Source organism: Poecile atricapillus, chromosome 6 (genome assembly GCF_030490865.1).
Source record: "Poecile atricapillus isolate bPoeAtr1 chromosome 6, bPoeAtr1.hap1, whole genome shotgun sequence".
Taxonomy (NCBI): domain Eukaryota; kingdom Metazoa; phylum Chordata; class Aves; order Passeriformes; family Paridae; genus Poecile; species Poecile atricapillus.
The window spans coordinates 23,487,359-23,559,447 of record NC_081254.1 but is presented as its reverse complement, the minus strand read 5'-3'; the positions used below and the strand labels follow the sequence as shown (position 1 = coordinate 23,559,447).

General features: G+C 36.2%; 1 protein-coding gene across 2 annotated transcripts; it reads right to left on the bottom strand.

Moving 5' to 3' along the window:
• Window positions 1–12,813: 12,813 nt before the first annotated feature.
• LOC131580419 (heparan sulfate glucosamine 3-O-sulfotransferase 1-like) lies at window positions 12,814–58,149 on the bottom strand. 2 transcript variants are annotated; one of them, XM_058841602.1, is made up of 2 exons: window positions 58,076–58,149; window positions 12,814–13,958 (listed from the first exon to the last, which is right to left on the bottom strand). In XM_058841602.1, the coding sequence occupies exon 2, from the start codon at window positions 13,837–13,839 to the stop codon at window positions 12,910–12,912; it is 930 nt and encodes a 309-aa protein (XP_058697585.1). In that variant the 5' UTR covers window positions 13,840–13,958; window positions 58,076–58,149; the 3' UTR covers window positions 12,814–12,909. The 2 variants fall into 2 exon arrangements, with proteins under 2 accessions (XP_058697585.1, XP_058697584.1); XM_058841601.1 differs by lacking the exon at window positions 58,076–58,149 and adding an exon at window positions 57,445–57,556.
• Window positions 58,150–72,089: the final 13,940 nt, after the last annotated feature.

Genomic DNA, 72,089 nt, shown 5'->3' with positions numbered 1-72,089 from the left:
CTTCTCCTGCAGATACTTTTAAGGATATGTCCCAGGAACCATTATCTTTACAGGCTGACCTGACAGACTTTTTTGGAAAAGATTCTTAATTCTTTGCCACAAAGTAAACTTTTGCAATGTTTAAAAGATCTTTCTGGATAGTTGCATTTTCTAACATTGTCACAACCCCTGCCTGGAGCAAAGACAGTCTTCATCGATGGCTCTGGGAAAACTCAGAAAGCAGTTGTTGCTTGGAAAAATTCCATAAGGGATTGGGAAAACACTGTTATTTTTCAGCCAGGGTTGACACAGCTAGTAGAATTAGCAGCTGCTGCAGAGCTTTTTCAGTTTCAATTTTCAGTTGTTTTTTCCAGTTGTTTCAAATGAGCCTTTCAACTTAATATCATATTCCTTGTAAGTAGTTGGCATATTAAACCATATTGAACATTCCTTTCCAAAGCAAGTGCACAAGAATTTGTTTATAGTGTTATCTACTCTGTATGATCACGCTCGGTGCAGATCTCATTGTTTTTAGGTCATGCATCTTTTAGGTCTCACTCATCTTTGCCTGGACCTCGTGGAAGGCAACGCAGTCACGGACACTCTAACAGCAATAGAAACAGCTCCAAATCAAATTACACAGGCAAAGTTGTCATGTAAATTCTATCCTAAGAATTTGAAAGCTTTGAGTAAACAATTTAATCTTACTTTTTCTCAAGCTAGACAAATGGTTCATTCTTGCCCAGACTGTGCATGCTTAATGCCTTTACCTACAATAGTAGGTATAAATCCAGGAGGATTAGGTGTTAATGATGCCTGGCAGATGAATGTTACGCACATTTCTTCTTTTGGCACTTTAAAATATGTGCATGCATCAGTTTACCAACTGATTTCACATATTCAAAATTTTTTGTTGTCTCCTCTCATAAAGGGGAAAAGGCAAGAGATGTCATTTAGCGAGATATTGCTACCTTAGGAGTTCCTGAGGTAGTGAAAACTGATAATGGTTCAAGCATATGTCTCACAGTCAATGAAAACCTTTTTTCACTCTTGGGGTACAAGTCACTTAACTGGCATACCTCATCCCTTGAGGCCAAGCTGTTGTGGAATTCACAGATACCCTTTAAAAGAATATGCTTCTTAAACAAAAAACAGCTTTAAACCCTTGGTATAACACCCCAGGAACAATTGGACAAAGCAACATTTGTTTTAAATTTTAAAAATATTTTCAGATTTAATAACAAAATAGCAAGTAAAATAAGGTTTTCCCATGATACCTTTAACAGGTTTTCCTGGTTTGAACCACCTGTCTATTATAAAGATTTTCAGAGTGGACAATGGCTAGGCCCTTTGCCTTTGCTAACATGGGGGCGTGGATATGGCTGTGTTTCTCTATCCACAGGACCTTACTGCTTACCTGCAAAGAACATCAGACCCACTGCAGAAGAATGAAGACTTGAAGGCATCACAATTTTAGTTTGGTTATTAGTTAAAATGGATTTAGGCACAACTTATGTAGCCTTTTTTGTCATCCTCAGCAAATTCTTGAGGATTGTGAATGAAGCATGGGTCTCACAGCTAAAGACCACATTAGCCAAAGCAATTAACCAATCTACACTTTGAAATGAATCACTTGGACTGGTCATATATATATACACATATGTGTGGTTGGCATTCTCTTAATGAAGGATGAATGGAACAAGTTATACAATCAAAGAGTTACCCGTAATTGTACCACTCCGTGTAAGCCTAGATCATCATGGTGGTGTTTGGGATCACAGCAACCTAATGCTGGCCAATCTGTGGGGTGGAATTTGGGCAATGTTAGTACAGGCATGAGAAAAGTAAGTAACTTCCCTGCTCTCTCACTGCAGCCTCAAGAACTGGATGTACTAGGCTCTATAAAAGTTCCTGTATATTTTTTTAACTTAATTATGCTAACAATCCAAGTGCAGACAACACAGGAGTCGATATAAGTGGCACTGGAATTTTCCAGAATGCCTCTGCCTGATGCAATCTTACTACTCCCTCTAAAGTCACAAGAGGGACCAAAGCAATAAGCCTGCCCAATAATATATTTTTAATATGTGACAACAGGGCATGGATAGGCATTCCAGGTAAAACCATGCGGCGTCCATGTACTTTTGGTTGTTTAACCATGTTTCATCCCAGTCTTGAAGCACTAATTGGACACTATGACGTAGGGGAAATAAACATCATTTGGCCCTGACTGTAACTCTGAGGTTGAATTCTGGAATACTGCAAAGAGAGTTCTTAGTTCTTTAGCTGCCTCTGTTGATACTGCACATGCCTTGAACATAGTTAATAAACTAGGCTGTTGGCTTGTGAAGGAAAGTAGCATTACCACTAATACTTTAACAGGATTGCTAGCTCTGTTCAGATGTTGGCTCTGAACGTCATGCAACACTGCAAAATAGGACAGCAATAGACTCTTTATTGCTAGCCCAGGAATATGGATGTGAAGACTTCCATAGAATGTGCTGTATGACCCTGAGTGACCATGCTGAATCCATTCACAAAAACATCCAGGAATTGAAGGAACTGTCTGGAGAACTGTAGCAAAACCAGGGGTGGAATCCTTCCAGCCTATTTTCCTGGTTGGGAAGTTTAAATTTTGGACTTTGGGTTAAATGTGTAGTTGGTTTAGCCATAATGGGATATACAGCACTTTTGATTATGATGTTATGTTTGCCATGGGTCTTTTCTTGTAGTCAATGGCTTATCAATCAGAACATAAAGCAGGTAATGCTTATGCAGACACACACTGTACTTGCTTTGCAACGCTTAGTAAATAAAAGGAAGGGAGATGCATAGAAACAAGAGAACAAAAATGGCTTGATTAGAAGAACTAGGACCTTTCAGTAAAGGAAGGGGAGATGTAACAAAGTTTCTAAAATGTAACAGCAGATCTGCATCAGTTTGCGGAAAAAAATATTATACAAGCGTTTGTTTTAAGGAAAAAATGCTGATGTGAATATTAGGAGCATGACCCCATACATTATTGGTTACCAGACACATGAGCAGTTATACTATTGGCTATCCAGATGTGTGTTGTGACAGTGAAAATATTATAAAAGCTATATACACTTTTAATAAATGTTTTCTAGTTAAACCTGGGCTGGGGACCATGCATCGTTCATATGCCACACCCACTTCCTGTGAAATTCTGACAGGTTTGCTTAACTTAAAGTTACTTTACTTAACTTGAGCAGAATATAACTGTACCTGAGCTCCTATTGAACACACAGGTAGTGTGAATAAAATATCAGAATGCAGTTACATCCAAATAAAGGGTCCAACATCATCTCAGGGGTTGTGTCTGTAACAGATAGGATTTTTTTCTGGTCAAAGACACAGAATCAGGATTCCATTTGTTTTGTCAATTTTGATCTTTCTATCAATAAGGTAGCAGAAAAGCTTAAACATTTATTCAGACTTTTCTATTGCTCTTACTTTCGGCATTGTATTATACTATATTGGTTATTGGTGTTATACTACTATTGGTTAGTTATACTACTATTGGTTATAGGTTATAAGCTATAGTCTTATAAAATGTTTCAAGCACATACTTCCTTTAAGGCAATTATGTGAAGTTTGACAATTGTCCTTCCTCAGCTTATTACCACTAAAAGAGCACTGCTGCACTGTGTTTCTTGATATTCGAAGATGTCTAAATGATCATCAGTGAAGAGCAAAGAAATAGTGATTGAACACAACTTTGAATCAACAGGAATAAAAGAAATCTTTTAGTAATTCAGATAAAACATTTTCTAAAGTAAAACAAAACTGTTTAAAATAATTTCTTTCTGTTATTATTAACATTGAAAATACTATATTTATTTTAAGAACTGGTGGCTTAATCAGCATTGAAGGCATGTTGCAAAGTGTTACAATATATTCTGTCATTTGGCTCAGCTTTAGGCAATTATACATGTAAATATAATTACTATGGTATTCTTTTTTTAAACATATTAGTCTCAAGTTTGTGATGAATGAATCTGCAACGTGTTTTCTTGACACCTTTTTGAAGTGAATTAATCCAATATTAATTTATTTTAGATGTGCCAGAAACATCATCCTATTACTAATAAGTCAAAATAGACAGCAGGAAATGCAGGTCCCTTCCTAGCAGTGCCAGAACGCATCTCTGTGTGCATCCAGCAATCTGGGTGATATGTTGACAGAATGAGGCCAGCGATGCAAATAAAGGAATTCTCCCTCCTCCTCTCCTTGCAGTTTATTGCTTGTCATTGACTAACTCACTGACTAGAATTTCTACAGAAAAATCAAACTAGTAGTGAAGCAGCTTTCATATTAGCATTACTATCAAATGGTTAATTTGTGTATGAGGTGATAAGAGTATTTATGTTTCCAAAATTACAGCTATTTAATTTGGTTTATTGGCTGCCTAAGGCTGAAGTAGGATTCTCTAGGTATATAAATTTCAGGCTGGATTCTTAACATGAATTAGAGTAGTTTTACTGCAGTTGCTGCAGCGGACTGTCATCAGTGTCACTTTATATTAGTGAAACACATGAATCCAAATGCTTCTGTTAGATACCAAATAAATACTTATTTTTTTTAATGGAAGATGATTTTTTTAACCATTCCCCCCAGATATCTTTAATTATGCTTGCTATATGTGTTAGGATTTGTTATTTTGTCTTAGTCACTTGCAAGTTTTTAATCTGATTCCCTGACATACTAACACAGCAGAGAGACAAAATATATTTATTCTTGCAAATCATAGTGTATGTTTCAGCTTTTACTGTTCTCAGATCAGGAATGCTCATTTTAAGATGAAAACTATTCCATAAAAGATAAAAGCCAGAATTCATTAACAAATGAAAAAATACCCCAACAACAACAAAATCAAACACAGAATTTATAGATAGAGAAAATCAAAGATAGTGGGTGACTGGAAGGAAAGTTGCATTTATATGAAATAAATATTCTGTGTTCTAGTATAAAGTGAAATAACAAAATCTTGTTCCCTTTGATCAAAATGCACAGATGATCAGGATATACAGCATATACAACTGTACTCAATTTTTATTTGATAAAAAGTAGTCATGAGCAAAGGACTCTAAGAAGACGGATAACAAGCTTCTGTATTTTGTGGCTCATTGTATCCAGTAGGTACAGAAAGCCAGATTAGTATATTTTATTCATATTGATCTGAGTAGCTTTATTTATCTAGAATAGTTACCATCTGTGAAAACCAGTGCTTTGCACAAAAATAATGGAGAATCTAGTAAAAAAAAATAAATGGGGCTTCCAAATTTAGTTTGCTGTTACTAATGGAATACATATTGCAATTTGGCAAAAATCTGTCTTGTGGGTGATTTGAGGGGCAAAAAGGCACCTAATCACTCATTTCCACACAGACACTCTACTAACTGGAAAAAGATTTTTCTCAGATTGAAGCCTGAAACTCTGCTTGATGGAAGGGGGAAACCACTCTTCCCAAGCTCTCAAAAACTGTTGCAAGCAGACATTTAACTGCTGAAGCAGCCCTGCTCTCTCTAATCTGGGGCACACAGATCAGCAGGTGCCCATTTTAAGTGACCATAGTTATATTTCATTGCCCATTTTTCCCATCTATCTCGAAGTGTAAGACTTGGCTATCCCCATGCCAACCTTTGAAACCCTAATCTTTGTATTTTTAATGCAAGTGATGTATATTGTGAACAGTACCAATGTGATACTGAAATCACCTGGCAAAAAAAGCTACTTCCTCTGAAAACATGTTTTCAAGGTGGAGATGAGAGGGAGCAGTGCAAGGCATAAAAGAACTTAATGGGAAGTGAATGGTGTTGTAATGCTGCTAAAGATGTAGTAACTTTTGAATGCTAATACCTTATTTACACTTACACTGAAACCAAAATATTTTTAAATTCTTGGATGCATTTGGATTTTAAAATTTCACATTTGTTATTAAAAATATAGAGGAGGATTTTACACTTCCACACACATACACATACTCAATTAAAAGAAACTAAAACATAGAGAAAGTTTGTTTTTTAAAAGTATGAAAGGCAGTTTGCACAAACCCTGTTCTGGTGTGCTTCCTGTGCAGTAGGCACAGTAGGAAGTAAGTAGGAAGTAAGTAGGCCCTACGTATCAGCTGGCTGGTTTTTCCCCAGACAACCTGTGCATCTGTTTTATTCTTTTTGCCAGGTGTAACCTGACAAAGAACTTCAATCACTGGTTGTCAGGCAAACACATAATTAATGTGACAATAATAAGTTACAGATAGCTCATATCTAACTGTTACCTCTGGCTTGGTATGCCTTCAACAGCATCACTTTAGTGCCCAGCTGTAGATTCTGCCTGTTTTTGTTTTAGGCTCAGAGTATTTTGTAAGCTGTGTATGATGCATGCCTGTAACTACAGCATATGTTGTTTATGAGCCCTTAATCTTTCCTCACTTGAGGCAGCACTGCCCCCCCGCAGTTTGCAGAGTTCCATCTGCATCACTTGTCTTGAATTGTAGATTTGCATCATGGCAGAGTATAGAAAAGGTACCTTCAATCTTCCCATGACAGCTGCACAGCATTTTTCTAGGCTGGCAGTCCTTGTCAAACCAACAACAAACTTGCTGCATCTGGTGCTGCTGATTTTCCATAAGGCATTTTAAAATGCCCAGCATTTAGTGAGGACAGTTGTTACTTCCCCTCCAATTTACCCGGCTATCACTGCAGAATTTCACCCAAGGATCGGCATAATACACTCAACCTGTCCTACTGCACTGTAGGACTCTCTACTAAGATGACATACAGCATTCTGAAAATGCATATTCATGTATATTCCTCATAGCCTAATGATCACAAAATTCATTTGGGCGTGTAGAAGACCTAGGTAAATCCCTGAAACAGGATCTTAGTCCTGTGCATTGTCTTACCAGGCCAATCATAATCTAAATTTGTAACTGTGCCATACTGGGTTAACAGTTATTTCACAGAAGAGGGCCCTCAGCTCAGGTTTTATCATGTTCCCATTGCCCTTGTCTTATTTTTTCCTATTGCAAGTTTTGCTGGTACATCCCTAAGAGAAAGTTTATTATGTATCAAATAGAAAACCTTATCCAATCTGAGTAGCAAAGGGAATGGCTCCTTAAATACCTGTGCTTCCTTTTAATTACTGCCACTTGATTTAAATCTGTAAGGCAGTGCTTTGGAGTGACAGCGTGTTTAGTCTAACATTCATCAGAATAAGAAAAATTGGAATGTGACTGTATTATGTCATGAGCAGAGAGAAAATACTGATATTGTTAAGCTATTATCTGTGCCTATATAGATGTGGTTTTTACTGAGAACTGTAACAAATTGAAGTTATATTAATTATGGCACGATAACTCTCTACTTTTATTGCAGGGTGATTAAAACCACCTTTTTATCTCAGAGAAACCAATATATAATAGAGAAATGGCTTTGAGAGAAAAACTGTACCCCAGTTGAGAGTTTATATGAAGGTATTTTTTTAAACACTTACTGAGAGGTTTTTGTAATGTCACGGAAAGAATACACAGTGTAAAAGTGTAAAACTGTATTGACTCAGAAAAGAGACCCCACAGTACTTGTTACATGAGCTAATGCAGGAGAGTCTGAACTTTTTATCACACCTATTTTCACAGAAAACTATTATTTTTCTCTGTCTTGTTTAATCTGTTGTATTTTCCCTAGGCAGAAGATTCACCTTCAAGGACTAATTTATACAATGCAGTTCTGTTACTGTCTTGGTTTCCAAAATGTTTTCAGGAATTGTGGTAAGCTCATGTCACTGTTAATTAACCCTAAAGGCAAGACAATACAATTCCTCTGTAATCACAGAATGATACTGCAGAGTCTTTTTAGCCACTGTTGGTTCTAACTTCTAAATTAGTTTTAGAAGATAGCAAAACAATTTATAAAGTCACATTGAAACTTGAAATAATCAAAGTGGAAACTATTTGGCTAGTAACTAAATATTGTTCATTAACTGCTGGTAATGATTAATGTGCTAGGCTAATTATTACTGATTTTATTTCCAGTGTGTCTGCATACTTATGACAAAATTCAAGCTTTTCAAGGAAATGAAGACCAAATACAGAAAATAATAATCTACAGTAGTATACCACTTACTTTAATAATTGAAATATTCCTTTCTCTTCAGGGAAAATCCTTATTATGAAACAAAAATTTTGGGGGTGAGTCTCTCTTTTTGTTTTTATTTTTCAGTTAAATTCTCTAAGTAAACTTGTAAATCATATTTTTGGTTTTGACCACAAAGATTAAACAAGAAATTATAGGGATTATAAAGAATATTAAAATTTTTCTCCAACTCATGAAAATATCTGAATAGACAAAGGCAATAAGCAGTAAAATTTGATAGAAACAATTTATTTTTTAAATTTCATTTTCATTTGCATGAAGATAGAAAACTCCTAATGTGGATAAGCTTCCCTACAGTAGTCAATCATTGGTCTTCAATGGATAATCTTTATAGGATTATCAGTTTTGTATCAAGAGGATAGCAAAGGAGCTGATGTGGAGCAGCATGCAATGATGTGTGTGCCCTCTGCAAAGTCCTCCACAATTAAAAATTGTCTCTGCTCTAAGAGGTATCCTTTAGGAGGGATTCTAAATGCTAAGCTTTCAAGGCAAAATTGTGAAAGACCAGAAGTCAAGGTCCAAAGTTTTTGAGCATCTGGACACAGGGGATACAATGGAGAAATCCAACCCTTTTCCTGGTAAAATAATGGGTTAAAGTGCAATGGAAGAACTTCGTTATTTCTTTCCTATTAGTTAAGTATGGGGGAAAAATCCTAGCCTTTAAGTTTCCCAGTGATTTTCTTTATGTACTATAGATAATATAAAAAAAATTAAAAAAAAAAAAGAGGTTGTATTAGACTCATCTAGACATTAAATGTGTGCTGCTTATTGTGGTTAAACAGATCCAGCTGCTTGATATGGTTAATTCTCTGTAATATTAGATCAAAACAACTATAATGGCATTTTTATTAAAAAAGGAAAGTAAGAGTATTTAAAAGGAAAGCTTAGTCTTTCTGGAATGTTAAACATCAAAAACTGGTCAAACCAGCATAAATTTTGCAGTAGTCTTGCACATGTAATTATATCACCTGTCCCAGATGCACCCAAAAATCTTTGAAACAACAGCATGACTTCTTCAAGTGACCTTCCCACAAGAAATTTACTTTTGCAAACAACACTTGAGTATCAGATAATGAGATGAAATTTCTTTGATGATCAATTTAGAGAAAAGTAATTTCTACTTTACTATCAGTTGTGTAAAATCATGAGATAGATGTAATTTCTTAAACTGTGAACTGTCTTGTTAATAACACCTGCATACTGACTGTAAGCCTACAGGTCTTCCCAAAAAATTGGCTAGTTCTGAATTCCAAGGGTCAAAAACTGAGAACTTTTTATTTTACTGTTACTCAACTGTGGCTCAATGGAATGCCTATTTGGTTGATCTGATTCCCTCCCTGAGCATGAGGGAAGGAGGGTTTTCTTAAATACTGCAAGAATGGAAAAGGTCAGGATGGCACAGAAGAGTATTTTTCAGTCCAAAAATGAGAAACTGATTGAAAGTTTGAAATGTAAAATTACAGTCTAATCTCTGTTTTGCAGAGGTTAAGCTGCATAGTTTTTGACCATTTACCAAAACAAAATTTTTTATGAAAATCATGGTTTACATAAAAGCAAGCCAAACAAACTAACCCCTCACCCAGATTATATTAATATACTTATTCATAATTAATATACTTTTCAGGATACAAGTAAACTCTAAAATAATAATGAAATACATTCCATCAACTCTGTTCTTCCCCAAAATGCTGAACAGGAATGAGGAGTGATAACAAATCAAATAGATATGTGCATCACTAATCCATACAGCTCAGCTCTCCTTGAAATGTAAATTCCAGAAAGGAACTTGGATTTTCAAAGATGCATACAGTTTCTGCTAGCTGGTGCTCCTGCATTCAGCTCATTTAAAGATTAGCTGTAAACTTCAGACAAGAAAGACTTGATGCCTGCAAGCATAAATATAGAAAGACATTAGAACATTACTATATAGGGACAGATAATAGCTTAACAATATCAGTATTTTCTCCCTCCTCATGACATAATATAGCCATGTTCCATTTTTCTGATTTGGATGACTGTTAGACAAAGAAGACACTATTAGACTGCACACCTGCAGTTATTACAGTTTGCCTATGCAGCGTCCTTCTAGAGAAAATAACCCTAACCTTAAACAAAACCATAACCCTAACACCCTAACCCAAACCCAAACCCTAACCTAACCCTAACCTAACCCTAACCCAAACCCTAACCCAAACCCTAACCTAACCCTAACCCTAACCCTAACCCAAACCCTAACCTAACCCTAACCCTAACCCTAACCCAAACCCTAACCCAAACCCTAACCTAACCCTAACCCTAACCCTAACCCAAACCCTAACCCTAACCCAAACCCTAACCTAACCCTAACCATAACCATAAATCCCTACCCCCCTAACCCTAACCCTAACCCTAACCCTTTCTTTTTCTTGGAAGACTTGAAATCTAATGTGGCATATGGACATCTGAGTTTTTAAATTACTAGCATCTTCCTTAAACTTTTGTTAAAGTATACATTGTTTTCAAATTCACTTCTTGTAAGAAAAAAACTAAAAAGAGGAAAACCAGATTTTCAGAATGCGTAAGAAACAGCAAGTTATATATTTTTGTCCAATATAAGCGGCATTTAGGTTGCTCCCTTTGATAATGTATTTCTGAAATGAGTGGCCTGGAAGGGGTTTTGTTTATCACTGAGATTGCACTGGTCAGGAAGAACCAGCCATGCTAGACAGTATTGGGAATTTGGATTTGGGTGTTCTGTTATCAGTGCTGTGCCCACAAAATAGAAAGAGCTATTCTGATATAGAATCATACTGTTAATTCAGAGTTCAGAAATATTCTGGTTTAACTTTTTACTTGACAAAAGATAAAGAACTGTAGAATTGTTAGAAAGAAAAGACTTGTTAGACTGCACAACTGTAATTATTACAGTTTGCTTATCCAGTGTCATTGTAGAAATGGTAGAAGAGCAGCATAAACATTCTGCTCTTTGACTAATACAAATATTTTTGTATTTCTACAGATTCTTATTTGACATTGTATTTCTTAGTGCCTACATCTGATCCATGTTAATGATTAAGAAGCCACTATCTCAGAAAAGCGGCAGAAGTAAAAGAGAATTTGCACCATCTATAGAAATCAGGGATGTAGTAAATATATTTCATAAAGGTAATGTCAGAGACTAATTATATGCTAATGAAAATAATTTGCTTTCATATATACACTATATTTTCTCTCATACATACATATACAAGTAGTAGAACAGATAAAAAATAAGATTTGTTATAATATTTTTAACATTTAACATTTTTTGAGGGAATATTTGATGGAAGTTATTTCCACATAATCTGAGTCTGACTCTATCCAGCTTCAGTAGAACACTACTACACGTCTATGTAGCCCACTCATAAAGTATTACAAGCTTAAAAATCAGCCCTGCAATACATACCTTTTATGGAAAGTGGAAGAATCCCATGGTAGGAACACACACTCCTTTAGGCTGAGCAGGGACTTAGGTAGAAGGACACAGATGCAGGACCCTCACCAGGGTCCAGTTGGGTTTGATGCTCAGAGTTGATTTTCCTCTTTGGTATTGATATGCAATAAAATGCTTATGTGAAAAAGCAGAAAAATCAGCACAATACTTAAAAAAAAAAAAAAACACCTGAAAATAAAATCTTGATGCAGGGCTAAAAATGGGTGTGGTTCTTACATATAACGTGAGTATGTCAAGCTGAACACTGTGTCTGTAACAAGAGGTTACTTTAATGCTGGGACTATCCAGTGGTCTGCACCAGAAATGGCAAAATAAAACTACACCATACTTCAGGGGGAAAGAAAAGAATATTTTTTTTTTAACAAGAGCCATTTGCCAATGGAGTTATATAAACCAAAATCAGGAGAACAATAGAATAACTAGTCACAGAGTACAAACATAATTTATATGGTAGTACTAAGAGCTTTTCCATTCAAGAGCAAATTGACATAATTTATGCAATCAAGTATTTGTACAGTTGCTCATTAATTATTAATAATTTTTTGGTATTGACTTTTTTTTAGTGTATAGAGTATCAGTGTTCCTGGGATATTTTAATTTCTTTACATTCAGAATTCTCACTTTAACCTTCTTCAAATAGTTCATATTCTTACTTCAAATTTTTTTTTTGCAAATCCAAGACAGTAAGAGTGTGGTTTAATACTCATGTTATACAGACAGGTGGTTTCTAGATCACCTATTCAAAATTACAGGTGAAATAGATTCCTTCTATTATTAATTAAGTACTTCAGCATATTAAAGATGATGATTTATTTCTTGGAGCTACTATGTGTGCCCCTATTTTAACATACAGTTTAAACTTACTTTATGAAAAGTTCTATAAATCAACACCACTATCATGTGGAATATAAAAAACAATAACAACAAAAAATACAGAACAGTTAGAATAATACTATTTCCAATATTTACATTTTTTACAGTTAGATGCATTTTTTCAAAAAAAGCAGAACTCTTGTAGAGATACATCTTTGCTAAGTCTGCTGAAGTTAATGTATTTGCATGTGAGAGAAAGAAGATCAGAATATGACTCCCAGTAATCATACAAATACATAAAGCTTATTTTTCCCAACATAAAGAGTACCATTTCAAAGAGTTAACAGATGTTATTCCAATGAAGCGTGTAACCAGGATGTTAATTCTCATAATACAAGTCTTTATAGTTTAGAAAGATATGTCTGAAAGTTTGTCTCAGGCCCTTTTTAGGAAGCATTGACTCCAAATGCGTTAATGCCAGTCAAAGGAATGATTAACCATCCTGTAAAATTTTGCATTGTGCTCTCTGAAGTAAGAATACAATTGCTCTAAGACAGTGCTGTTAACAAGAGGATGAGGACGCCCTTTGGACTCATGTAGACATCTCTCCCTCCCATCACTTCTGATGCAGTAGAATCCCTTGGTTTGGTTAAAATAAAAATTAGAAGACATAATTCTGGAAGGAAGATTTAGAAATCTTTCAACTTTTTGTAACTCAGGAAGAGGGTCCTTGATCAAAGTATTGCCATCCACTATGTGAATCTGATCCAAACTGAAATGCTTAAGCCACTTTTCCATATGGACATCATATAGACTTCTCTGAATAGCTTTGTATTTGGTGTTAAGCACTCCATTCTTAATAACAATATCTTCAAAGAGCTGAACAGGCTTGTGACTTTCTACTCTGTTGTAATATACTTGGGTATAGTCAGATATAACTCTCTCAGTGGGATCTCTTAAAATGAGCAGCAGTTTAATGGAGCTATTCATGTCATGAATTCTTCCTGGAGCCTGTGGTGATGTAAAATAGCCTGGTGTTTTCTCAATTGTAATTTGATTTCCATAAGAAAATGGCATCAGATTTCTATACCAGTCTATTCCTTTCACATAATTTTCATCCCAGTCAAAGAAGTGGACTTCTGTAGCTGCCACCACAATGTTAGGGTGAATATCCAACATTTCCAGCAAAGCCCTGGTCCCTCCTTTACGAACTCCTATGATGATTGTCTGAGGTATTTGTCGGCTCGTGCCAGGAGGTCTCACCTGAGCTGAATAGTGTTCACTTTTATTGCTGAATAATCCCACTTGTGACTTCAGTGTTTCCAACAGTGCCCCATTCTCAACAGGAGCACCTCGAGCATGAGTCAGCAGAAGATAAGCTGACACAAGTAGGAAGGCCATGTGGAGAGGAATAATTATTTCAAGATAATGTTTTGCTCAATTAATGAAAGAATAGGCGAGTCCCCTCTTGAGATGGTTGGCAGAACCCGTGGTAAGCACACAGCAAGCTTCTGAAGCATCTGCAAAATAAGGTAAGACAAGTCAGTGCTTCTAAGCTCATCTTCAGTTAAAAAATTCAACTCACAATTAGCTAATTCACAAAGCTAATCTGTGATCCCAATAAGAAATTTATAGGGAAGCTATTTGTTTTCCCTGACTTCATTTTAGAAGGACAGGAAAGTCCCATGTGTTGGGGCTTTTTTCTCCTTACCATGAGTGACAAATGATGGATACCAGCCTTTCAACAACTTTTATTTCCTCTAAGCAGATTAGAATTGTTTACCTGATTTTAAATCCTGACCATTTGTTACTTGCCTTTATTTTCCTAATATAATTCCATATATACCACATACTTCTCTTGTTATAAATACCGTACCCCACACAATAACAATAATTCCAAAGAATATTTGAATGTCAACACCTTTCCTCAAATTCCCTGCTAGATTAGGATATTCTTCTATAAATAACAGACCAGGACAATGGTGCCACCATCTGGGTTCTACTGAGCTATGAATCATACAAAAATTATTCGGTTAACTTAGACACAGACAACAAAACACAGATATAGGCAAAGTTTTGGTATCTGAGCCCTTTAGATCAGAAAACTGACTGTGCCAAAGCAAGAGTAAAGTGGCTAAGTTGGACCAGTGTGGGAAAAAAAAAAATAATGCAGGGTGGATGGATTCTCTGCAACTATCCAAGCATTGTGATGCACAGTCATGTAAGTGTTGGAAAAGATTTTGTAAAATCAGATCTTCAGATAATATTCTGCAGTTCCCCCAAAGCTCTGTATAAGAGATACCCAGATGCTTTCTGGTCATCTGTTTAAAAAACAGTAACCATTTTTGGCATAAGTTTGAATTATGGCTCTTATTTTAAAGTAGTCTCAAAAATGTTACAACCTTAGCTCCTTCTCCAGTGTTCACTGTCTCTTTCTTCTTTTGAACACATTGGTCACAGTACTTCATCTCTTAGAAACAACCTTAGAAAACACAGCCAATTCCCATTTGCCCTGGCACTGAGGAACATTCAATATTTCTATTTAAAAATTGTTTACTTTGAGTTTTACTTTACAGACTTGAAAATTTTAAATTTTTGATAATAACAGTGTAGGCAATGCAGCAGATTCATTAAATCTGTTTTTTAAATTTTATTGGAACCTTCTCCAGCTTCTTGGATATCTGGGGAATAACCCCAGTCAGACTCAATGAGCACTAAACTCACAGTTATATAGCAAATATTAACCCTAAAATTGTCATTTAAAAAATAAACTATGACCTTTAGTGAGGAAATCTGCAGAGAACATTTCCTGTTATGTCCAAGCAAGACTTAAAGGGAAACTGCTTCTTCAAAAAGAGCACAGTTTCAACTAGGAACAGTGAGTATACAATTACTAAATATTGGAAAAGCCTAAGTACAAATTGGCTTTGTGATGACAGACAGGAATGCTGTTCTTTAAAAACTTGAAAGGATGTTTCATTTTAAAGATCACAATTTCTTTACTAGGAACTTCACACTGAAGTTCTATTTGATGTTCCCTAGAGCAAAGAATGCAAGAATTTCTATGGCAATCACAGGAGGGAAGAACAGGTATGTTTATACCAAAATCATTTATAGTTACTATCCCTTTGGATGGCAGGTTAGGAAAATGGTAACCATGCTGTTTAGTGCTGCTGAGGGATTAAAATACATTTTACAATAATGGCAGCTAATGTTGGTTTTGGAAAGCTCCTCAGGATGCATTTGAAGCGTCACAACCCAGGTGATTCCTGGAAAGTCAGCTTTCAAAGGAGGGACTCTGTTTTAATAATTTCAAGCCAAATTTTTCACGATTCTCAAGGTTCCTGAACAGTTCAATTCGAGGAAAGGCACAGCTATGCATAAGATGGTTTCAGAAGTAGCAGCATATGACAGCATGGCATCTTTCCAGACTTGTGGTGCCAGCAGCATGATTTGGGAGCAGGGGCCAAGGGAGAAGTTAATCATTCTTTTTAACCTGTTCTGAAATCCAGTGTTAGTTTGCATTCTATTCATCTTCATTGTTAAATTAAATTTCTTTCAGGAAGACTGAGGAATTGTGTTCATAAAAATCTTCCCATTTTTCTCAGTTTACCTCTTTCATGATAATACAACACATTATGCATTATAAATGCACTTGCACATCTATACATTTGATTACAAGTGCTTTGAGCTAAGGGAAAACCAGCCTGAATGTCTGCCAAGCAAGGGATTACTTATAAATACCAAGGTGGAGACATACAGTTCATTATCTGATTTAAATTCTGGAACTATCCCATTTTGAAACAGTTTCATGAACTAATTCTTGACAGGTATGTTAGGCAATTTTATTTAACTTGAAAGAAAATTATTTTTATATTTCTTGAGACTAACTAGGTTAATAGCTTAAATTGAAAAAATAGAAAGGAAAAGAGGAAAAAGCAGGAATTTCTCTGAAATAAACTAAAACCAGAATAAAAAAGAAACAAGTATTTGATACTGGGACTGTGCAGTAGTATAGACAGAGATGTGCTCTTCCCAGATCTGGTGACAGGTGAAAAAATTCTCAAATTCTCTTTTTTGTTTTGTTTAAAAAACTCAAAACACTATCCCTAACTAACCGAGTTTTCTGGTTTCATCACCTAAGAATCAGATGCAAATACTAAAACCCAAAGAAGACTGTAAGCTGAATGAGAAAGTCATACTTATCACTGAGGAAAGATTGGTCTTCCAAAATATTCTCAGGTTCACTTCTGATGTGAGAGAGAGTCTGCTTAATTTACCATCTGAAATCAGCAGTTCTCTGTAAAACATAGTCAGACAGCAAGAAGCAGAAGGGATTCTGCATATTCTGTGGGCTGAAGTATTGTTTGAAAAATAATTCAACATAATTATTAACCATTTTAACCAGTTTTCAAAATAATTAGTTGTTTTACACATTTCTTAGAATCATTGCTAGGAAAAACCTTACTCAGGAAATACTACAGAAAAAATAAAATTCAAAATGTAGTGTAAAACTGGTTCCTAAATAGATCAAAATTGCCTTTGGGAGCAATTCTATCAAAACAACATTTCAGCTTTGGCCTAAAACATTTGATGGATTTCAGTGAAGCTCTAAGAAGTTAGATTCTGTGGTTAGGTTATAATTGCTACATAAATGTAAAGGTTTTAAAGAAGATTTATCATATAATTGGAACGTTATTTGAATAAATTTTTGTTGTTGTTTTTATGCCTCTATGCAGTTGTATTTTTAGAAGATATTAACTGCTTTTTATAATGAAAACAATATATTTTACACTGGTGCACTGCACCAATGAAGAATTTGAAAGTATTCTTATGAAACTAACCCCATGACACATGACCAGAATTACAATGCCTTATTACCATTTTTCCCTATTATTTGGTAGTGTTGGTGCTGATTAGTACATAAGGAACATCAACAGACATGATACTTATTAAGCAGAAAAGTAGTTCAGAAATAAATTCATGCTGCAGAAAGGACTAATTAAGTAAATAATACCTTGGGCTGCTGTTTGTTTTATTTTTTTAAAACCTTAGACTAGACTTGAGAAGCTGCTATGCTGGCTGAAAAATCATTTTAATATTACAAAAATATATAAAGACCCTTAACTGCTGCACTCTACTCTGAAAAAAACTCCTAAGTGTCTTATGATTTATCTTGCATTGGGGTAAAGTACAAAATCATAGGGTAAACCTAAAGATATTATTATTACTAATTTGTAACATTATTAGTTCCTAATAATACTTCCTGTATTACACTGCCTGTAATGCTTTTCATTGGAGAATTCTGCAGCACTCTGAGTTAAGTTAATGAACTGCCTGCACCTTATTAAGGCACCATTCTCACCTTGCAGGAAATTGCAACTGACCAGTGTATAGATCCAGTTCAGGAGTGCAAATGCTTTGGAAAGTCAGGTTAATCCGATCTGCTCAAGGTCACAGAGCAGGTTTATAGTCCAACCAAGAATAAAAACCCCAGGGCTTCTAATTCTCCATCCAATTCCCCTTCCAATTCCAACTTTGTGTCATTCCATAGCAGCCTCTCACAATCCTGATGATAACTTATAGCTGGATTACATGCTGAACTGAAAAGCAAAGAGGTTCTTCAATGTTTCAGCATGGAACTCAAGTTTTGAGGGTCTTTTTTGGAATAAAGCTGCTTCTTTCCACTTGTTCCTTGCAAAAAAAAAAAAAAAAAAAAAAAAAAGTGGAATCAAGGCATTTGTGCAGAAATACTTCTGTTGGTGACTGAAAACTGCAGCAAGGGGAGGTGGCCAGAGCAAGTATAACAAAACACCAGTTTTTTCTTGATTTTTAAAGATTTATTCCTGTTACATTCCTAGTTAACTCCTATTAGATACAAACTCATCCCAACAAAAAGATCAATCCCTGAGAAGAGTGCAATGCAAACATGTTAAGGTTTACTGGCACACAAACTTGTAACAGCTCAATTATATCTCTATAATTAAGAACATCTCTAATACTCACAATATGAAAAAAGAATTCCAGACCAACTGTATTCACAACCAAAGGTCATATAAGGTGAACAGTTTCAGAAATTTTTTGAAGGACAATCACACTGTGATGTCAGTTAGACCCATGTGAAGTATCCCTATAAAACTGGCTTATGTAATAAATAATTCTAAACAACAATATAATACTAAAAGTTTTGGAATAGCTGAAATTAGGCCGGTGATTTTCTTTCAGTAAAACTAGAATTAGTTACATAGCATAATGAATGCAAATCTGCACTCAGTATGGCTTATACATTTTTTCTAAACAGGCAAATGAATTATCCAGTGCATATAGGACTCAGTGCTTAATAGAATGCAGTATCAATGTATTCAAATCCAATAATGTAATGACTAATTCTATTCATTCCAAGCATTAAATATTAGAAGTAATACTATCATCAAAAGTCCTCTGCATAATACCTTAATTCTGATAATAATATAACTTGTGAAATAATGGACATTTGAAAATACTTGGCACATGTCCAATGGTTGAACAGAAAGGTATCCTCTTTAATATTAATTGGAAGGAAACACAGTTCAGCTACCTCTGTCCACATATGTGAGATACCTGGGCAGAGTTCAGGAGACAATGAGAGCACATTTCTGAGAGTGAAAAATGTTAAAAATTTTGGAAAAGTGTACAGACAATTGTGAGTCTTAATTTGATTACAAGTAGAGCAATTTAGGTTTATGTGAGAATAAGATCAATCAGGTACAATTGAATAATTGTAGAGCCGTGCCCTAGAAGTGAGATTTGATTCAGAAGAATCCCAAATTTCCTGTTCTGTGAGACTAAAGACTATGTGGGAAAGGACAGTTATCCCAGAGAGATAACCCTTTATAGGGCATGAAACTTTCCTGCATCACTTTTATGCTATGCTCCGTTCCCAGTAGTAACTCAATAACATTTGCATTGTCCTTACTGGGCTTTATCAGACTCAGGTAGGAGAGGTCAGTCAGTTCCCAGAAATACAGAGTTGGACATGAAGAATATCTCCCACCCATAACCATGGAAAATGTCTGCTGCCAGCTGGAGAAAGCAAAAAAGGGTAAGAGAGTAAAATACGACACTGGAGTTTTGTAACAGAGCTGCAAGTTGAGCTCAGTGATCTCTTTTCTTACAAGGAGCAGGGGACTAAGTACGAAAAGGACCACAGACCCAAAGTCAAATAAACATTGCAGCTGTTCCTATTGCTGATAAAGAATGCTGAGAATCTTGTAGATACCCAAGAATTTTGTTCACTTTCATTTTACTTAAACTGTGGACATATTTTTGTTAAGGAGATGCACTAAGAATTCTTAAATGAGGTAGTAGCTAAAAACCCATGATCCCACAGACTATCCAGAAATGCTGCTTTGCTGTTGTAACACCTCTTTGGGTAATGAAAAAGCTTAAAGGTTTCTCTTTAAGCATCAGTACAATAATATATGTTAGCACAAAGAAAGACAAAGACATTAACATTTTAAAGTCGCAATCTCAGCAGTGAATTTATTTGTGTGAGCCTTTTTCAATGAGATTGCAGTTTTATAACAGCCAACAGTTACTACCTTACAGGAATTAAAAAAAAGGGAATAAAAAAAGGAAATAGCTATTTGGTGAGTAAAGGTAGGTGCTACAAAGTAACAGAAATCGGCTCCAGGCTTCTACCAAGTACACAGACTGTAATGGATAAAGAGGAAAGCTAAGAAATGTTAGCATAAACTATAAACACCATTAAATCATTGGCAGGTGATATTAGCAGATAGGAGTTTTGAAAAAAGTTTGCTTCCCTAAGGCTAGCATTACATTTCCTAATTCCCTTTTCTGATAGAAAATTGCCTGATGTTAATATGACTGCAAATATGTAGCAGTACAGTAATATATACAGTATAAACACACTAATAATAATTTCTGAACTAAATAAACCTTCTACACACTTATATTTTATGGAATCTTTGAAAAATACCATACTCAAACCATCCACATAAAAGTCACTGAATTGCAATTTCATAAAGATCTTTAATAAGTTTAGCCCATAAAGCCAGGTACATTCTAAGGATGCTTCTAAATAGACATAAATAAAAAATTCTGTTCCTATTAAGATGCAAAGAGTGGATAATGGTCAGATTAGCACAGATGAGAAGGCAAATTTTACTTATCACACTGGTTTATTTGAAATGGAATTGCATTACCATTTTGTTGAATTAAACTTACACCTCTAATTGTTAATTAAGCATCTGAATTAATATAAATTGAAGTAACAAAGATTCTGTGCCACTTCTTCAGACAAACAAGCAGTAGTCATGTAATTATAAAGAGGTAAGATGTAATGATGTATGGCTGGTAAGTAGCTTTTGTGTATATTTCTACAGTACAGAAAAAAGGTTAAACTTCAACCTCTCTACCTCTGGTATAATTAATTGAATATTATTAATTTTCCCACACTCATTGTCACAAAGAACACCTTAATGCTCACAGATATTTAGGAAATAAAATTAGACTTTGATGCAGAGGATTTATGAGAGTCCTGTCTTTTAAAGGAAAACATTCCTCTGAGGGTCAGAGATGGCAAGAAAGGCATTCAAGGGAGATGAGTTAACTCTGGTACAAACCAGTGAATTCCTACAGGACATCCATGTCAAGTAACAGACACTAAAACCTTTTATTCTTTTGCAAAGAGCACAGATTCCTGGTGTTAAAAAAAAAACAAACAACCGCAAAAAATCACATACACAAACCCTTCCACCAAATCCTACCCCTGCCAAAAAACCCCAACCAAAACCAAAAACCCTAACCAAAAGCCAAAGAAAAACCATAAACCCATGCTGGTTTTAAGACGTTACTCCAAGGATTCCAAAAAAGGATCTGAGAGCTTTTCTGGGCAGCACTTGTCAACATTACACCTTTTGTTTTCAGCACTGCCCCAGTGCAGGGGAGGAGCAGCCTGGAAAAGCTCATCAGACCATGGCAGTGGCTTGGGGATCACCCTGAGCCAGCCAGGAGTGACACGTGGGGAACAGCCAGGGGCTGGCCAGGGGGAGCAGCCAGGCTTGTCTTGCAGGCAGGGAGGTTTCTTTATCCCCACCTTGAAATCAGTCCAGCAGTGAGACATCTCTGATGAGGCGGATGAGCCAAGGTCAGAATCCTACCCTTTGTTTATATCCTTCTGAATAACTTCTCCAGGGCTGTGGCATTGGTGCTCTGATGCTGTCTGAGAAGAATTGCTCTACTGGGTCCATCTGGCTGTTGTCTATCCCCATCATACAAGGCGTGAAAGAAACTGATCCTTCCCTTGGTAATGAGTCCTGCTATCCAACAACCACCAGGCTGAGACCTTCTAATGTCAAGTGCCAGCAGTAAGAGAAGGATCCAACTTCTTGGCTCAGGGTTACACTGTAAAGCACAGATGTAAATCAAGCAGGGAATTCACCCAGAGTAAAAAAAAAGCAGCTGAAAGGCCCATGAGAGTTCAAATCTTTTGGCCTTGTAAAGGATGACTGAACAAAATTTAAGAAAAAATAATAGCTCAGGAGGAATTTTTTTTTAAAGAGTGATTATAGAACAGGGGATGTGAGAGGATATGAAGAAGCTGAAATAATAAATCAATGACGGACTTAAGATTGAAAATTTAATTTTGAAATTTTGGATACTGGCTCAGGCCCTGATAAGAGACAAGATCAAGATAAAGGTCAGAGAAAAACAGTGTGAGTATGGATGTTTGATAGAATAATGGGAGTTACAAAACCAAGAAACATATTAAAAAAATACTGAGTTTAGGTATGCTGAGAGACTCTGGGCATCAAAGAATCAAAAATTATATAGAAAGGAGTTCATAGTTCATCTTTTCTTAAAGTAAACAAACAAGTACGACTTGAAGAGACCACAGAAAGTAACTGCTTAGCAATTCTTAACACTGATTAATAAATAAATTAGTAAAATATATAAAAATATATTAGTAAAATAAATATATTAGTCAAAACTCTGTCTTCCACTGGTGCACAAATCCTTGCTAATAAAGAAGGCAAATACACTGCAATACAGAAGAGGCAAACATATTAGAAAATAAACAAATTGATAAAACGTCCCTTGAATAGAAGCTGAATGCCTACAACACATATCCATCATCAATCTGTGTGCACATTCAGCCCAGCAGATTGCTGTAGAGCTACAGGAATGGAGGCAATTTAGGGAACATTTGAACATGTCTGGAAACTGGAATACAACACGTGAAACAGCCCTCAGTACGACACTCTCGTGTCTCTCACACTGCTCCTCAGGCTGATACTGGGAGGCTGAGATGACACGCTGCAAACATGGAGTAAGTAAAAGGCAGATTATTTTCTGGCTTTTTATGGAAAATCAGAAATCAGATCCTTGCTCCTTACCAAACCCGTTTCAACTGCCAAAGTAGCACATTAAAATACAGTGAGAGGATATTCACTAGTCTTATGAGTCTGAGAGCAGATAACTAATACCACACAATTCTAATGATTTTCTCCAGGGCTTCTGAGATTCAGTAGGGTCCTATCTGACTGTCTTTTCCATTTTTAGTTAGGAAAGACAGAACTTAGGAAAGCTTCTATGCAGTCCAAATTTTTCAAACTTTGATGTACAGCCTGAACCCACAGGTATGTCAGTAGTACAACCAAAGATGTAGGTACACATGTCAAAAAACTCCTACACTTCAGTGGAAAACAAAGCAATCCTTTTTTCTGCCCAGTCCAGACTGTTATGACAACTTCCCTGTGCAAAATATCCTTTGCATCTACAGGTTTAAGGTGTCCTCACAAGAACACTTTCTGTTGTTACAGCCCTGCATTACACAGCATGGTTAATTCAAGCAGAACATGCTCCTCACCACGCAGCATCGCTTCTGCCCCACAGCTCAGTGCCATGCTGCACCCAAACAACTCTTCCACACTATTCCTTTAAAGCTGCTTCACTTCAAATCAGTTACAGCTTCTCAGAAAGGCCCTTTGATGGCTGAGAGTGCCTACAGCAGTTTTTTGGCACCTTTAAGCTCTGTCAATTTTCACCTAAGTATTTCAGGTAAAATCATATTTAGGAGCCATCACATACATTCAGGATGTGGACTTAAAGACTTCAGATTTGTGAGACTTGTGACAAATCGTGAGGATATGGCACATTAGAAACTCTAACTATAAAGAGCTACAATAGATGTGTTTGGAGACAAAATAAGAACATGGTAAGAGTAGCTCTCAGATTCAATACTGTGTTTGATGTTTGTGATAATAAAATTTATTAATAGCAATTTTTTATTTGAAACTGTAGTATCAATTTGGAAGACATCAGTTGCACCTAGGTATTTTATAATGACCTTTTCATATTTTCTGCTTAAATCTGAATGGTCTTATCAGTATTCAGAAAATTGATAAGGTGCTAGGAACACCTATAGCAGAGAAAGAGGCAGAGGTAGGGAAGGGCTCTCACATATTCTCATAATTAACTGCATATTAATTAGAGCAGTAAAGAGTTAGAATGTTCAAAGCCATTCTCTTAAGACTGGGTTGGCTGTACAACAAATGTACTTTAATTGTCTCTAAATCCCCTGATTTCAGCTACTCAAGCAGACAGTATGACAGCAGATTGGTCTCACAGTGCCACAACAACTGGATGTTTCCTGAAGGACCAATACTTCAACACAGCATAGAGGAGAGAGGTACCTCCATTATCTTACATTTTCTCTCTCAGTCTCTTTTCTTCCCAAATAAAAGAGAAAAACCCTTAAAGCACTAAATTTTGCTATTTTAGTTCCAAACTGGCAAAAAAAAACTTCATTTTTTTTGTCAGAGGAGGTGATCAATTTTGTGATCCTAGATCCTAGCTGCAATTAATTTTTTCTTCTTACTATGAATTGCAATTAATGCAATTAATATGCAATTAATATTTTCTTCTTACTTCTTAGCTTATGATCCACATATTCCATACTGTCGCAGTCTACTTACTTTTTTCCTCAGGAAATTTAAAAAAAAAAAAGGTTGATGATCAGTACTCATTTCTCTCTTCGCTGTTCTCTATTACCAGTAAAACACTTTTATATAAAGCAAAGATGTAGGTGTTAGTATGTGGTGGTTTTAAACATGAAATACACTTCTGACCCTTGTTTCTTTGCCCCATGAATACCCTCAGCAGTCCCTGTGGATGGTGTAATTTAAAAAAAAATCAGTATCTCACTATACCTTTTACTTCTGAATCCATTTTTTCTGCTGTGAATGCATTCGGGGTTTTTCCAGTGCTAACAGGATATTATTAGCAGTTTTTTTGCAACATCCTTCCTCGGTGTCTTAGCAGTTACTTTAAACATTTTGAAGAACAAATGTCAACATGTGAATATCAGTTAATTTACAAGTCTAGTGGGATTCATAGATAAAAACAGAAAGTAAAGCACCAAACCAACACTTACAAATCAGACTGCCAAAAACCACATAAAATCAGAACGATGTTCTGCTGCCATGTACCATGGAGAATAGGAGTTTACTCCTTTAATAAAATGGAGATGGAGTTGGTAGTGCTGAAACTGAGACTAGAGAATCTTAATTCACTGCATAAATTGTGGTGCAATTTTTAAAGGTTTTGAACACCTGAGGTTCTTTTGCATTTTAGGATGGCTGAGAACTCCACTGAAGGCTGCTGTGTTCAGGCACTGATAAAACAATTTTCCAACTGAGCAACACGGAAGAAACATATGGCAGTATGTGTAAAGATTCTCTAGCAGACGTCTGCAGCCTCCCTCTTTGCAGCTGATGATGTGCAAAAACCTTGTACCACTTCACAAGAACTTTAATATTTTGAAAAAGCCTCACATTCACACAGTAGTTCAGGAAGATTAATATGAAATTTAGTTAGGGAAAGACGATCTCTGGTGGAATTTCCAATTTACTTACACAACCTATCCATCCTCCTGCTCTCAGGGTTTAGTATCTCAGTGTTTGGCCATTGCCACATGTGGTGATTTGACAATACAGTCATAATACTATTTCCCCTAAGCCCAGTTTGTGAGAAAGGTGTAATTCCATTTAAAGCAATATAATGTTTAATTTTGTGACAATAAATGATTTTTTTCTGCCTTCTGATTATGAGTGTTCATTCCTCTTACCTTAAAATATGTGCTCACAAGGGAAAATAAATCTGGATTTGAAATTTAATTTGTAACTATAAAATACGGAATAGTTATTTCTGTTTATAGCATACTAAAAAAGTTAGTGCAAGTACACAGTTTAAGCTACTGGTTATTGATGCCAGTTCTGTTTTAAAGCAATAATAGCTTTTCCTCTCAAGGGAGGACAGTATTTCTTCTACAAACTATAAATTGTATGTATTATTTCACATTTTTAATGCTGAATTTTCATCTTAGATTTGTAGTTTGACATTTCTAAGATAAAATATTTTCACATTCATGTCTCACTTATTCTTAATGGTATCTATCAATTTCAAGCAAAAGGAACATTTATATTAAGAGAAGGTTAAATTTCTCCCAGAAGGTTTTTTGTCCAGGGAGGTGATATGGATACACTTGGAAAATTATTACAACTACTGATACCCTAAGAGGAAGTAAAGTCAACAGAAAAAGTGACTTTGAGTTTATAGATAATAAACAGTTCAGAGCAAATTTTTGAGATCGGAATCAAGATGCTGGGATCAAACAATATTTGTCAGTGTGTGAAAAATAAGGGATTTAATTACTGACTGTGAAAGAACCATGATTCCTATGCTATGGAACTTATCAAAATTCTATAAGAATTAGGGCACAGCATGTCAAAAAAGTAATAAAATAAAGCTGTTTCCTCTGACATTCAAAAAATGTAGCTGATATAACTGTCATTCAGAGTCTGGAAATATTTCAGTCAAATATAAAAGTACCAGGAGAAATAAATCACGAAGTCCAACCTATTTCATAAAACATCATGATCTACTGTGTGTGTATGAGTATGCAAGAGAAATTGAATGTGAAGTACCTTAAATTATAACACATAACCATTTTCTACTAAACACACCACAAAGCCAGTAGTGAAAGAGGAAAGGATTGGAGAAAGCAAAGGAAGTGATGAAAAGCAAAAAACTGAGCATTTGTAGGAAAAACCAGGTTGTTAATAATTTAAGCAAACACAGTTAGGTTCTGTACTCGTGCAAATACACACACATATATATGGCACACAGAGAAATATAGAACAGACAGTAATAATAGAGGCAGATTAAATAATTTAAATTATGTGGGTTTATGAGCAATGCAGCTGATGCTGATAAATGTAGATTATAAAAGTGAGTTGCAAGTAGCTAAATGTGTGTACACTGGAAACATGTTTGGGATCAAATGTTCAAGTGCAGAAGAATTTAGATTTTTTACAACATATCAAACCTTAAGAAAATTTAGATTCTACTATGGTGCAGGTACAAAGGGAGGAAAAAGTGGTTAAGGATGGTATGGTGGTAGATTCAAGTGGAAATTGAATCAATTGAAGTTCAGGTTTCACATTTTCTTGTGGGAACCCAATTAAAGACACCTTGCACAGTTATGCCATAACAAAGTGAGATGGAGTTTGAATTTACAGTTGATTACATACCTTCCAAAGAGAGCAACTTACACAAACTCTGTTTATTCGCATGGGGAGTTAATGTTTAGCAGCTAATGTGTTTTATAATTTACACCTCAGATTTCTCACAGCAATTTCCTCTCGAAGACAAGCCTGAGAGTGAAATTTTTCAGAACCATTTATGCTGGTCTCCACAGAAGTCAGTCATAGTATTATTTAATTAGTAGCAAAGTTATGAAAATTTTGAAAGATTCCCCTCTCTTCCTCACCTAGTGCTTTTCAGAACTGTATTTCTCACCTTTTATTGATATTCCAATGGCGAATGCAAACACCTTGAATGTCCAGGTGATAGAAGAATGGGGGAAACCATGAAATGAATTCCTTAAGGTTGAAATGCTAAGTTGCATTGCTACAGCTGAACAATAAAGGAAACATTTAATCACTATGCATGTTTAGAAATACCTCCAGGTGTTCTGGAGAGATTTGAAATCACAGAGCTGAAAATCTGCCAAGCAATATCAGCCCACATATTGAAAGATATTTTAAACCTATGAACAATACTAAAAATATCATGGTCATTGATGTAAATTGAGAGAAATTGCACTGAAATTAGTGAGAAAATGGAAAGGAGTGATGATATGCTAAAATTAAATCAATTTGTTTAGATTATGTCTCCCTCCCATACGAACAAACACGTTTCCTACTTTGCTGAGCAAAATTTTTACGCTGCTTTTGGATTCCATTGGTCATGGAAGCTAAATAGCATGGGGTGAAAAACAAAGTTTATTTGGCCTTCTGACTAAGTACTTCACTATTGGTTTCAGGGTAAAAAAGCTTCAATGTGGATTAAAAAAATAGCTCAGAAAGCAAAGTGTAGGAATGCACAGGAAATCCTCAGCATGCAGTTAATTCACATCCTTGCACCAGGCAGCCCTTTAGGAAAAGATACTGGCTGACAGTTTGAGAGTCCAAGGAACTTCAGTTGCTGGTGCATTTAAAATTTGAACTTCAAATTAAAGATGGACACCTAGATCTCTTAGATTTCCTGGAAAGCCTTATCCTTAGGATTCTTTATGAAGCACTCAAAAATCTCAGTGAAAACTTCAGTTGGATGCGCAGCAGAGGACAAAGCCAGCGCATTTTTAGTATGCAAGAGCAGTAAGGGAAAATGACAGTAGAGTTTAAATGCATTTTGGTAAACTAACGGTTCAGAGTGACTAGAACAGCGTGTTTCATTCTGGTCAATCACTCTCAAAAGGAGGAGGGAGTTCAGAGGTGGCTGTCAACAAAAGATTGCAAGCATAAATAATTTGTCAATATAAGGAGATGGTAAAAATATGCAGAGTTTGTACTTTGCTGGCTGCATTAGATAAATGAACTAAGATAACCCTTGCTCGTTCCCTCACAAGTTCACAAAACATATTTCAGAGACATAAAAAGGCAACAAAATTAAAACTGACGAAGTTATATGCTCTGAACAATGAACAATTAATCTAAGAGTGTCATTGTCACTTAATGTTACTGCAGACCTATATAACATAAACAAAAAGAAGGCAGCTGCTGACAAAGAAAAAGGACATTTTAAGTTGTATTTAAAAACAAAGTATTAAATTTCTTATATAAAAACATACTATAAAAGTAGATTTTACAAGAGCTCCAGGTGAAGCAGAGATCAATTTGAGAAAAACTGGATTTCTAGCTTCATGATAACAGGGAGGTATGTCATACAGAAATATGTAGCAACTTACTAAAGATACTTCCAAAGAAATTTCATATTAATGAAGTCTAAATAATTTTAAATGCATTTGGATGTGTTTGTTTATTGAGTTCTGTGGAAAGAGAGAGAGAGAAAAAAAAATCTCCATTTCTGACTAAATGACCATAGTTTCCACTTATCTCTCAAAGCCCAACTTTTGCCTTTCACTAATTTAGCAAAGACTAGTAAATACACAATTAGAGCATACAGTCTGACATTGATATTGAAAGTACAAGCAAATTTGGATCTGCAGAAGACATGGAAAACCAGAGCAGCATGCCAAATTGGAGTCACATTCCAGAGGGGAAAAGGCTGCAAATATAAAAAACGAAGCACACTAACAGAGAAAGTTAGGAACACAGATGCTTCTATGTCTCGCAGATGCCAGGGCACAAAGTAACATGATTAAATTATTAAACTTAAGAGGATATGTGATAACAACAACAGTTCATTTTATTTCAGATTGTGAGTCGTGTTCTAGACTCTCACCATTCTCACTGATCTCTAAATTTTCTGTTGTTTCATATCCAATCAAGACACCAAATTCTAGGCCTTTTTTACTCAGATCACACCTCACTAACACAGAGAATAACAAGATTATGATCCATGTAAATAATCCTTACATTCTTCCTGCTTTTTTGCTTGGAGATGGCATCAATTCTCAGAGAGTTTCTAATTCATCAAATCACATGAAATTCTTCAGGGCAGAACTCTTATCTAGCCACAACCTCCACACCTGAGATTTGTACAGTTAAACATTCTTCTTCTTTTTTCTAGTTATACTTGCTTCTATTAAACTGCAGCCTATTTTATGCACACCATTTCTTGGAGATAGGGACAGCATTTTGACACCCAGTCCTGTTCTCCAGTATGCTTGAACCCTTCCTGTCTTAAAGCCACCCTTGTCTCCCCCATAATCCAAGTAATTAATAAAAGATACCACCTACTGGGATTTTCTATGCTTTAAAATTGTGCAGTCCAATGTGGCTTTTTGCCAATAAACACTGAACTCCTCAGCACAACTTTCATTCAAAATGTATTAAAAAGAAAGTACAGGGATTAAATACAAGGCAAGAGTTGATATGTGATTAAATGAAGAAAAAGAGATATGAATATATGCAGTGAGCAAGTTAAAATATAATTAGCCATGAAAGGAACATAATTTCATGTGACAAACAACAAACATCTAGAAATTCTATCCCATTCATCTCAATGGAGATGTTAATTTCATATTAAGTAAAATTAAAACAAATATAGAAGAGACAAAGCCAGCTCTCCCTCTCTGAAGCTACAAGCAAATCAAAGCATGCTTACATCTTAGCAGTGTTTTTAACTGAAACAAATGTTAAGCTTCATCTGAGAAAGGCTATCCTTGATTGAACCAAGCATTTACTTGTCTTGTATCCCCTCTCCATCAGTGGCTCATCAGGGACACTTGAGGGAGTGTACAAACCCCAGGCAAACACACAGCGATTTTTGCAAGCACACTTTCCTAGGCTGCAGTGAGTCTGGGCTTCAGTGGCTCTCTGGAACAGAATGAAGAGCTTTATAGTCCTTAATGGACAATATCAGTAACTCTATTACTACTTTTTGAATCATTGTTAACACTGTTTGTGTCAAGGAGTTCCATGGTGTAACTGTGTGAAACTGAAAAACACTTCCTGTGGTTCAACTTAAACACACCACCTGCTAGTTCCACCTAATGCCCAATGTCCCTGCAGTATGGAGCCAGTGAACAATCACTAATTACCTGTTTGCTCATCACTCATGAGTTAATAAACTTGTCATAGACTCCTTCAATATTCTTCTTCTTCCCAGACTGAAAGCTTGTAGTTCTACCTGTTCTTTGTTTAAAAGATTTATTTAATCATCTTTTACTCATCCTACCCATTCGTCTCTTTATCTGTTCAAGATGCAGGTACAGTGCTGTGACACTGCTTGTAACCATGATGTTCTCTAATTTATTCTATTTTGTTCTAAAAATAATATTAAATTTGCCTTTTTTTTTTCTGCTACTATTTTATAGTTCAGAGTGAAAATCTCACAGTGAAGTTATTCAACAATAATTGTCAGTTTGAAGCCCATTCTTGTGCACAAATTTATAATTTTTTACCCTTTAAGAACCACTTTATATTTATTTACATTGAATTTTACCTGTCACTCTATCATTCATTATCACTGAGGTATTTCTTTGTAGTTTGCTTTCATTTCTTCTATTCTAAATAATTTACTATCAGCTGCAAATTTTCCTGTATAAATTTTCCTGCTCTAATGCATTTGAAATAATGCTGGTCTTATGTCTTTAACAAGTTGCTTTGTAAGTTCTTGTGTAGTCTACACTATTGTGGTTTAATTATTGTTGTATTTTTGGGCTTTCTGTTATTCTTGGATAATGGAGTAACAGGCCTGCCTTAATTTCTCACATACTGATTTGTTGGTGCCTTGTAAGGACACTTAGCCAAAATCTCCTTTTAGAGAGATATTTAGAATAGACTAAATGAATCTCAAAGAGATATAGCAAAAGTAGCTGAAGAAAGCCATTTATTATATATTACCCAATGAACTAAGAATAAGTCAATTGAAATTCTTGTTACTGAAGTCCAAGACTAAAACCAAGCACACAGTTCAATATGCCAATACACTGCTTTGGAAGAGGCCTGGATGTAATCATCACTTCACTTTGCTGAGATCTGCTGATGTTTTTGCAATAAACCTCCTCTACAAAAAGTATAAAATACAAACCCCACCTGCCAGTGAGAATTATTTGTACTCAGTTTAATAACTTTGGAACAGTTCATAAGAATGGGTTAAAAGTTAATAAACCAATAATGTTTTTACACCTGACATTTTATTATTTGGTTAAGGCTATGCAACCTCTCTGACACTGACCAATTATTTCTTGAAGATCAGTTGTCAGTGTCTCAACTAAATTTAAGCACTGTATTTTCATTTTTCTCTCTATTCAAGACATGACTGAACAGAGATATCCAACAAAGCTCTTAGTCATGTTCTTGAATTTAGGCACACATTAGAATTCCTTGGGGTAAAAAAAGCCATATTTCAGTCTAAAATATTTCAGTCTAAATAATTAGATTATTTTATAATCAAAGAAAACCAGGCTATATACACACACACACACACACACACATATATATATACATATATATTTCCCTCCCCCCCACAATATCATGCTGCAATTTCAGCAACGTCTCCTTCAGCTGGAACATCTTCCACATCAGATCCTGGAATATTTTACCTAGATTGTTGTATCTGGTACTTGAACTTCACTTCAACGAGAGTAAATCTTAAAGTTCATGTAAATAGTTCCCTTTCTAAATTCATTGGAATTGCTCACACATTCTTAAATACTTGATTAACTGTGACAAATGAGCAAGAAGATCAAAACCAACAAATTAAAAAAAAATGCTGAAACTAGTCATTTCCTGTAAAAACTAGGTTCTGACTCACAACATTTCAAGACTCCATAGACATAGAAACATAGGGCAACTTTTTTTAGAAGTTTTCAGTAAATTTTAATGCATCCCTTTTGAACTAAGATTAAAATGCATCCCTCCTAAATAAGGAACCTTTAACATACAAGATTTCCAAATACAAGACTGCAACAAATACAGCCCATATAAACAAGGACAGTCAGGTATATATCACCTGATAACTACACCAAACAGCTAAGAATAAAATCATACCTAATTAGTAAGTACTGTAAAATATGTATGTTAAATATTTTTCAAGGCAAGAGAAAATATTTTTCTACCACTGTTTTCTTTTAAAGTGGATATTTGCACATGTGCTTACATTATCAGAACCTATTATTTTAATATATTTGCTCAGAATAAGAAAATTCACTGTGCATGTCCATCTGAGGCAAATAACAGTTTACGTTACCTTCATGTTACCAGGTTTTAATCTTATTGATGAAAAACTTTAAGTACTTTTGCAAATAAAGGCAATGCTTTAGTCCCAGGCCACAGGGACTTTCACTGACCTCTTAACTATTCCTGTTCTAAATTGCTACTTCATTTTTAATGAGTGTTCTATAAATGGAGTAGCTGTTTGTATTCTGAATCTGCAAATGTTGCAAAAATTTCTAAAAATGGGTCAGTCTATTATTATATAGTAGTAAAAACGAATACCTTGGAGTCTATTATTATATAGTAGTAGCTAAAGAACATTCTCAAGAGCTGATGTTTAATAGTAGACATATTTTTAATGACAGAAATATAAAATAACAATATCAAATAATGTTGACTTTAAAAAAACCTCAGAAATATTAAGCCCCAAATAAAACCAACTAAATAAATTAAAACAAATGTCTTCAATTGAACAACAAAGAGCAAACACCTGCATGAATATGCACAGATACAAATTGTTATTAAGCTTGAAGGATGACTTAACCATTAGTCACTGTTCAAGACTCAAGAAACCTCAATTCTGTTCTACCCCTAAAACTACTGATTCACTTCCATAACAGATTTAATTTCAGTTATTTCTAGCAACCTTAGTTTGGACTGTAGTAAAAAAGCCACATTCTGTTTCTCATAACATCTAAGCTATATTGATTGTACCTACAACATGTGCTGGAGATCACTACTGAAAGGCCATTTGCATCCCAAAGTTTCTTAATTGATGTTCCTTCTGCAGAACACCAAATCTGAAACACTTAAATATTTAACAAAAGTGGTGTGTCATTAAGATGTGTTTGAAGGGCTGCTGTTAGGACACTAGTCTGGGCTCTGGGAGGACATTCAAGTACTTGATTCAGTACTTGATTAGTCTGACTGAGATCTAATTTGCCATTATTAGACCAGACCACTTCAAGATCAACACTTGTGTCCTCACCTCCTTACCCAGCTCTTCTATCCAACATACTTTTCAACTTCAGTTTAATTAACACCTCCCTTTGGAATCTCCATTTTTGAGATTGGGAAGTTGATAATAAATTGCAGGCATAGCTGCAGAGACATGAACATTGTTGTTGCCATCTGCTGGAATCTTTAGTTTCGGAGAGTCCTGGAGGTAACCGTACCCTCATTCCATTAACAGGATGATTTCAGTCCTGTTGACAGCAGACAGTGAGAGGCTACAAATGTACATTTTGAACTGCACAGAACAGAATTAGCATGTGATTTGTATCACTTGTTAGTAAAGGCTAACAGCTCTGCAAAACATACCATCATTTAAATAAGAAAGGTTGCTTTAGCAAATTCCAAGTCTTGATCTGTGCTGCCTTGCTTTTGTTTTCTTTTCATTAAGTCTCAAGGTAGATCTCAAAATAAACAATCCAATTAAATTGCAAAAATTTCCATAATTAATTAGGAATCAGTCTCCTTTGTTTTCTGTTTATACACATAAGTGCCCTAACCTTAGGAAATAGGAGTGGAATAGAATAGTAAAAATAAACTTTTCTAAGTGAGTAACTTCTATATACATATCTACAATATGTGGCATCACAATGCTACAGAGTCACAGAACACTGAGGTGGAAGGGACCTCAAGAGGTCACTTAGTTTGACACTCTGCCCCAAGGCTCAATCAGCAATACTGAAACAATTCTTGACAGATGTTTGTCTAACCTGATCTTGTAAAATTTCCAGTGATGGAAAACCCATCGTTTCCTTAGGCAATCTACAAAAATACTGTTAAAAATTGCAGCTATTATTCGAGATAGCAAAAGTCCTTTCTGACACTGGTCTGCAAGATTAATTCTTTCCAGTTTTAATCCACAATATGGTGCTCTTGAACTCATGCAGATATTGACTACACACATATATCTCTGTGACTAGGCATACAAAATGTACATTGGTTTCCAATTATATGAAAAGAGAAATTCTGTATAACTGATCACAAACGCTCTTAAATTAGTAAATTACAGAGAATTTCACAACTTATCAAGGTACAAATGCATTGAATTCTCCAATTTTCCAATTGTGTATTTTAACTAAATTTATCTTACTTTCATATTATTTTGGGATAGAAGGACACACATTTTCATGTACATATATATAAATATGCACACACATCCCCTGTGAGTAGACTGTGGTTTAATACAAATTTCTAATGCAAAGTATTCCCCAGTGTCCAGGTCTGTTGAAGCCAAAGGTTCTAATGATAAAGAAATTAGCACCTTCAGAAATGAGGACTCTACGGTCAGGCCAAGCCAGATGGCTCTTGACACCTGTCCACATCCTGACTTGCACTGAAGGGTCAATATTACTGTTTATTCACAAGCAGGAGCTGGGAATCCCTGTTGGTTGCAATAAGGATGAAGAATAAATTCTGTGCTAACAACATAAAACCCAGCAGGATTTTGCTTGCAAAGGCAACAACTCTTTCCAGAATTTAATACACATTAACTAAGGCTTCTTATTTTTTTCTCCAACTTTGTATTTTTTTCTCCTTTATGAGAATAATTTTCAGGACAAATGAAAATTTTCATGGTGGTAGAGAGCAACAGATCTTGCAGTTATGGGAAAAGGACAGCTTTAAGGCTTTAGTCCCAATATCTGGAAGAAAAAGAGTAACAAAAATAGATCAAAGACAATTTTGAAAAGTGGAAAAATGGACAATCTCTTTTTTGATTTTATATCCGCTAGAAGAAAAGTTTGTAACTTACTGAGTTAAACATTGACAACATTCTACCAATAAGTGTGTGGGGACCTTTTTGAACAGCTGGAACATTATAGATTTTTGCAAGTTCACAAGCCCTGTGCTCACATTTCCACTAAAAGCTGCTGTCTAATACAAAGCCAAATGCCCCAGGGACCTTGAAGTGAACATATTTTTCTGCTGGTTTAAGCACACCAGCAGTCACTTGTAGAGTTTACATGGCTTTCTTGTCAATACCTGCTGGTCACAGCTGGTGAAGAAGCAGTTTCACTTATGATCTACTTGCTAATTAAACATGGCAGAAGCCATTCAGAGTGAAATTTTCGACAACCCGACACACAAAAGGAAAGAATCAGATGCATGCTTGGAAGACTTCAATCTTTAAATCATTTGGATTCCGTAGTTACTGGAACGGAAAGATAACAGAAATTACTTTGTCAGATTAACATGTAACTCTTCTGATAAACTATAACATACTGTATGTAGGATGAATGCCTTAACCCTGATGTTCTACAACATAATTCTTTAAGAGAAGGAAAGTTAAAAGAATGTGAAGCTATCCCAATAAAGGCAAAAATTCTATATATTCTTCTGCTTCTCCTCATTTGCTTCAGTGGTTCATAATCTATAATTTCCTGTTGACATTTTTCATTATCTAGCTGTACTTTATGTCTGGTGCTCATTGCTTTACTTGCAGGAGGATTGCAAAGTTGGTGCTCCTCTGCACACAAAACATCCTAGAAAGTATCAGCAAAGCCACATCTTTGCTGTTTGAAATTATTTGCTTCCTTGGCCTTCAAAAGCTGGTTGCTTCTTTGCTGAATGATTATCATCTAACATCTTACTGCTGCCTTATATTACTCCTCCTTCTTGGTTTTTATCCATGTGCTGTCCCTTAGTTCATGCTCACATTACAAACTCAGAGGCATCAGACTTTGACATTTGTACAGCCCCACCCAGTGGTCCCAGGCTTGAATTCCAAGACACATTGCAATACAGTAAATAAAATAACCCCTAAAATATTAGTTTCCTTGAGATATCACTATTTTGTTATGTCCCCTGTCTGCAGGGAGGACAAATCTGGAGGAGCTGGTAACCAAACCTTGTAATAAAATAGAACACACCAGTAAAAGTGAAACTTTTCTGAGAGAAACCTTAAGATGGCAAAAGCATTAGTGCAACTACCAGAGGTGAGTAGAAGGCCTCTTCCCACAGAGCAAGCCCATTCCACAAGGCACACTATCACATCCAAGCATATTTTTGAGCATTTACAAGCCATGTTCAAATTAATAAATACACAATAATTATAAATAAGTTAAAATACAATAAATGTTTATTGATATCCAGTTTGCAATTGCAACTTTTCAGTTCTTGTCCACCTATGCTTTATATTCATCTTCTCTAAAAACGGACATCTGATGTAACTGAAAAAAAAAAAGAAGTGCCTTTTGCAGTTTTGTCGTGTTCCAAAAGGAGTGTTCCTGGTGAGGAACCAGAGCAGGCAGAGAAGCCTCTAGCCTGGAGAAGGCAGTTTTTGGGCAGTGACTGTGGTGGCCCTGTCCCTGTCCCTGTGGATATTGCAGGGGGCAGCAGCTCTCCTGTCTGGACACTCCCCAGTGCTCTTCATGTTGACTCTGCCCAGCATAAGTTCTGTAATAAACGTCTGCGAGGGAAAACATCTGAGCATGTTATTGCAAGCCTGGTTTTAAAGAAAATACTTTGAAAACTACACTAAAATTTTGAAGCCCTTCTTATTTTATTAGAGACAAACTGAAGATCCTCAGATAGATAGTAGGAAAAAAAAAAAAAAGCTTCAGGAATATACGTGTGTATAAGCTTTCATTTTAATGACTGATATTCTTTCCTTGACCTTTGGCCATTTTTCTTTTGGTTTCTTAATAGCAAATGAGGTTGAGCTATTAAACTCACTGGAGATAATTCACACAAGAGATAAATAAATAAGCAAAATTGAAGCACAGTGGAAAATACATTAGAAAAACAAACTACCAACATTTTTAAATAAAGTAGTCCAAAGCATTAGATAGCCTTTAAATTTCAATTTCATGATGTTGTACTGAAAAGTCATATCCTGGTCCTGATAATTTTTCTGGTTTTCTTGTTTTGTTTTTTTTGTGTTGTGGTTTGTTTTTTATCACTTCATTGGTATCTGTTCTTTGAAGTGTAGTTCTTGACTGAGATTTTGGCTGCACCTATAATGAAATTTTCTGCTGTGGAATACTTGCAAAATGCTGCCAATAATCACTAATAACCAGAAAATGCCACAGCAGGCAGTGCTGTCAGTGCATGAGTAGCTTCACACATGAAATTCTGCATTGGAGAACAAAGAATAAAAAGTCTTTGAGCTTCTTTCAACATCAACTGCTACTTATTAAATATCAGGATTTTACTATGCATGCCTTTAGGAAATACTTCAATGGAAAAAAGGTCACAAGAAAGCCCCTGGTACCATTTCTTTTCTCCAGCTGGAAACTTTTGCGCAAATGTTACTCCTCTGCAAAAAAATCCAATTCTGTTTATGATGATGCAAGGATGACACAGTCCTTTCTGTGAAGCTAGTTTTGCCCTGAGTAAGAACTTTCTGGCATCAAACTAGATTAAAAAGAACAGATGGTTGCAGAAACATAATTAAGAAAAAGAAAAGGAAGAAGAATCAGAGATAAAAACATCACTGTCTCTTTCCCTGAATTTTCCCTGAAGAAGTAGAAAGGAAGTTTTAAAAAGGTTGGATCGTCTAATCCGTGTAAGATTCAATCCAAAAATTAATATATCAAACACTTGAATCATAAAGAAGAGCCAGATTCTCAACATAAACTTGGACACTGCTAAATGGTCACTGTAGACATTCTCAAGAACTGAATAGAATTAAACAGAAAAAGACTTTACAGGTAGTTATAAATTATCATATTCTTATTCATTAGCATAGAATTAATCAAGCACAGGTTGGCTTTAGGTCTCGCCTTGTTCTGTATCTGCTTTGAAGACATGACATTCCTTGTATTTGATTAAAGAGTGAACTTTTCTGGAGCATTAAGAAAAGCCAAACTAACCACCCAAAAAACTCCAGACAAAACCAAATCCAAAAACAACTGCTAGCCAAAAGACAAAAAGTATTAGTAATGAGCATAAAAACAAATGTATTTTTTAAAAAAACAAAATACCTCAGCTTCAGTTTTTCAAGAGCTGTTTTTGTATAGCTGTCAGACAGCAGTGCCTCCGGGGAGAGCTTGGGATTACACTTCCCTTCTACATCTTGGCTTGTTGAAAGCTGACATCTTCTGCTAGTGTAAGATATGGTTTATAAACAAAACATCTCTCTAGGAGTTAGAGCTACAATCACAGCAATGTAGGCAGATACACATGAAGTTCCCACATCTCACAAGGAGCTGTAAAGTGCACCAGCATCATCTTCAGTGCTTCCTACACATGTGTGAAGGTTCTTTCCTGCAGTTTAATAACGAGTTGTTACATATGCACACTCTGATCATGAAGGTTATGCTTAGTATTCTGCAGTAAAACAACATGGAAATTAAGTTATACGAATATAAATTTCGTTCTAGTCTTTGATGCTCCTAGAAACAATTATAAAGCAGCAAGAATTTCAGAAAACAAGTGTTAGTGTTATTTAAATTTAATCCAAGATCAAAGTTATGAGAGCAGGTAAAAGGATCAGAAGTTTCTCAGAACAGCTAAAAACCTCTACATCTGACTCATTAAAAGTACAATACTCTACAACTCTAACAATGTGCAATATGGATAACTCCAGGAAAAAAATAGCTATAGCATATAATCTATTCTGTGGCACATATTCAGGGGCTCAAAACAACAAACAAGAGGTACAGGTGTGAGAGAAAATGCTAATTATTAAAAACTATGATTCTTGTTGCTTTATAATAAAAGTCAGTACTTTAAATCATTGTTGCTTTATAAATTTATTATAATCTATAATAACTACCTTTAAAGTGCACTTGTGCCACAGTAGTATCTGTACACTCACCACATATGGGAGGAAACCAAGAAGAGGAAAACTTGTAGATTGGGATTGAAGAATGTGCAATTAAAGCACATGTAACCTTTTTGCTAGGCCTACTCTGAGCCACTGCAAAAGACTTCAGTCAGTTGTAGTGAAACCAATGTATTCATCAAGTTCTGTCAACTGGATTTTAATTTGAAAATTGAAGGTGTATATATAAATATAAGATTACTGTGTAGAGTCTGAAGGGTAGCCTTGTTAATTGAAACAATAAGCACAGCTCTTTAACACCACTGATGTTAAATCTCTTTAGCATCAATGTTTTCGTTCAAAATTAGCTTTGTGCCTGAAGTTATAAATTGTTGCTTTTTTCTAAGTAAAATACTACAAAACAGATCACTTAGTGAAGCATCTCAGAAACTGATGTGCTTGTGACACCTTCAATGTAGCTAATTTTTCTGAAGAATTAAGAAAAAAACCCCAAATTTCAGAATATTTATAAATTTCTATTTATCAGACAGGGAAAAAGAGCCTAAGTACATTACATTCAGGAGCAGGAAGCTTATATATTTATTTACTTTTAGAACTGGTAGGGATCACTGTCTGTCACAATTACAGCCACCACACTTCAATCCTGACAAGACTTTACCGTGTCTCTGTTAGCCCACAGCGTGTCTGTGGGACTCACGGTTATCAATCTGATAAATCTCAGTGTGCTGTGTCAGTTTTAAGCACCACCAACTGCTCAAGCACATAAACATCAGCAGCTACCAGGTGCTCTGCAGTACTTTGTATCTGTGCCCTACACTGTCCTTCCTGATTTTCATTTTTAGAAATCCATTTTAAGTTTCATTGCTCTGGTACCAATAATCAAATGGCAAAAGGTGTTGCTTGAAGCTGGATCCAGTGTCCCAAAAAGATAATCTGAGGAAAATAGGGCTGAACTAAAACCAATATAAGATATTAAAAAACATTTTTTATAATATATTTGAAACAGAAGGCAATATGACAAAATTTTAAAGTGTTAATAAGAAGGAAGATATATCTGTTATATAAGTTTATATGTAGTTTTTTCTTCAGTTTTACTGAAAACAAATCCTAAAATTTTAAATAATAAATTATGACTCCAGGAGAGACTTTAAATTTGATATTTTTAAAATCAAAAGATGAAATAGAATTAAAGCATTCTTTAGACCTAGCTGCAGATACAGTAATAATTAAGCCAGATGATAAGATACAGGGAAAACGGAATCAATTATTTTTTCTGCTAATGGATTTTTTTGTTTGTTTTTTACTTGTTTGGTTTTGTTGTTGTTGTTTCTAAAAGATACATTTACAAAACAAGTTTGAAAGAAAGATGTGGAGAGCGTTTCCACAGCAGTGACTTTAGGTGACAGTATCTTTTTCTTCTCTCTTTGAAAAAACTGTTACAAGAATCACCGATCAACAAAATCATTTTAGAAATGCAGCAATTAAAATTTGAGTTAAAGACATTTCCTCTAGAAACCTACCTCTATGTATATCTATCTCTAAAACCTCATTTGCCTTTGCAGCCAAGTTTCTGGTAAATACATCAAAACCAAGAAGCCTCAACAAAACTTCATTTCAATTAACATTTAATGCCTGAAACAGCAAAGCTTTAAAACTTAGTAAGTGAAGTGATCAGCAAGGGATATCTCAGCAAAATTTATCAATACAGGAAAAACCTTACCTAACACAGTCACCATCGATTGATAATAAGAGAACAAAAGTGAAAATTCACTTTCAACTAAAAGAATGCTTTTAAAATCTGAAGTCAATCTTCTTCTTGAAAGAATGGTTATCACTTTCATCTTTGAAATAGAAAACTTGACAGTACCAGAAGTGCTTCTGAGCATGACTTGTTCTTACTCAAAGATTGTTTAAAAAAATCCAAACAAAACACCTTTATCAGATCACTCTAGATACAGATTCTGGTGCCTCTTCAGGTGTCTAAGTCCCTAAAGGTAGACCCTTCTAACCATGAATTTCACAGCTAAAATATGATGTAGGCTACTAAAACATTTAATGCCTCATTTTCAGAACTTTCAGTAAAACTGAAGAGTATTGTTATATAGAAAATTTATATGAGCAATTGTGAAGACAGTGTGAAGTTCATTCAGATATCACCGAGTGCCAGGCATACACACAAAGGCTGAGAAAACAGGCTGAGAGATGGGGCTGTCCAGCTGGAGAAGACTTTGGGGAGACATTTTCACCTTCCTGTACCTAAAGGGGCCTGCAAGAGGGCTGGAGAGGGGCTTCTTCCAAGGGCTTGCAGTGATAGGACAAGGGGGAATGGCTTTAAACTGACAGATTTATATGGGACATTTGGAAGAAATGCCTCACTTTGACGGGGGTGAGGCACTGGGACAGGTTGCCCAGAGAAGCTGTGGATGCCCCATCCCTGGCAGTGGTCAAGGCTGGATGGTGCTTTGAGCAGCCTGGTTAGTGGAAGGTGTCCCCATTCCTGGCAGGAAGTAAAGTCCCTTTCAACCCAACCCATTCTATAATTACTGCTTTGGCAGGGGAAGCATATAGGATAAGCACTCTGAATTCTCAGGGTTTTATTACCCAAGGAGAAAACCAGAAGAGAGATATAATTCTTAATGGTACTAGTGGATTAACTGCCGCTTCGGAAGGATTAGAGGTTTAGCTTTTGAAAGAAAGTTTGTTTCCAGTTTTCAGAATTCTCAAAATAAAATCCTCATAAAACCCTGCCATCCAATCTACTGGAGACATATTTTCTAATGTAAAAAATAGAAGCCTGACAATCTTTTCTTGAAAACTCCCATGACAGACATGAAACGATGGGAAAAAACTCAGTGTGTGTTTTTCTCTCTGTGGCTGATGCATTTATATTGAATTATTGAATTTCCCTAGGACTACTTCACAGGTGGGGAAGTGATGTCCAAGCAGAAGAAAGGTGGTCTCAAGGAATATTTCGTAAACAGAGCTTTGCCTTAGGACAAAATTGCTACATATTTTTAATATATTTTAATTAGACAATAATATGGAACAGCTGCTGAAAAGAAAAAATTAAAATATTGACATAGATTCTCTTTTCAGGCTTCTTGGATGACAATAGCTAATATAACCACTTTGGGTGGCACAGGGATCAATTTTCAATGAAACAATTTTCAGCTTTACACTCACATGTTCTATATACTAGTACAAGAGACAGCAACAGCTGATCTGCGGGATAAAAAAAAATCATGTTTAAAAAACCCCAATCAAACCCCAAGACAAGGTCCACAGTCTACTGAAAACTCTTTTCCTTTCCAAGTTATGTGAAGAAGGAGTCAGGTAAAGATGGGGATAGAATAAACGTTCCCTTTCCCCTAAAGATATAATTTAATTAAACAGTGGTTCTTTAGGTTTGCATGAAATGAGGATCCTTTGTGAAATCAATGCAGATTGTGCTCCTAACTTAGACAGTTGAATTAGTCTCTGAATCCACCACTGACTTTGGAGAGTCTAGAATCCTAATTTTAGCTTTATTAAGTGCCAAAATTCTAGGGCATGAAGAGGGATGCGTGCGTAATCACATGATGCAAACAGCTTTGCCTGACATTCTGAATTATGGAGCAGCAATACCTAAATATGGCCCTTGGCATCATCAGCTCCAAATAATTCTAGAGAGATGCAAGTGATTATTGCATGAGATACAACTCCCCAAGTTTACTTGCCCTAATAAGCAAAGAATGCAGATATTTCAGTATACATACTTATCTGCAAATAAAGATCTTAAATACCATCTCAGAAATGTTTGGCAATCTCTCAATATACACTATTTTGGAATTTTGCTAATAATCGGTAATTCTGAATATCTCCAGTTACAAGCCATAAATCTTAAAATGCCTCTACAAATTTTCAAGTTTGTCCTCTGGAAAATATAATTCAGAATTATATTAAACAGTTATCTTAAACAACACATTTGTTCTGGTTTGTGCACCTAGCAGAATACATTTCTATTAATGTTACTTGCTTTATAAAATGTGAGATAATAATATCAAAAACTTTTTTTTTGTTATACAGTGAGTCAGAATACTTTGTCTTTTTTTTCCTATTGGAACAATAGAAATTGATTGGAGACATAACCCACAACTTTTATTAAAATGCCTAACATTACTGCAGCAAATAGAGACAGTGCCTTCACAGATGGAAAAAAAAATCAAGACATTTTATTCTCATTTCAGCAGATCTATGCCTCTGAATAAAAGGCAATTAAGAACATAACATTAAAAACAATTGTTTCTCAGAAAAATATTTTAGCCGTTGTTCAGCTGAGTCCCTTTAACTTGCATATCATCTTTCCATTATCATATAAAACTTCTACATGAGATTATTTTTATTATCTCCAGATAATAATAAACGAACCAAACCCAAATCCAAACACTTCTGCTCCAAACCTCCCCTACATTAAAGAATGTTTTCTTATGTTCATATGGAATTCATGTGCTTCAGTTTATGTCTGTTATCTCTTGTTCTGCCACTGGGCACCACAGAGAAGAGTAGGGGCTCATCTTTGCACTCTCCAATTAGATATTTATAAACACTGATAAGGTCTTTCTGAGCTTTCTCTTTAAGCACCCACATCTTTTACAGAGAAGATAAGACACACAGGACAAATTTCCTCCAATACCTTTTTGATATCAGAACCACAAAAAAGGAAGTTAATCTTCTAAGTGAGGTAGAGCACTCTAACATCTATAAAATTACTATAAACAGCCCACAAGGAGGTCACCACAAGAGCAAAGGCAGGGTGTTGCTCGGTGGGAGGACACAAGATGCAAGCTGGGACACAGGATTCCAAATGCTGATAAAGAAAAGCGGTTTTGGTCCAAGGACAGTCAGGCATGGGAGCAGGTTGCCCCAGGAGGTGGTACTGTCTCTGTCCTTAGACATTTTCCAGGTCAAACTGAGAAAACTCTGAGTAACCCAGCCTGACTTGAACACTTTTTGAGCAGAGGACTGGACCAAGACACCTCCAGATGTATCTTCCACCATGAATTTATTGTATGAGGCTAAAATCTATGACAGAAATATTCACAATTCATTTTTAAGGAACAGAATAAGGCTATAATAATAATAAGAGCTAGTTCTACCACTGTTAAACAAAAAATAAAATCCAACCAAAACACCATCTATACAGAAGTACAGACAATATGACCACAAATAACACACTGTATGGGAATAAGAAAAACTGTCCTTAAGTAGAGGTAGGAAAGAGAAAGAGATGTTAAATGCTAATTGTGTAACAAGGTTTACACATACAGCAAGAGACAAAATGGTGCAGGAAATAACATTTTTGGTAGACTCCATCATCTTGCACACTGCATATGCTGCAGATTACAGGTTCTCATGCTTTTAAGCAAGATTGGATAAAAGGAACTCGTATTACCCACAACATAAAAAAATCAACATTCCATTCTGGAAGAATTAATCTCTTCCCAGTTTCAGCATGACTAGGTTTGGGTTCAACAATTATAGTTCTTGTTGCTCAACAGTTAACAAATCAGGGGCAAGAAGGGTGCTCAGACCACTTCTCAGACCCTGTCTGGCTTCTAAGCCTTTTCAGTGGAAGCAGGTTCAAGTCTTTCAAAAGTGAGTTAGAGTGCACTGTGTAGATTCAATAACTGCTTCTCTAGCTAGAAGAATAAGTGCTCACAGAAAAATAAATGAGAAAAATGGTGTCCCCTGGCAATCCCTTGGGCCAGTTACACAGATCAGACATTGAATGATTCAAAGCATGATGGACCTGTCTTTTCCATTCTTATCTTGATTATTTAGCATGTAAAGAGTTGATTCTTGCTAAAGGCAGAATCGGCTCAACTACAGCTGACCTAGACAGCTACATAAAATTACAGAGTTCTCCAAGTTTTTTTTTATTAAGAAAAGAAAAACAGATGATGGAACTTGGTGTCTGGTGCAGTCTTGCTTATTTAGAGTCATTTTTTTACTGTATTTAGAGTAATTTCTGCTTTCTCTGCTTTCCCTATTTTCCTGTCTGTCCACTTATCCAACTACTCCCAACTTGTGTGACTGTAGTATCCAAGAATTGCACTGACTGGATCCATTTCTACGTTTTACTCTGAAGGTGCAAGCAGTGAAAATTATGACCACTCTTCTGTGACGCTCCCGTTAAATGAAACTGTTCCTTTGTTAGCTTTCCAAAGAGATAAATTTATCCTCCAGTGGGATCCTACTCTCATGTCAAATTCAAACACACTGTACAATGGAGGAATAGAGGTTCTTTCTAGAGTGACAAGAGCTAGCTCACACAATCCTGTGCCGTGCTAATATGCTCACATTAATCTTTCTGACAGATGGAGGGGAAAGACAGCACATACACCAAGATTATATGGAAAAAACATAAAACCAAAGGTTTCAATTTAAGAATTAGGATGGCTGGGTGATATTTAAGGCTTGCAGACTGTCTTCCTTTAAAAAACATTCACAATGCTTTGGGGAAAAACATATCAAAGCAAAAAGATAAAGAGAGGGATAGAAGTGAACTAGTTACTTTATAAAAGCAAATAGCAAGAAATTGAAACTGAGCAAATGTTATTTCTTAACAGTAGGTTCAGAAATAACTGAACACAGAATTTGTATCAGATGATCACAAACTAAGTGCAGGGAAAAAGACGAGCCACAGCAAAGACCCTCTAGTTTCTACAGTTAAAGAACTGAGTATGATAAGCATTCAAGATTAACTTCAAGGTTAATTTCAGGTAACTTATATTTTATGATGCCAGAGACAAAATTTCCCCTTTGCACCATGGATATTTTTCAATTTCTTTTCTTCAGCTTACACTGTTCTCAAAATAAGACTGTCGGGGTAGGTAGACAACATCTATTTAAACTACCATTTGGCCAAGCTCCTGGGACTAAAATCTTGGCTTAAGGCTCTGTCCTTCCCCCTGACTTCTAGTGCTGGTTCAACAGCAACACCACAGCATTATCACATTCTTATAGCATCCATGGTTTTCTCCAGGAATTGGCTATCACTGCTAGAGATTGTTAATTTCTAACCTGAGCGGTCTGTTACCACATGGCTGCAGATGGGTTTCAGACACCAATTATATGGATGATGAAACACTGGCTTTTCACAACAAGGCTCTACAGTTGAGCCCTTTCCACACACAGCCGCTGGCCAACTGTTGATTATTCACAGCAGAAAGCTCAGCTTTTCCACTGACAGCCAATCTGAGCCCCATCTATAAAGTCAAGCCCAGTAGATCAAAACAGACTCAGTTCTCGAGTTTTCTGTGCCGAACGAAGAATCCAATGAAGGGCAAAGAAGGTTGCACTTAGAAATGCAGTGCAGTGTACAATCACTTTCTGGTCTGTGAAAGAGATGAGCAGGGAAATAGATGGCACTGGTCTCTGCAGGCAAAGACAGTTCCCTTTTACACTGGTGTCATATGGAGAAATTGGATTACCACACAATAACAAGTCCAATAAACACAGATTATGAGTGTAGGCTAGAAAGTAATTTACCACTAGATTAATCCCAGGCATTCCTCTTACCTAGACTGCATTAAAACAGGAGCATCTATCTTTCCAGCCTATTGTTCAACGTGTTTCATGTTCTTTGCTCCCCCCAGGAAGAACAGTACATGAATTTTTTTATTATATTCTATTTACTCTCTACCAGCCTCTCCAAAACAACAGTTTCACATGCAGCAGATTAAATCTATTTGGCAAGGAGGTACATCGGTATTTTTAACTTGTCTGCATTTTCACTGGGAGATAACGTGGATCTATGACTTGAGCACATGATGTAGCTACTCTCAGACAATCACACAGAGCACACCTTACTTCACCAGCTAGGATCTGAGGTCACAACAATATAAGAAAACTCTGGAATATTAGTCCAAATTACATTTAAAATATTGATCTATGTGTACAGGTACTTCTTAGGAAATCTAATGGCCATTCAGTGAAATGCAGTGAATGGAGAGAAGAGAGAAGTGTTACAGATGTATTGAATTAATAATATTTAAATAAAAATTATTAGTTCAGTTTAACTTCAAAAGGATTGTCTAGATACCTTGGAGGAAAACCATTTATAGCTCCTCCCATTTCACTCAGCCCTCCTAAACTCATTCTCTTGACATTAAATAAGAAGAAGCTAATGTATAAATCTTCAAATGGGGAAAATGTTTTCCTTATGACCTTAACAATTAGATGGTAATATTCACTTTTCAGAGCCATTCCACATTAAATAGGAATGTATTAAAGCTAAGTAGGTATTTACTCAGAAGCAAAATTCAAATAAGTTAGATATTAAAAGGTCAAGATTAAATTATTTCATACTTGGATACTTATCTAACTAACTGGAAGGTAGAATTTATATTCTGAGGAATCCTAAAGCTCCAGTAGTACAATAAATTAGTTCACTTAGGAAGCAAAATTCCTCAGATAATTTGTAGAAGGGGAAAGAAGCTTTTCCCTAGGTCTTTGTTACAAAAAAAAAAAAAAAAAAGAAAAAGAAAAAAGAGATTTTTCATTAAGTTAGGTGAAACAAACTCTGCTACTTATACAACTCAGATTCCTGGAACTTGTAGTTCTCTTAAAGTTAGGAGTAGGAAAACAGTAATTCTATTAAACATAATCAACATTTTCTCTGGTAATATTATGCTGAAATACTGTATAGACAGGTATATTCCCTCCAAAATTTTCTCATTAACCCTATGCTGATACCTAAAATTTCTTCATGCCTTACAAAAATATATTTTAAAGTGCTAAGAAGAAATTCACCTCAATTACACACTACAATACATTTAAACCACTGTACATGAGACAAATTCTCATAGTAAAAATGTTTCATTCAATAGCTACAAACCCAAAACCTAATTCTGAATCTTACCCAAAGTTTCCTGTATAACAACTCACAGTATATGCTTGGTTGCTCCACCTGTTTAAAAAATAAGATTATAACAAGACTGAAAAAATAAATTTAATCTTACTATCCACAACAAAAAAATCAACAAAAGAAAAATGATAAAGTAACTAATGCTATAAATAGCTATACACAATTAACACATTTGTGGGACCAGGATCAACAGCACATGGCTGAACAGACAGAGAATGTGTCAAAATACTAATGCACATATAATACACCATATGTAGTGACAACTGATACTTTTTGATTCATACCTTTTAAAAATTACTCTGTAATTTTAACTTTCTTTTTTTTTTTAACCTTTTTAGCAAGGAACCATTTATAGATAAATGCAAAATCATCTTGATTGAAACAATACCTTCAGTTTAAGAACTATCTAATTATTTCCCTGCCCATATATATATATATATATATAAATTATTATTTTTGTTTAATAAATGAGAATATCCCAGGATCACAAAAAGTAAAGTAGAAACAACAGAGTAGCCCATATTTTTTATTTATATAATAAAGTAATATGATCAGCTTGTACAGGAATTAACATGTTAAAACATGTAAGGATGTATGGTATTCCACAATTGTCTGAACAGTTACTTGCCTTAATCAGTATATATGGTATTGTCTGATTTTTTTTTTTTTTATGGCAGATTTACACACTGAATATTAGAGTTTTACAGAAACAAAACAAAATGCTTTAGCAGCATTTCCTTCTAGTGCAAGCTAGCACAAATTTAAATATCTCCCAGCAGGCAACAGAGAGCCCTGCTCGATGCTCGTGTGTTTCTATTGGCTTCCATTTGATTAAAGGAAAGTGCTTCACTATAGAAGCAAAGTAGAACAATTCCTGGGAGTATTACAGCACCATGTTCTGTGAGTGTGACCACACAAGGATTCAAAAGAAGAATGATACAGTGTTCTTTTCAGAATAGCAGATGATTTAACTTTGAGTAATGACTATTTAGTGAAGATTTGTATTATTTCCATTTTCTAAAGCTCTATGCATAATTATCATAACAGTTCTCTTTTCAAGATAAATTTAGTTTTGAAACTTCAGTTTTCTATCACTGGCAATACTTATACTCTCAGGATACAGGAGATAAAGTGCAAGCATAAAAAGCCAGCCATGAACTATTTAAATAAGTTTAACCATTTAATAAGTTTAATGTCTTAAACTTCCATAATTTTGCAGAGGGGGGATTAAGAACAAAGTGAAGGCAACACAAGTGTTCAGCTCTCTGACTTGCTAAAGGGTCCTAAGCTCTCAGGAGTGTTTGCAGTGTATAGCCATGAATCTTAGTTTAGGATCCAGAAATTTGGAGCTAAGATAAGAATTCAGCAGAGTATGAAAATAACGAGCCTTTTGTTCTTCATTCTCCAGTGCACATATCAGATTTTGAATTTAGAAAACCCTAAAAGCACAAAGAGTCTGGGCATAGTCATTACTATAGGGCAGGAGGGAAAATACCATAGCCAGGAAATCAGTGATACAAAGGTTGCCAAAACTACAGGAAGACATCACAGAATATAGTACAGAATAAAAAACAAAGCCATAAAATGAAATTCTGTAAATTAAGTAGATTCAAAAAGCCCAACAAAACACCATCTAAGTAAACTGAACTATTTATTTACAGAATAAACTAAAGGTAGCATGTGGTGCAAAGGAAGCAGAGTCATAATTTGTGAGACTGAAATAGCCTAATGTTTGGGGATTAGGTCTAAAAGATTTCTGACTGCGGCAATCTAGAAAAAGAAACCCCTTAAATGTTTATTTTCATATTACATCTCAAGAATCTAGCACTAGAAAGTGTCAAAGCTGACAATTGCAAATTATTTTACATCTTAAGCTTGACAGTATTTACCTTTATAAATGGCACAATGGAAAACATGGTGCTGTGAGAATTAATGTGAGCCAAGCCTGGAAGATGCCCAAGAATCTGGATGTTATATGACACAAACTTCTTTTATACTGAGAATTACCTATATGCCCTTCATATATGACAAGGTCACAAAATTAAATATTTCACTACATATCTGTGAAAGGCTTATTTTAAAGAACTAGAATATCTAGAAAATATAAATAACAAATTCTGAAGTTCCAGTAAAAATTAAATTTTTTAAAATTTTGTGTTACACACTATCATTTTCAAGGCTCGATGGCCTTTATTTAATAAGGTCTGCTTACTGTATAAAATGCAATGAACAGCTTAGCTGAGTAATACGGCATTTTTGTGGCTATGATTTTAACTAGTTAAGCCATGGAAATAGATGACAGCTACTTTATTTTTAATCTTACTGTTGGAGAAAAGCTGTAAACTTTTTCCTTCCAGAAATAATCCACAAACTGATTGCTGTCAACTGCTTGCTGGAGGGAAAGTCTGTCAACCAAGGAGGGTGGAGACAGGAGAGACAAACTCCCTCTTTCCATGTGTAAATACCCTTTTCACAAAAAACTGAAGCTAAATATTATAGAATCTTTGTAAATTATAGATATATTCTATGTGAACCTTTAAAAAATGTTCTTCATAGTATCCAACACTTTTATTCAGGAAAAACTATGTCTGACTAGACTTTGTTATCAAAGAGACCTGATGTTATTCAAGTGTTCTGAATGAAAACCTGTGTCTTTGTTCCTTAAAAATGAAAGCATATCTTGTAAGAGCTGGTTCTGGATTCTGAGGGATACAGTCTGCCCTTTACAAACTTCAAACACATTTATACCAAAATTCAAACTCTTAGCAGACTTATAGATCTAAAAATATTGGTCCTATACCATTAATTTGCAGAACACCTACCTGCCTTCAGAGGGTATAATGAAGATCATTAATATCTATAAGGTTTTTTACCTTGTAAACACTACATAAATGCTAAATTATGACAAGGACAGAAGTAGCCTAGTTTATCTCCATCCAAAAGTTAAAATGTTATGCTTGTATTTGAATGACCTTATTAATTAATGTCTAAAACACAGTATCTCTGCAGCTGATACTTTGCCATTTATCAAAATAATCTATATCCCTAATATCTCACTTTATTTTTTTTCAGATATCCATTAAGATCCCATTGTAAATAAATACAATAATCTCAGAACACATTTTTCTATTGTCAGTTTCTAGAAAAAAAGTCAGTTGTTTGCAGTTTACAAAAAGTTAAATTCAACATCTTTTTTTCCTCTCTGAAGCTTAAATGGTTGGTTAGAAATCTGGAGAATTGCAGTAGAAAAATCATAATAAATAATTTTCTCCATTGTTCTGCAGGTAATGTGTAGCATTTTACTTAATAACTACTTAATAGTACCTTTTATAGCCTGGGTTGAAAAGGATTTGCTCTGACTTTCCAAGTTAAACAGATGTTCAGTGTTAACAGGAAATTTTAGAAAACAATAAAAAGAAGAAAAAACAAGAGCAATTATTTTTCTTTAATTCAGATGATGAGCATATGTACATTTATACTGATTTTGGAAATAAAAGTAAAGCTAGAGCTGCATACTTGCGCAGGTGTCCATTCACAATTTTTCAATTCCCACCTGTTCACGGCAGCTTAGATGCCAAGAGTCATTTCTCTCCAAATTCTGGAGGCATCCTGAGAGGCCTTAGCATCACACAGAGAAGCAAAATTCTCCCTTTTTCTGTTGGAGCTACTACAGAATGTGAATTCATACACATGCAGAATGTGAATTCATACACATGCAGAATGTGAATTCATACACATACAGAATGTGAATTCATACACATGCAGAATGTGAATTCAGAATCAAACTGCAAAGACTAGATTGCTTCTCAAAATCAGTGTCAAGGAATTAGGTTGAATGTACAATTAGCTCATCACTGCCCTTAGGACACTATATCCTCATTTCAAGGCAGAGAAAAAGGTGAATCATCATTATCAGTATTTTAAGTGCTATCTTTGCAGTAGTCTGTAAATGGAAAGCAGTTTGATTAAAAAGTTCCTTTTCATCACTCTTCTCTGTACACACACAAACAAAACCCATATTTTTAGCTAAAAGCAAAAGTATCAGTCACTTGCTAAAGAAACAGAAAACTCCTTCTCTTCAAGCAATATTTAAAAAATTTTCCTGCAGCTAAACAGCTTGATCCTAGACCAAACTTAAATAATTTGAGCTTAAACACAGAGCACTGAGTCTCACCCTAGAAATCCTAAGCACTGCTGGCAATGAGTGTAGTTCAGTGTCTTTTCTCACTGCTGCTGGCAAAGCAGGTGAGTGTGACTAGCAAGAGAAAATATGGAATACAGAAGCAATTTTTCTCAAAAAATTTTTTGCTATTTGAAGGAAGCATACAAAAAAGCCCTTGAATTTTTTAACATAAGGTACACAATTGCTTCATGTGAATGAAAGGCCATTTGGCTTCAAAAACTTCACTTATAGAGCAATTCATTCACCTGTATTTTGCAATCTATTTCAAGATTACATATTTCAGATTCCCCATAACTATAACAAGCCTAGAGGTTCATTTGCCCTGCAAAAATGAGGCAGAGCAATAAATTTAATGAAAAAAAAAAAAAAATGCAGTGCCTGTACACCATGTAAAAGAGTATCTTCCGTGCGTCAAGCATATGGTATGAGTAATTCACAGTCATACACTCAAACACAAAAAGGCAACTGTCAGTTGATGCATGTGTGTACACACACGTGCCAGGGCTGTAAAACCAGAGCAAGGAAAGATGGTGAAGAGATATTTTTACCTGTTAATTTTTCTGGTCACACAGCAGTAGTAAAATTATTACTGATGTTACTGTTATTACTAACAATTACAATACTGATGAAGCATGAAAGTGAGGTGAAATGGAAAGTAGTGGAATTGCTGGGCTCAGAGGATTGTGATCAATGCCACAAAATTCAGCTGGGAATGTTACTAATTGTGCACCCCTGTTGATATTGGGGCCATTTTCCTTAAAGAGCAGAATAACTGGACTGAGGGCACTCGCAGTGAGTTGGCAGAGCATATGAAATAAGGAGCAGAGTTGCTGCCATTAAGTGGGTCCTCAACAGGTTGGAGAAATAAAGTTCAGCAAAAAGAAATACACGTTATTCACCCTGAGAGAAATAACAGTGTGCACTGGTAAAAGTCTTGGGACCAACTACAGGGGAAGAACTGGGCATTAAAGGATGGGGAAGGTCCTGGTGGGCAAGAAGTTGAACATGAGTCAGCAAAATGCCCATGCAGCAATGAAAATCAACACTTTTTGTGTTAGGAAAAACAGTGCCAGCAGGCTGAGAGAGATGGTCCTTCCCCTCAGCACCAGTGAGGTCACATCTGGAATATTGCCTCCTGTTTTGGGCTCCCCAGTGCAGAAGGGACAGGGACATACTGGAGTATATCCGGTATGTACATCCAGGACACAGAGAAGATGTGGGTCTTGGAGCATCTGTCATATGAAGAAAGGCAGGAAGACCTGAATTACTTTATCTTGGAGAAGGCTCAGGAGGGATCTTAATCAGTATTTATAAATGCTTGGTGAGGGGGAGAAGCCAATCCTTTTAAGAGCAAATATTATGGGAAAGGAAATTCAGAATCCACTCTCTCCAGATTTAAGTAAAGGATTTGATATGGTATCACCCAGCAATTATTTACTGAGTAGGAAATAAAAGCATAACACAAAACCAAAATTGCTATAAAGGTGACTAGTGGTAACATATTGAATGGACTTCTTTAAAATCATTCTTCACACTCATTTTATTACATGTCTGTAAACGTGGTGAAAAGAAGAGTTTTTTTGAAAAAAGTGATTATAGGGAGCCCTCTTTATACAGGGGAGATTCTTGGTAACTTACAGAAGAAATGGGAGCATTTGCACAGGCATATTAGAAATGGCAAAACCTTTAGCAATTCTTCAAAGCCACCTGATTACGAATATCAGAATCTCTGTGATTATTTCTGTGATGGGCTCTTATCATTTGAGAGCAACACAAAAAGATAAATCACACACCCATGTTTACTATTAATAGATTAAAACAATCTGGCCTATCTGTAAAACAAACTTGATACTCACCACTGTCTGACAAAGTGTTTTCAAAAGACTGGGTGGAGTATTAGCACTCTTATTCAAGACTTTGAGCAAACACTTCAGGTACAAGGTTCAGAATTCAGGAGAATCAAGTTACTTGTCTCTGTATCTTTCTATTTATTCTGTTTTGCCAGGCAGACTAAAAGGTGCTTGCTCTGCTTGTTTGATCCTAGCACATAAAAGCTAAGGAAGACACATGATCGATGTTTATAATTTATTGAGGGCTACACACTGAGGAAGGAATTGGTTTTAAATAACAATATTGAGAGATTAAAAATTAAAAATTAGGAATCAAAGAATATATTTAGGTTGAAAGTTCAAAGAAAGCTCTAAGCATTAGGAGAAAGGTTTTGAAACATCTTTCCACAAGGAGCAACAGGGCAATGTACTTAGACTGTGATGAGTTTATGACTGAAATTAGATAAGATTATTATCTAACTCAGAAAGATCTTTTCTTCAGCCCTGAATTACTACAGTGATCAACTACTCCCTGCTCTGCTCCCCTTCTTCCCAGACTTCTTGCTCACACTCTTCCCACTAAAGTTCAACAAGGGCTATGAGAGGACTTCACACAATTTTTTGTCCAAAAGAGAAAACAATCTTAAGACTTCAACTCCTACCTCTCTAGTTTAAATGGCTTTATAGAATATTGCATCAAAGCAGATGACTCGAAGATCTTGAGATCAGCAGATTTAATCAGCAGCTAAACAGAGCAGTGCACTACAAACATACAGAAATTATATTGCCTCTTTGGGTCTTCATTAAATATTTGTCCTCCTTGGCAGTTTAATGGATTCCTGCTTACTATATAAACAGTCAAGAGGGAATTTGATTGCACTCAAAGCAAGGACACCTCAAACACTGTTCAGAATCATGTAATTAAACCTTTAACACATATAACTATCCTCCACCCTTCATGACCCGGTACTTTTGTATTAATCATTGAACAACGCATTCAGAAGTTTTCCATGGCAGTGGGTAAAGCAAAAACAGCTACAGAAAATAGAGAGGGCATATTCACATGACCACAGCTACTGGCCAGTTGTCACGTAGTTATTTGTATAGCAGTAAGTGAACATTGAGCAACATTGCAGACAACAGCTCTTCTCCATTCAGCTCCTTTCAAAGCTGTGCCCATCAATAAACAAGCAACTCTGTGGTTTCTTGACCCAAAAACCATGCTCAGCTTGCTGCAAATGTTGAAAATGTAGGCAGGTCTATCATTCACTGACCCCACAATCCCTTGTATCAAACGCTATGGTGGCACTATTGTGAGGCCAGTAAAGTCTGGTGAGTGTGAACACATTTCCCCACCTCCCTCTGGCTGACAAATGATTTTTTTCATTTTGTTTCAGAAAAGAAGCATATGTTTTTCCAATATAAGTCAATCCAACACTTGACAGCCAAACAAAAATGTACTCTAGACTGAAATTTACACAATGACTTATATTGTTCAAACCCCAAATTAGAACTCCCATATTTCATTTATGACTTACAAGGCCAAAGCACTGGCCAGAAGAATGCCAGTTACACACACAAAAAAAAAAAGTATTTCTATTGTAATGGTATCTCAGAACAATAAATGTTCACTAATTAATAAATGTTGGCCACTTGATAGACTGGTGTCCATGACAGCATTTCCAGTTAGAGACGGAAGATTTGGAAAAGAACACAAATTATTTTCCTGTTCCAAGTTCAAAGATGAACTCCAGTTTTATTGACTGTCATTTGACCTCTACCATCTGGTGTCAAACTAAATTCCTAACAACTGAACCTCTTAATTGGTTGGTTATAGTCTAGACCAAGGCTTCCATCTTAAATATGGTAAAAATGCTGTATATGTGACTTTGATTTCATTTAACAATGACCTGCAGCCTTGGATTTGACAGAAAGACTTGATTTCCAAATGTTTTTCCCCACCTCACTAGTCTCCTTTTAAGTTTTTGTCTTTTTATTTCTGGCTTGTGCTTATTTTTGTCTCCCTTATTTTGTTGCTATAGAACAGTGATATGAAAACTACTGCATCCAGGCTTGCTTTCAAAGTAAGCATATTGAGTGGTTAGCCTGGCTCGTATGTTCTTGCTTACCTCACAGATTTCTGTGTTATTATTAGTTTCTTCTACTAGCATAGCAGTCTTTTGCCACACACATACACACACTTTTACAATAAGCTCACAACTTATGAAACTTGCAAATCACACGTGCTGTCAAAGCACACAAACTCTTTAATTCCCTCATTCTGATGCAATGTACAGGATCCATCTATAAAACATAACACCTTTTTTAATCAAAAAGCAATATTTTTACATAAGTGGAACAAAGGAATAGTATTTGCCATTTACAGTTGTGTCAAAAATCCACTAGGCTGCCAAAGCAATTAACCCTAATCAAAATTAGTTCCATTTGAAATTACAAAACCTCAGTCTACTTTTATCAGCAACAAACCTAGTGAAATACATGAAAATTCACAAAACTGAAGTATGAATAATGTCTACAATATGAAACCATTATCTCATCAGACCAAAGCTGTCATTTTGTATTTTATGGTGAAATACCTGGCACACAAATAACACAAACATCTTACTGAACAGTAGGTCTCTCCAGTTCAGTTCATTTAGCAGGCAAGTGTCAAGAACTATTACAATATTGCCTTAGAGGAAGTAAGTGAAATTCTTGGAAGTAGCTTATGATATTTTTTAAAGCTTTTTTTTCAAAGGTTGGAAATAATCAAAGTAGACATCACACGGATTTTAGTTGCTGCAGTTGAGAAAGTCAACATTTTCAATGGAAGTTATGCTATCCCTGGTCCAAGTTTTCACCATCCTGTATCACAGAAAATATGAGTTTGTACACACTAAAAACAGAAGGTAAAACAGCCTGGTTATTCTTAGCCTTTTATGTGTGGCAAAAATAAGAGGACATATATGATTATAAAGCACCATCCTTGCACTCCACCACCTCCAACTCTGCAAGAGATTTCAGGCTGTAATGTGTAAATCATTATTACATGCTCTAACAGTACTTTCTATTTAATCAGGAGAGAAGAAAAATCCCCTCTAGAATTACAACAAATAACTACAGTTTTTGTTTTAAATTAAATGATGTAGTTTATATCTGACCTGAGTTTCAGTCTTTTCCTAGTGGGAAATATAAATTCAGCATTTGGATACATAATCCTACAGCTCTCAGAAGAAGCCGACTCCACCGCGAACACTTTACATGATTTATAGCTCTCCTCCAGATTCAGATGACAAGTCTCGGCGGAGCAGGTGCAACGAGGTATATTTTCCTTCCTTCAGACATCATTCCCTCGTATGTAAATTAATTAGCAAGTCTTCCTCACTTTGGCGTAAGCGGGGAAGATGAAGCTAATGGAACATCAGCGTTTGGTTTCTCACGAGGAGCGGGTGACCCGGCGTAGGGAGGGAAGGAGGGAGGGAGGCAGGGAGGGGGCTCGCTGTTGTTACTGCTGGAGCCACAGCGATTTTGACAGCGTCAGCGGCGATAAAGTGAGCCCGGCTCCCGCGCACTTATGCCAAGAGAGCGATTTTTAAACCGCTGGCAGGATTCGGGGGAACCACGGGGACGCGGAGCGAACACATCCCGCGCACCTCCCGCGGCAACCCGAGCCTTCCCGTCCCCCCTGCCGGCAAGTTGGAGCTGCCCTGCCCGCGCCCCCTCCGCGCCCCGCCTGCCGTGCCCCTTCCCTGGCTGCCGGGGGCACGGGGAGCGCGTCCCGACTCCCATTACCTCCTCCGGAGCCATGGAGAGCGCCGCGGCCGCGGCTCGCCCGGCGCCCAGCGGAGCGGAGCGGAGCGGAGGGGCCGGCGCTCCCCGCGCTCCCTCACCCGCCGCGCCGCCAGCCACTGGCACAGCCCGCTCCACATAAATGCATTAACAGCAGCCACATCATGATTAATTCATCAGTCCCAGTGACCAGAGGAGGAGGCAGGCGCGGGGGCTGCGGAGAGGCAGGGCGCACGGGACGGTCCCTTCTCCCGGAGTTCGGCCCCGGCACAGGGCTCCGCCAGCGCGGAGGGAGGGATGCAGGGAGGGAGGGAGGGAGGGAGGGGTGGATGCCGCGGCAGCGCTCGGCTTCCCGCGGGTGCCCGTGCGCTGCCCGGTGTGAGGGAGGGCGGGGTCTCCCTGGACAGGTCCCGGCCGGGGAAGAGCGAGGTAACCGAGCGAAGTTGGGAAGGCTCCGCTTCACGAAGCGGGCAGCAGGCACCGCTCAGCTGGACGCTGAAGCATCCTCGGCTCCACGGGAAACGGGCTGCGGGCGGCAGCTGCAGCCCCGCCGTGTCTCCCGGCTGCCCGCGGCCCGGAGCCCCGAGCTGCCGGCACGGAGGAGCCAGCCGGGCACTACAAGCATCCCGGGCATCCGTGGGGTAGTGATCGCTGTAGCAGGACTAAGCTCACTTGCACAATTGTGTCCAAAACCCCTCCTCAGTCTCGGTGAAATCGCCTGCTCGGCCGAACGCCAGTTGCTGGAGCAAGGTTTTTCCGTGGAACACATCATTGGTGTCCATGGGAGCTTGCCTTGGTCCGCTGAGACAGCAACACCGGCTCCTTCCCCAGCCCTCCTGCACAAAGCTTTGCTGCCCTCTCTTCTGAGGGCAGCGCTGATTTCTTCAAATACCATTTTTTAAGCTAGAGGTACGCTGGACTTTGAGTTTCTTCACAGAAGGGGCATAAGACTTAAAGTGTTTCAGAACAGCTGTTAAGTGCAGGAAACCCTTTGCATTTCTCTGCCATCATTTTCCACTCCAAATATAGGCAGAAGTCCTCTGAGTTCACCATCCCCCTCCAATACTTAATACAAGGTGTACTTTACAACACCAAGCAAGACACCACCTTACCTTCTTAGGTAAGAGGACTCATCATCCCTAGTTGGGTGATGAAATTTGTGTAGAACAAATGATTTACCACCTACTTATTCATCTATAAAACCAGGTTTACCTACCTATTGTCATACTCTGAGGGAATGTATTTGAATAGGATATTATTGTGGTATTCCTTATTGATCATGTTCCAGGAGCAAAAAGTCACCTCTTGTAGATTTTAGATTATCAAAGAATCTTCAAGCTGACACAGCTACATATAGAGATTTCCAAGTACCAGACGGAGTTCATAAGCTTTACATAGAGAGATCCCCATATTGTCACAAGCCCTAAGACAGGTGATCACAGGCAAAGGGATTTAAAGCTGTGTAAGGACGAAGAAGAAAATAAATGAAAAAGGTAGAGCACTTTTGCCCGAAAAATTCATTCACATGACACGTTAACTTTTCTTTTGTGATATTCTGTAGATTTGCGTTACTCATACACAAGAGTAATTAATTCCACAGTTAAGGCTGTGTTGTGGTTTGCACTTATAGAGGGACTAAAAATCTCTAGGTTCATATACCTGAATGTTGCATTTAGACTGCACAGCACAATAGCACATAAGAATTATAGCTAAATTTTCTTTCAAAAAATAATACTTACTTGCCTTCTTGCCTGTAGAGAAAAATCTTAATTGTCCTCTTTTTCCAGATTTTCCCATTTTCATCTGTGAATTCTGAAGGTTTCTGTGTATATTAGAAGCCATTCTTACTGTAGGAAAAGAACACAAATAAAGCTGTTTTTGAACATTTAAAATTAAGCAGAAATAGGGAACACAAGCTGTATCCACCATATTACTTCATTGCACTTGGTACTGGTGTTCCAAGATAATTACAGAACAGTAGATTGAATTTTTCTACCTATTTTCTACTTATTTTATCAGAATCAAATGTTTCCTGCAAAACCTGATGTAGGCATCTGAAAAAGTAAAAGACTGGAACTTTATTAAAACCTCTGAATCACCAATCCAAAACTCTGCTTTTTAGTCGGCATTACCTAACATCTTCTGTAATCCAGTGCTTCATTTTAAAATCAGTTCATTTCACTCTTCCTAGTGAAGGCAGTGCCTGAACATGCACTGGCTCCTCTGATTAGAAATTGTCCCATTTGTTTCTCTCCCCAGAATCCTAAGTATTATTCTTTTCTGTTCACCTAGTGATATATTTATGTACAACACTCACATTTCCTTCAACTGAAACAGATCTTCTTTCAGCCTCTTTCCATAAATCAAGTTCTGGATTTCCCTGATGATGTCTATGACCTATCACAGTTTGAACTACCAATTTTTAAACTGGCAAAGTTTTATACATGGCATTCCAGTAAACTCTTACAAGTAATGCCCACAATGGTCTCTTCACACCCATTTAAACATTGATAAATGAGGGCTTTGCCTCACTTTCTTTCTTGACTTTCCTACATAGATAGGTTTCAGTTTTTCCTGTGCTCAATACCAACAAAACCTTCTCATGCCATACAACTTTTGACTCACAAATTACTGGATTATACCAGAAGTTTTTATCAGGCCCTAGTGCATAATCTTGAATTTTGCTATCCTATAATACAGTGTCATTTCTTGGCTCCAGTATTCTGTGTGTTATTATTATTGACAAGCTGCAAGTCAACAGCAAATTACTCATTTTCTTATTTTCTAAGATTATTAATGACTTTATTAATGGATACAGAAATAAGAACTGAGTCTTAACAAACCTAGCAAATTCCATTTATTGGTCTCTTTTCAGCATAAACTCTCTCCCTTTGCAGGTCCTTCACAGTTCTTACACAGGTTTTCTTGTCTTCCATTTCAGCAGTTGCCCACACACAGATGATTGCTTCCAGGTTACTAACATTAAACTCTGGAGAAAGCAAAGGTGTTAATGAGATGGTGTATGAGGTGTCAGCTGTTATGGAGTTTGGGATAAAGATGTAGTATAACTAAAAATGAAGGAGAAAAACAGTCATGAGTAGCCTGGTAAAAGTCCAGTCTCTCTGCTATGCTACATTTCCAAGTTAAAAATGGCCAGCTACTACAATCCAAAGAAAAATCACCATGGCTAGAGAGGGAGAGAGTGGACCTATTTTCTGTTCTTTTCACTCTTTTCTTCTATTTTTGGAAATTTTCCAAGTTTCTTATTACAGAACTCTATTGCCTGGGCAATTTTATTCATGTATCTTCTCAGCAAGAGTGGTAGAACTACATAACTATCAAAGTATGCAAAACTTCAAGGCCTGGTTTTCTTATATTGTTATTTATTGAAGTACAGCTTTATGTTTCTACAAAATGATTAATATCCTTGCTGATACCTTATTGGTATGAAAGGATGGATGCATAGTTCCACTACTGCAACATCTGAAATTATATGGACACAAATTCATTAAAAATAATTCAAGGATTTTTTTTTTTTTTTTAATATTGTGAATCAAGTTTCAGTGCTGCCACATCTACATGTTTGGTCTTGGTGTATCTCCGTCTAAGACTTGAGATGAAATCTGAATCACACAAAAATCAAAGAAATTCTGCTAGTTAATTCATCAGAGCTAAGATTGCGTTCACTGAATTTTCTCTGAGGCTTCACTTGACATGAAATATCTAATTACAGTAGTTTATATTAAATATAAACATACATGTGTCTAGGTTTATTTCTAGAAAATAAACTATATTGAAGGAAGAATACTGCATGATAGAATCAATCCTGGTTTAGTAAAACTAAAAGCAAATGATAGTAGTACATCTGTATGAAATATCCCTGGCCTGAAGGCCATATGACATTTTCTTGATTCAAGGCTTAATATTCAAAGCTTGGTCACAGTTATTCATCAGTTAAGGTTCATGAAGTTGGTCTGATTTATGACTAATTCTGGCTACTACATGGAAACTGTAGTTTCAGATGAATTATGATTATTTTTTTTCGGTCTGAGGCACAGACTAAAACTCAAGGCATAAAGAGTGTCTTTTGCCTTGATTTTTAACTAATTTTCAGTGAATTAGATATCTGGCAAGTAAGGGGGCAGGTCTACCTCTTAGTACTCAAAGCATTAGTGTTAATTAAGAGTGAGTTTGACTCAACTTTCTTCATTCTCCAAAGAACTTTTCTTCTCAGCTTTATAAAAGTCAGATTATCTAGACAAATGTTTATGGGAACTATATCATATAAAAGCTCAGGGCTTGACATGGACAACTTCTGTTATTCAGTACAGTAACAACCTCTGAAATATTCCAAAGAAGTGCATCTTCTCTCATGTTTATCTGGTCATTGGGTATTGTAATTTCTGTAATTTTCATGAAATGACTTTTTCTTACCAAAGCCAGAAATCCTTATTAACAGTAAAGCAATAGAAACAAATTACTCATAGGACATCAATGATGTTGAAAGATGACAGACTTATTTTCTGAAAGGGGGGAAATTCTGTCATTCCTGAAGGGTTATTGAGCCTTTCCAAACAACTGTAGATAATTCTTGAAACTGAAACTCTTCGCTATATACATTATTTCTGATTTTTAAAATTGCCCTCAGTTTTAAATACCTTCACTCACAAGTCAATTGTGTTACCTTAAAATGTGTCACCAGAGGTAGTGAACTGAAGAAAGAGAGAAAATAGGGTGACTGAAAAATCACAGCAAGAAATAAGATGATCCAAAAAATCATATTACTCCAAATTGCTAGTCCAGCTGAGTTGTACCTTCTGCAGACTCAGAGCAGACTGTAACTAAAGAGTGATTGCTTTTGTAGTTCTCTCGCCCTGAAAACAGTCCAAAATGATCCATACAAAGCTAGGGCCAGTTGCAGACAAGGCTGGTGTCTACAACATGAAATCTCTGAGCATCCTCCTGAAGCTGTGCAATTTGCTAAAGAGTAAAGCACATTGCAGGCTTGCCCTTCAGAACCTCAATGCATTTCCTGCTTTTGGAGAAACAGACATATGAGATCACTGGAAGAAAATCTCACTACACCACAATACTGAACCAAGACCATTATTATTTTGCTAGCCCTGATGTTTCAGCTGACATGTGGTTTATAATGCTGTAAAATTATGGGTCAGGTAAACCTCACTGCAGCTCTTGGGTATAGCTGTCCCTCTTCATTTAAGATAGATGTAAGAAGTCATTATGCTCCTTTGCTGAAACAAGTAACTGAAATGACTTTAGTCTCTAAGCCCCAAATACAATTACACATCTCTGTGCAAAACAAAAGCTTGAAAAAGCCAGGTCAGAATGTGAATGAAGTGGGTGGATGGTTTTGCTGTTTTTTAAGAAGGATACAAATAAAAGTGACACAATGTATGTAGGTTATGCATAAATAAGGAGAAAGAGGAAATATGTAGAACCTCATGTCAAATTAATGCCAAAGAACAGGTACCAAGGAATAAACCTAGACAGATTTTGGGCTGCCAGCACAAACTGACATGGGCTGAATCTCTGAAAAATAAAAAGCTTTTTCAATATGCATACTTTCTGCTCTTTCTGTATAATTTTATGCTCAAAGAAAGATTTTTAATGTTGCTTCTTAGAAATAGGAATGCACCGAAAAAAGATCAATCTCTATGAACAGCTCCCCCATCTAATGGGAATAATCGACAAACCTCCAAATTTTGAGCAGCCATTGGGCACAGTAACAAAACTGTGTGACAGAGGGATAGACCTCAGATGTAAATATACATGTTATTACTGAAGATATAAACATCAGCTAGAAATATACTTATCATTATTAATTGATTTACAGAATTCCCACTCCATATTTTCAGAGGTGTTCCTTCCCTCAGGTTCCCTAAGAATCATTTATGCTTTGGGACCTTTAACTGCTGTATTTAGCTACCTTTCAAATTCCCCGAGGACCTGCTAAATCAGAAAGACATTCCTATACAGGAGAAAAATATTTTAATTCTCAACTTTTATATAAAGATTTAGATGTCTCTAACCTCCCTCTGTAACCTCCCAATACACCTACATCCCCTCTCCACAAGTCCAGGAAAAAAATAAATAAAAAGAATGTAGGCGTGTATCTTTTGACTGCCCCCAGGTGCCTTGAAAGAAGCTTATTAAAGGAGAGAGTCTTTTGGGGTAGTGGGCTGAAAGTGGCTTGGAGCAAGGAGTGAAGAAATACTCCAGTGCCTTGTTCAAGGAAATAGGGTTTTGTAGTTTCTTGTAAACAAACGGAAGCAGCTCAAAGAAACAGCCATACATGAGGACTGAGCTTTACAAAAGCCATCAAGTTTTAACCTACCATTAAACTCATCAAAGTATAAGTACATTCCTGACTTATACAGACCAGGAAACAGTTACCTCAAGTTATCTTTCCCAAAGGAAATTCTGAGAGTAATCCAGATAGTGCAAGTGATTAATTTTCTCTGTGCACACATAACTGCTGACTTCATTATTAAATAGTGGCTTTTTTCCATACCTGTAGAATTTACATGGTAGATGCAACACACTTATGAATGAAGCAAAAACATTTAAAATGTCTGCCTCTGAGCTTTCTAAATCTCACAGTATTAGTCAGGACTCACAAAATCCTTAAGGTTAACATCCAAGAATGGAAAGCAATTTTTTCACTTTGCTAAATAAATGCACAGCACAGTGTAAAATGGTCACATAAGGACAGTTTAAAATAAACACACTCTGCATATCGCATGCAAAAGCAAAAGGAGACATCTTGCAGAAGACAACAGTGATTGCTCAAGTGCTCAATACACAAAAATTGAATATTTCACATGCTGGAACTGATCAAAGGTCCAGTACTCTGTCTCTGGTGTACAGTTCATCTACTTTCCTGTCCTTGGCCAGATGGTTAAAGGCTGTAAATGAATGTGTGTACAAAGTGGTCCTTTCAGAGCATCCTGCTACCTTCTGGCAGTATTAAAGTATTAAAAGTATTATTTTCTGAAACAGATTTTCTGCACAGACCTGTCATGTTTCATAGCCACTCATGGATTCAATGAAGGAAAAACAACACAAGCGATGATTTACCCTTTCTGAAGGGGAACCATCACAGCTCCTGCATCTTCTGTGCACCACGTACAACACCCTGAGCTTTCCTGAGAGGTCTCCTATCTAATTACCCACTGAGTTCAACCTGCTTAGCTCATGAGATCTGACAAAGTCACAGCCTGATGTGGAGCAGCTGGGATTTAACTTTCATTTATAAAATTAAATTGGGAGATTTTTTTTCTTTCTTTCCATTTTTTCCACTTCTTCACCTTAAAATCACATAACATCCACGTATGTACATACAAATACACAAAACAAAGAGTCAAATCAAACCACAACAGTCAGTGAAGTTACTTGCTATAGAAATAGCAGTGCTGGTATTAGCACATCAAAGGGAAAAGCTATTTTAAAATTTAACTGCCTGGCAGATGCAGCAGATATAGGACAGGAACCAAAGAGAGGTGAGGAGGAAGGGAGGGTAGGAAGAGTAGAAAATAAGTGGGGAAGGGTACAGATGAATGTTATTAAATAAAGGTAAAAATAGCCAAACTCTATACTGGCAGTGAAATTTTGGCAATGTGGAATCCAGTAGCAAAATTCCAATTGACTTCAGGGAAATATGTTTTTCACCCTGTATCAGTAGTTTTACTCTCATGTATTGCAATGTGTCAACACAATTCCTCAATGTATTTATTTCCTATTAGTTCATTCTTGCCAATAACTTATTCTACAATGATTCTACAAATGTTGTAAAGGCAAGAAGGAAACTAACCCTGACAACTGAGTTTTCTATATTACATTGGAAAATCAAGATAGTTAGAAACCTGTTAGTTTCTATGGCACAAATTGCTATTCACACAGGTGGCATTATACAAATCATAAATAGTCATTCATCATATATTAGACTCTTGTATAGCTACAAAATATCATCCCCATCATTCCTGGGATTTGTTATCATCTTCTACACTGCTGAACTCCAGAGGCCATAATGATTTCAAAGGGAGGGATTTGTTTAGTCTGTAATGCAGGATATATGGGACAGTTAGTCAGTCTACATTGATGCATAACTGATTATTCTTGAGGTTCAAAAAATATTCATTGAAAAATGTTTTATATACAGTCAGTCTGATTGCTGTGGTAACACTGAATAACCTGAGCTGGCTCATTAAATCCATCCATGATAGAATTTTTTTTTCTGTTTCAGTTCTTTAACAACAGTAGTAATAATCATATAGATAAGTCATTAATCTATTACAATTCTTTAATTTGCTCTTAGAGCTGTTCTGAACAGAGTTCAAGCAGCACAGTTAAAAAGTTACTACCCCTGCCAGTTATTCCAGGAGATTTTTCTGATAAAGGGCATGACAGCAAATATAAAGAAATATACCCAGATCAAAATAATTTACAGGACCACCTTTGCCTTGATATCAGCAGTCCATTGTGTAAGCACTGTGTGACACCACTTCACGGGAAGCTTTGAAGGAAAGGAGATGGATTCTTTCTCAGGGCTCCTGAAACAACTGAGGCAGATACAAACATTTTACAATAGGGAATCAGACTCCATGAATCCATGTACAATTCTCTTGGCATATGAGCATATAGCATCAGAAGCAAGCTTGTAACTCCAAATGTGCGATCCTGTGGAGAAGCTCTGGATACAGGGAATAGCAGAGGTTAGCGCATAAACTTACGGGATCATAGCTGAAGGACTGTGCACTTTACAAGGACTGTCAAAAGATGATGGGCACAATTCCAGGTTAGGGTTTTTTTGCAGATTATTTTGTGTCTCTTTGATAAACAGAAAAATGAGAACATAGTAGTATATTTAGAAATAAGAACTTCCTTACCAACTTAGTGTGTTTGATTTTCTGAAAGTTGCTTTAAACTCAGCTTTCTTCCTGTAGGTGCACATAAATGTTACATGGGGATTTTATTAATCCAAAAAATATGGAGTGGTTAGTATCTTCTTAACAGGATAAAAACTGACTATGGCTTTAGACAATAAAAGATACAGAAGGGCCATATACAAAGAACTGAGGAAATCTACAATTTTCAAGTGTGTAGTCTTACCAATCAGCCATATGAAACAGACTGAGATACAATTACATTAAAAATAATCATAGAATCATACCTTTACCTTATTCACTCCACCCTTTGTGTTTTCTTGCACTTACTTCTCCGTGTTTGTTAAAGTTGAGACCATTTAAAGTTCCTTTATCTCTATGGCTGGGTTAACAGTTCTTTAATTTAATTTTTAAAAAATCAGTGGTTTTGCTTCATGGCCTCAAATATTGAATTCCTTGGCTGAAAAAAAAAGCTTTGTAGCAGATAAGTTTAATGGAAAAAAATTAAATAAAATGCTCGTGATTAAAATAAAGAAATTTCTCTAAATAGCCAATTGTATGTATAAAATAATTTGGCCTTCTTTTTCATATATGTAGCTGTAATCATTCTGCATTAAATAAATCTGAATGAATGTAGAAAGTTCTAAACATAAAATTATGAAAAGAATAGTTGCAATACTTTTAAATGAGGTACTTGCACTTTGTTCAGCTCTCAAAATCCTTTATAGTCTTAGTCCATTTAATGGTAGCCTAGAGACTGAATCTACCCCATCTCTTTAAACACACTGCAGATTTCAAAGTTGAGAGTTCTCAACTCTTGAAGTCCTTCTTTCCCATTGAAAACATTTTCATTTGTTTACATGCATATCACATCTCTGTCTACATTTATAGAAGTCAGCTGAGACTTCATTGGACACTGGAGGTGAATGAGGAAGTACACACATTTTATATTAAGGAAATGTCAGTAGTTTTTAAAACGTGGCCCTTGACTTCATTTAGGTTTTGATATTGTATCTTTTTGCAATAATTTTTATGTAGTTTTTGATATTTCAGTTAGATTTTTTGCTTGGTAAGTACATACAGTAATTGGGTCATTTTAACACTTCAGAGCACTATGGCATATTTTAACTAGAGAGAATCCACCTCTCTTGAACTCTAAACCACCAAAGAAGTTTACTCATTATGATTTTAGTCTTTAAAACAACAGGTTAGCCTTAAAAAAACAATTCACCATACTTTTCAAAGAAAAAGAAATCACTTGAAACAAGAGAATAATGGTATCTGTATTCTTCTGATGTTAATTATATGCTTTTTTGTTGATTCTACTCTCAAATAATAAAGATAATCCTCTGTAGAGCAACCTGGCCTTCAGTTTGGGGTACATAACTCATGTCACAGTCAATTCTTTCACAGCTGTGCCTGTAACAGTGGAGACCTGCTTAATTAGACCCCCCTCCAAAAACCACAAAGAATAATTGCATTCACAGGTTTTTAGGTACCACATAGTGTTCTGAACACAAAACTAAAGGCACAGGAGCAAATAAACCCTCCACTAATAATACTTCATGGGCAAAGGCTACCATGCAGGTTAACACAGAAAATAATGGGTCTCTTTGCCTCAGATATTTTTTTGCAGACAGACTTAATTAACTCTACAAGTAGAGATAATTACAAAGATTTAAACATATGCCTTCAATTTTGACATGTCCAACCTATGCAAAACTGAGGCCTGATTTTTCAGAGGGGTTTGTGCTTCAAAGCTGATGTTAAAGGGATAACTGTAGGTACTCATCCCCTAAAAATAATATTGTTATACTAAATATAAGGATATAACAAATACATCAACTAATTATAAGAATAATATTATTATACTAAGATATTTTAACTGTATTAAGCACACTTAAAAAGCATAAATATGAGTAGTAAAGTTTTAATTTAATTTTCCTTTTTTTGTTTGTGTGTATTTTTTTCTCTGGGTCCTTGAGAGTTTTGGATATGCAAGGTTGTCCAATGTGTCGAGAGGGCCCTGTATGAAAAATCTCCTACAAAAGAAGTAGAAATCTGATTTGAACTAACTAAAAGACTGAGTCCAGGCCTAATAAATGGCACACTAAATCAGATTATGTTGACAAAGGATATATCAACACTGTGTTTTACCAACAGACTCAGTCTCATATGTTTTGAGCTGAATAGAGGGAAGTTTCTCCCAAAGAGGAGCCGTGAACTGCTGTGATTCAGGGTGCTGGAACCATGCTTAGTGCTGTAGTGCTGAAGCTCTGTAGCTGCCTGATGGCTCATGTTTGGCTCGTTGCTTCAGAGAAAGGGCAGGCAAAAATCATGTTTCCCTTTAAAGGCTCACATTAATTTACCTAACAGTGGAAGAGCTAACCTCAGAATTTTTGCTGAATAAGAATGACCAAATCTTATTTTTCTTATTATGTTTTTTATAAAAATTATTGTGTACCTTATTTTTCTGTCTGCTGGGGAAGATGATGTTTTGTTCAAGTTGTGATGTGGGTAATTTAGCTCAAGTTATTCACAGAAGTTGATTTCATGACACATGCAAAATCATAATCTAAAGCAATATCTAATACTTAGATAGAAATAGATACTTAATACAGAAAATTTTTAAAAGCAGATTCCTCCTCTACCCCAAAATTAGCCAAGTTAGGGAAGGATAAACTGATTATTTCTCTTTGAGATGATACATAATTTATGATGCCAAGCACATATGCCCCTGGCTTGACAATGACTAGCAATATGACATTTTCAGGAATATAGCAGCAGTTAGACTATTACCAAGATGGGTTGAATACAATGGGCAATTATGGTAATTATGTGGCTAATCACAGAAAGCAAGGTGTACTGAAGATGCATTGGTCATTTCATTTATGTACTTAGAATCTCAACAATTTAGAAGAACTCTTGTCTATTTAGAAAATAGGAAAAGATTCTCAATGCATATTTTAGAACAATGTTTCAAATGTGTTTGAACATGAAGGAAAAAGGGAAGTACTTCCAAATATTTGCATGCCACATTCTATAAACAAGTGTCTCTAAATTTTCATCGTTTCTTCATAAGTGCAATATCTTTCAATAGGATGGAATATGATTAATGGGGCTGCAATTCACATAATAAGACAAAAGGAACCAAGAGAGAGGGTGCTGGAGTAAAGCATCTAAACTAAATACACAAGGCCACTGAAGTCATGACAAAAATTGCTTCTTTTACAAGGAAGCACCAAGGCTGCTTCTGGACCAAGGGGCCTATCAATAACAAATTAAAGCTCTTGAGTTTCCACATGCATATGTATTCCACATATTTTTCATAGCGCTTTTGCTTTTTAAATTTTTCGTAACCTTGAAATAAATCCTTCTTACGCATATTTGATGTGAAAGAAAACCTCTAATAGAATAGTTGACATAAATTAGTAAGTCCCTTTAGGTATTTTTTGATTTTGCAGTGTCTAGAAGTTGCAAAGTACAAATTAGGTACATTCAGAAGAGAAGGGTGTACATCTTAAAGCAATAATAAACATTCCTAAAGTTTAGGGGAAAGAAGGATTTTTTAAAGTATTTATTTATATTTCTGTGGTTCAGTGAACTAAAGAATTGAGGTCCCAAGGCTGAAGTCTTTTTCTGTTGTTTGGGTTTTCTGGGTTTTTTTTGTTTGTTTGGGTTTTTTAAGACTCCTGGGATCTCTGGGATGGATCTGCACAATAAAACCTTGCTCATTTCTCAAGGACAGCTTTAAGAAGTCAAAGTTTTTCTGTGTTCAAGAAACACAGAAAAAAGCCTTGTCTGGGGGAAATGTTCCTCTTTTTGATGGTCTAACCCTGTGGCAAGACCTCCTTGTCAGCACCTTCTCTGTAGCAGGTGGTGTCAGGAAGCACATTCTCTGCCTTTCCTTTCTTCACCTGGCTTGAGTACCTTGTCAAAACTAGTTACTTCAACTAGGTTGTCAGGGTAGCATCTTGGGCCTGCTGATGATGAAGGAAGTGAGATAAAAGTTCATGAGGAAGGCCAAGAAAATTCCCAACACCTTTTATGATACACCATATCAAAGCTCTGTTCACATGGTGTTTCAGGAATCTGTCACAAAGCACTCAACCGCTGAAGGTTTCGAGGTACCTACAGGAACTGTCCTGGCACAAAAGCTTAGAGTAAAATAGAACTTTTGCAGCAATTATTTTCTGCTCTGTAGAAAGAACACCTCAGAAAGACTCCCAAGAGTGAGCTGATGATTGTGTGGCCTTTTTTTGTTGAAGTCAGTCTCAACATTTTAAAGTTTTTAATAAGCATTTTAGCATAGGTTGCTAGCATGGAAGCTGCTCATTATGAACTAATTGTTTCAAAGAGTTGCTGAAAGTGCTTAAATGTTAAATACATGCTACTGTAAGCAAATATTCACAAGTCTTTCAAAACAGATGTTTGAAAAATAGTAGGCTGTCTGCTCATGGTAGCAGTACACAAAGGACATGAAGAAGTGGGAGTTAATAATAAATATGCTCACAGCTACATGGATGCTAATCCACAGTGGGGTTTTTTAAAATTTTCAATTAAATGTATAAGCCAGCAGTAACCCAAATACTTTTTGTAAGCAAGTTTACTGCAAACACCAGTAATTCTTGGCTTTTCTCTGTGCTCCCATTCACTTCTCTCCACTGCTTTCCTCTCTACCCTGTCTGTGCATGGCCCTCCCAGTCCCAGCACCCACTCACAGCCCTGATTTTCTTCTGTCAGCTGGGGCTCTGCCTATTTTCAGTCTGTGCACACACCCTTTGTCTTTCCTTCTTCCTTTCTCTTCCTTCCTTCCTTTTTTCTTCTTTTTTCTATGTTTCCCTCCCTCTCTTTATCTTTTTATTTCTGTCCTCCTTTCTTTCTTTGATAATAATTTTGGTGTCAAGATGTCTTAAGACAACACAGAGTGGCAAGGTTGGATAGGAAGGCATTTAGTGTGCCATTCATTACAAACTACAGAAATACTAAACCTGCCAAAACACACATGGCACATTCTGCAAAATACATGGCAAAAGCTCTGTTGTCCTCTCTTTAATGCTTTTTGTTCTTGTTTCATGTCATATGCGCCAAATCAATAGCATATGGTGACTGAT

Bases quoted from the DNA above. Each gene is read 5' to 3' on its own strand.
- LOC131580419 (XM_058841602.1), bottom strand. From the start codon at position 13,839: ATGGCCTTCCTACTTGTGTCAGCTTATCTTCTGCTGACTCATGCTCGA.